Raw genomic sequence first — 67,969 nt, forward strand, 5'->3', positions numbered from 1 at the left:
GTGCCAATTTTGGAGCATTTTTTTCGATCTCTGGAAGTGTCCTTTCTCAATATTTCACGAGTTTCTGTTGTGCGATTTAAACTCGTTTTTGTGTGCTTTAATTTTAAGCGACCGAACACTGCTTCAAAAATTATGCCCACACCGAGTTGCCCACTGCAAATCTCAGCTCGGTGTTTCTCTTCTAACACACCCACACAAACACCCTGGCGTACCTTTATTCGCGCGATAACGACGGGAACGGTGTAATGGTTCGAAATATGTATTCAAAAACCCCCATCGCGCACTCCACCGGTGGACGGAATATTTACAACCCGCTCCACAACCACAGCCTGGACTGGCAAAAGGTCCAAACCTTCGGTCACAAAAAAAAACCACAACCCACCCAGCCATCCACCCACCTCTAGCGCCTAGTGGATGCCATTTACGCCAAGGTAATTCCGAAAGCCAAGGGAAAACAAGCACCGTGAATAAGCTCATTGTAGTTCCGGTGGCTCCGTTCCACCCACCCGTTTCGGTGAGCCGAGTTCCTGCTGGTGCTACTTCCTGACTCGAAAGTGTTCGCCTTTTTTTTTGTTAGCGCTCACCTAACGTAACTTCTGGGTAACATTTTTGTTTCCACCACGGTGGGCGATGGGCGAGTGTGAGAGGCAGAAAATACTGGTGGAATGTGTTCCCTCCGGAAAGGGGTGATAAAATTGCTATAAATTACAGGAATTACGTATTATTTTCCACATATTACAACCCATTTACGAGCGGCGAGCTGACAGGATCAGCGATGCTCGAGCATTCCGCGGACAAAAAAAAGGACATGCAAACACCCTATTTTTTTTTGGGAGTGTGGAAAATCCTTATGGCCTCGCAGTTGGCTGCTTCTTGGAAGCCCTCGTTGAAGGTGACTTAAAAATGCAACCAAAACGCGATGATGGCCCTTCAGTTCGTCCACTGTTTGAATAGAAGTGCTGGGAACAGCTCCAGAAACACTCTCTCAAGCCACTCGACGTACAGGTCCCGTTGGCCCGCCCTATTTTACATTACAAGCTATGGTTTACACAACACAACAGCTGCCCAAAATTGCATAAAACCACAACGCAATAGGATCGCTTTTCGGGTAGGTGGAGAAAACAATCGGAACATCCTCGATCGGAGCCGGTGTTCGGTTCTTTAATAATCCCATCTTTGCATGTCCACTCCAAGCACTTTCCCAAATTCCAAACCCAACCGAATGGCGGCCGTTGGGTTGGATTACAAGGAAGCGACTCCCACCCACACGGCGGAATTCGAAATCGAAATCGAGAACCGACCGGAAAAACTGATTTCCAAGCCGGCACTTGTTTGTGGTGGGGTTTGTGACAATCCTGCCGGGGCTCTCGAATTTCACATGATCTTTTTCAGGTCATTCCTTCTTTTTACCAGCCAATTGTGTAGCGGAGGATATGTGTGTGTGTGTTCTTTGTTGCCCAACTCCTGCTCATACAATGGTGGATTGTTCAGGCTTCATGAAAAGTATTAAAACATTACCTACGCCACAAGAGCGGAAAATTCCACTCACACCCCTTTTACCCACTGGTCAGAAAGCCACTGGGATCAGGGGCTCATTTTTTCTCCTTTTTCTCCCACTGCTCTCCCACCAGGGGTTGGGCATTCAGGATAATGCGATAATAAAGGATTAAGTTTAAACTTCTTTTCACACGGCGCGCACCGGCACGATTTAACACCCGGTACACGGCGACGGAACAAGAACCCACCCATCGGTTTCATCGTTTTATGATAGCAGCCTTTCTTTTTTTTTGTTTCATGGCACACTCACCCACGAAAAGCTGTAGAAATTTTCTCGGTTTTTTTTTAAAAACCTTTGCTCCATTCACCCACCGTATGAGTGGGCGGAAAATCTTACGAATAAATTGCAACACATAATGGAGCGTGGATTATGTGTCCACGTCGGGTCACCCCCCGGGGAAAAGAGCATTAAAATATCACCAACCATAGCCAACGAGGTATGTTTGAGCTTTAAGCACACCTTAACGGGCTAGTCGACCAGTACCGATCGATAGAGACACAATCATGGCGCTCGATACGAGATAAGGATCTTCCTCGAAACTCCATTAATGCCGCTTCGGTGGCTTTCCAGCGCCAACCGTTACGTCACGCGTACAAGGATGCATACACAATCCGGATGGAACCCGGCGTCCTGATTATAGCTGTCACTAACCTTTCACCCCCCCCAATGATCGCGTTTGATGCACGACCCACCCACCCCCAATCCAAAACGGGCTCATTATGCACCAAATCACTGGCTTTCCCCGAAACGGGGAGAAAGCCCACCCGATCGCAGGAGAGCGCGCGGTTTTGCACTTCACCGTCATAATTAACGTTCATAAGCTGTCAGATTTTGTGCGCACTCCGCAACTCGGTGGTGCTGGAACGAGCTGTAATCCCGTAAGTACACACAAACCGCTTCTCAATTATGTTACCTCACTCACAAGTGCATTTATTCAACAGCAAAACCCCACCATCCCAGTGAGCTTTCAAAACCTCCTTTTCCCCCATTTGCGTGCGAGTGTGCGCTTTAAAGCCACCCCAAACGCGATGGCGCTCTTCGGTGGGAGTTTTTCGGTCACCCGGTTCCATCGGAACACCGGTTGCGAAAGTGCACCGGACGCGATAATGCGAACGTGCGTCCGGGTATGCGTGTGCGTGCGTGCGTGCCTGGGTTGCAATAATAATTTATTCAAAATATATTACCACCGCGATTATCAACAAATTCCAGCGCGGTAGAAGTGCTGGTGGCGGTGAGTGATGGGCTAAATGCAAATTTAAAGTATTTGCCATCCGATTCGGGGTGGTAGTAAACGCGACCGTGGTAACTGGTAAAAACGTGTTGAGGTCCTGCATCGGTCAACCTGGATACACGGGTCCGGTGGACGGAGCGGATGGAATGAATTTATATTCCATTTGGCCCAAAATCAAACAGCGTGTGTTGGCGAAGCGCAAACATAGCGCCAAATGCATCGATATCGATGCGTTTACACTTGTTAGCTTGCACCGGAACGATCGCATATTGCAGATTAGAAAGTGAAGTGTCGAGAGAGATATGCAAAAAAATGGAATGGCACGTTTTGATGGAATGATTAAAGCCACCGGTGAAATGACTTATTCACGTGAGGCGCACGTCGGAACAGCTGGTGGTATTTTTTGTATTGCAAACAAACCCACACCAATCCTGCGCTATTTTACCACATTTACGGAACGGTATGCGGTTTTCGGACATCAATAATTGTACAAGCCACAGGAATCGAATAAACTGAACGATGTTTAGGTAGTGACGTTACAGGATGTTGATTTTTTTTCAATTTAAATTGCGGCCTCTTGTTGAATATCTAAATTTTACCAGACAAGGACATCCTGTTCGATCGCTCTATTTGCTGCATTTTAATTGATTGCACACAATTGACTCTTTGTGGAATTGATTTTACCCGATCGATTCGAAAGGCGCATAATTAGACAATCTGTAAGGTGGAATGTTCCGCATGAATCAGCTCGAAAGCTTTCTTTTATGCATATTATGCCCGAATGTCAAACAATCAATTAGCATACCATCAAAGCAATCGGGTTTCTTTTGTTCCTATTGATTTCATCTGCTGTCAGAAATGATAGGAAGCTGTGTCTACTTTGATAATCGTCATGTTCACAGGGGTTTTTTTTTATTCTCCTTCCGTTCGAGTATGAATACATCAAGTGCATAAGCCAGTGATGTTCTTTAACCCCATTGAAGCGTAAGTTAATTGTTTTCCCCCTATACGTGTGTGGTTTTTTCTTTTGCTGAAGACTTCACTTCATCTACACTAGGCATACACAAGCGCACGTGGAACGTGTCCGCGAAGGATTTCATTCGCAATGCAAAAACTCACCGGACAGGCACAAGATGGCACCCGGAACGAGTTTAGACGCCCGCCAGCATCCAACACCACACATTCACAAAAGCCGGCGGGACAGTCGCATCACGAAGTTACTTATGCCGACGTTCGCACCTTAACCGATTCTGCCATCTGAATGAGCAAATCCCCCAAAGATTTCTGTGCCAACGGACGGCGGCGGCAGCACAGGCTCTCCATTTCCGGGTTTTTTAGCCACACTGCAACTGCAACCGAAAGACGACGATCCGGGCATTCCACGCTCGGTGCGAAAGTTCCAGTAATTGCTTTCTAAACACGTCCCTCGTCTACGACTACGACGGAGGATGGACTCGTAGCAAGACAGCCTCGACAGGGATTCGACACCGGTTCCCAGTCGTGCCGCGGTGCTACGGTGCTCCGAAAACGCAAAGCTCACAATTCGCAATTTAGGACACGTTTCGGCGATAAAATTGGTGAACATTTTCATCAGCTTGCATAAATTTGATTAAATGAACTTCACTTTGTTGCCGGCCAGGCCGGGTTGCCGTAGCGGGTACGGCAACACATTCTGCCACGAGACGCAACGCTCCGAAGATGGATTGGAGCCGCAACAATGTTCTTGTTGTTGCGAATTTCTTGTTGCGGGTGAGCTATTTTTTTCACATCTTTTTCTCTCACACGCTTTCACCAGTCTCATTCGCACGGGATGTCAGTCGCACAGGACGCACGAATGATCCGTGATCGTGTTCCCGTGCCAGCTGCGAGGTGTTGCTGCCAAACGGAGAACGCAACTCCTTTTGGAATCGCATTTTGAAGAATTCACTCCTGCCCGGGGTGGGAGACGAATTGTTCACTTTTGGCACGTGTTTTTGCCCTCTTTCCCCCCAGCCAAAAACCTTCACATCTATCCGTGGAGTTCGTTTCAGATCAACGGATCAACGAGCGGGCATCCTGTAGAAGGTATTCAACAATTTTGCGTTCACTTTTATCTAGAGCTATGTGAAGCATTTTTGCCATTCATTTTGTGTGCTCATCTAACCCCTAATTAAATGTGCGCGTGTGAAGGTACAAAGTTGTTGTTACGTTTCGTAAGTTACCCCAAATTCCTGCAGGAATGTTATTAAAATTACGTACAATGTCGTTTCAGTTCACTCGTCGTTTCAAGCAATGGGGTCAACTTTTTTTTCATTAATTTCGGTAACTCCATTTGCTTACCTTCAAGAGCTTGGAACGATGCGGTCTCTCGTCTTCCCGGAGAGGGCCACATTTGCTGACGGATGCTTCCCAGGCTCGTTATCGTTGCGCTCACGTCTGGCGAGCTGTTCCCGTGCCCCGGATGGAGTGGCCGAATTCCACCCATTCAACCCGCCGAGGCGCTTGCTCCAGAGGAAAAATACGGCCAACAAGAGCACGGACACAAGAACGCAGAACTCCACTGCAGCCACTCAGTGGCCCGGTCCGGTCGTCTATTTCGGCACCAACACGGCAGCTGGATGATTCCCGGCCGTTTCGAAGGCAGCGAATCAGAAGAAGAACAAAAAAACACGTGGAAGCTGAGAGACAGCCGAAAAAAATCCCCAAAAAAAGGCGAGGGATACTGCTACTGGCTGGGAGGCGGTCGGGCGGCAGTATCATCATTTTCTAGGCTTTGGCAGTAATCTAATACATCATCTCATCACGTTTCTTCGTTCGTTCGGGTTTTCGGAACCATGAGTTGGCCACTTTTGGGCCGGTACGATGCGTTTCCCTTCTTTCCCGAGTTTTCCTCCCATTCCTGTGATTCACGCACACGCGCCACGCGAAGAACACCGCAAAGGCGAGAAATTGTAGCGTGGGTGGATTGTGGATGGGGGAAAGGCCATGGAAAGTGGGCGAGAAAATGCGTGACCTGATTTACAATCAGCCGTGCTTTCGTTTGCACTGGGAGGGGGGGAGGGGGCGGGTGGGAAGAAAAAAAAGCAAAAATTTTCCCACCCCATTTCCACCGTCCGCAGCCCGTTTGGTGTCCGGTGGGGGTGTAAGGAAACAGCAACAACAAACTGCATACGCCCAATCGATCGAAGGCCCCGATGGACTGGAACCACCCACCAATCCCACCTTCTCCCACCCTTCGACCACCCTTCTTCCCACCAGAACCGGGAATCTCACTTTCATCCCACGTTCGTTCATTTCCTCCGTTCGATTCCAGCACGCCAGAATGCGGCTGGCGAATGTACGGCAAGAATGGCAAGATTACGAGGATCATCATCGACGCCCCCGACTCGCTTTCCCATTTCCCACCCACCCCCACACACACACACTTGTGACCAGAAATGGTGTAAATGGAATGTCATTCTGTGAGGCGAACGGAGGACGAAAATAAAAAAGAAGCGCACACCCTTCTCGCTTGGCAAACACTATTATTAATAAAAATTGACCATAATGAATATTCAATGAACAGAGGGCAGAGCGGAAGCGGTGGCAAACCACACCACGAAGGATAATATTAAATCGCGCAAATACGATCGACCGCTCCGAAAGCGGTTATTGGCTTCCGGCTGGTTGGTGATTTCGGGCTGGCGGATTTCTTGCATTATACCGAGCGTATAATGGTGTCGATTAACAGTCAAATTTTCGGTGACCCACGGTTTCGGTGACAATATATGTATATGTCCGCACCCATAAATATTAATCGCGGTCCTGTGGACCTCGCTGGAAATATAGCCCTCGTGCACAGCTTCATTGGAAAGCAGCCACCAATCTATTGGAACGTTGCAATTTGGCTACCCACGAATGGCGGCATAGGGAAAGAAATTCGTTATTGGAAAAAAGTTTAACGTAAAACCGTGACATTGTCATTTTTTTATTCCTTTTTGCCTGAAACAATCAATCAAAGCACTTGATCCGAACGCATAAACCCCTAGCTACATCCTTCGCCAATCACGGTCAAACTCAAAACCCAAAGTGAACTTCGATCGACGGTACTATCAATTTGAAACTCTTTCGCAAACCGAGGAAGTGACAGTGGCCCCGATGCAATTGGTTTCTATCTTCTTTTTTCCCCTTTTGATCCCTCGATAAACGTCCATTCCGTTAGCGTGCAAATGGAAAGCCTTTTCCCTACTAATGGGCGGATGAGCGACATTATGCTATTAGCATGCATAATGGATGGACGGTAGTAATCCGCGTTCTTCAACAAGTGTTGTTTGCGGCCGATGTTCGATGTGTGCCGGGAAAAGCGAATACCCCGCACACATACATCATGCATCATCGCTATCTAAAGGGGGGAGTACGTATCCGTACACGGATTGTAAATTTATGTCGCCAATAAATAGATCAAAAGCCGCTTCCTAACTGCTTCTGTATCCGAGCAAGTGCTCCAGTTCTAGCTTGTTTATTTGTCACAACAACCACAGTTTCCGTATCGCATGGTATTCATTTTCTTCCTCAAATTGATAAAAGGACCAGTTCCAAAGGGCCGTCGCAGTCAAAAGTACTTTTCTCCGTATAAGCAAAAAAAAACATACCCTTTCGCGGAAAGCTCCCTTGTCAATCGACATTCATCATAGGCGAGCCAATTTTCATCGTACTGGGAAATGGAATCCAAAAATGGCTGCCACCGTTGTAACGACGAATTTCCCAACCCCCACCAGTAGGAAAGCTTTAAGAAGCGGGCTCTATCTCGGCCAGATAGAAAACCATAAGTTTAGTACAGCGCATACACCGCCCTATGGATATTTCCACCCGTACCATCCATAACGGAAGCAATTCCGTGGCACCAGTTTAATCCCCTTTTTCCGCGTACCGGAAGGCTTCCGGACCACGTGCATGATCATAGAGCGAATGTGTACGGGATTTTGTGTTTCATCTTGGTTTTCTTATTCGATTTTCGTCGACTCACAACCCCCGGCACCGGTAAAGGGTTACGTCGGGTGTCCTTTTTTCCCATACCCGCTTGTGAAAAACGCCCCCTTCCTGCGGGGGAAAAACGCCCCAAATGGCTCCCGGGGTCGTTTTCGCGCGAAACTCAACTTAAATTCAACGACGCCCGAAAACCGAACAGACGCGACCCGGAGGAGCGTACTGAATTCGTCCTTCATACAAATACGAATTTATTCAAATTGGATAAAAAGAAGCAGAAAATCCCTCCCACCCCCACGGGTCCGCGCATATCGCCGGCGGAATTGTTGCTTGCCGAACGCAGGGCGGGGAGCGAAACAAGGACTCGAACGTGGCCATGGCAGCCGTTTTTCGCGTTCGAGGCACATCCCCACGGAACCGTCGGCCAGCCAACCAGCCAGCCACCACCGGTTGCGGTATTTGCATTTATTGGTGGTTTGTGATGCGATGTCAATTCTAGTTCAACGCACGGGTCACCGGGACGACGGGTGGGAAGCTCGGGTTTCTGGCATACCCGGCATTATCCTTTATTTTCGTTCACGATGGCACAAACCGACCGGGTGTTCTGTGTCCTTCGAAGGCAAGCTCGTAAGATGCACAATTTGGATAATTCCACGACCCGCCGCCCTTCGGTTTCGAGAGCTTAAGCCTCCGAAAAAGGACACCCGTTCAAAAGGCCGCAGGCAGGGTAAAATAACCCAGCACACACATACGGAACTCCACCGGAAGGCCGTTGCAACCGGCTAAACCGGGCAGATCGGTTCTTAAGCTCGGGCTAGTTTTGTTAGGCGTAACAAAAAAGAGGAAAATAAAAATCCCAACCCTAGCCCGGCTGCTGGTCGGCCGGTGCTAGCGGAATCGATATTCCAGAGCACCGGGACAATTGGATTACAATTGGATTACGGTACAGATAAAAACAGTTTAAGCGGAAATATGTTTCGCAGGATAAGTGGGTTTCGCTTATCGCTTTACGGGTCTAAAATCGTTCTGCTGGTGAAGCCGCGCACATTGTTTATTGTTTTAAACGGGACAGTTTCGAATGATGCAACGTGCCTCGTTCAGCCAGTTCAACGGATTACATATCGTGTAGTGTTTTCTTACACTGTTTATGGACGGGGATTTTAAGCATAGACATGAATCGCATAATATATTTTATTATGTACACCACCATATACAATTTGCTCAAGCACCACCACATGCAGTTTTTAGTGAAACAGGGACAAAGGACGATTAAAGGACGATTACACTGTACATATACGTAACACAACACAACATTAATAGGCGAACGTCGTGTTTGACTCACCGGTGCGCGCTAAAACTTCATATCGTCCGCCATCGATTTACACTTGATGCCCGAAATGCCCTTGTAGCTGGCCGTCTTCGATGCTTCGGCCTTTATCTCCTTGATGGCGATCGCGACCTTTTTTGGCTCGGTCAGGAACCAAATCCACAGCCGCTGGTTGAAAAACCAAAACTTTTGATTTTGCTGCGATACGAACAACGGAACATTAGTTGGTGAGTCATATGGAGTTGTGCTTGTTTGGAGGGTCCAATTTCCGCCGCTTACCTTCTTTTCTTCGATGTTCTGCACGAAATCCTTCCGTAGGCTACGGAGATCCTGTTCCAGCTGGTTCAGCGTGAAGGTCAGCTTCTGCACTTGCTCCAAGTACTCTTGGTCATAGAACTGCGGGTAGTTTAGTGGACCATCGAACACGAAGCGGGACAGCAGCTTTTCCTGTTCGGTCCTAGGGAACGGCAATAGTACGAAATATACAATTTGCAACACACACACACACAGTCTCATTACTTACAATTGCTTCAACGCTTCTTCCGTCTTGCGTAGGTGTTTCCCTTTCGCCATCGATTCACACTGTTTTGAGAGTTGCTTCTGTAGTCCGGTAAAGTGCTGTAAGCTCATCCGCAACCCATAAACCGTTTCATCACCACCTGGTTTATCATGTGCCAGCAAGGCAGCAACCTGCGCCGTGTACTCGCCATAAACCTCCTCTAGTGTAGTGTTCTTCCCGATCTGGCTCATGGTGTCGATGCGCTTAAAGCATCGCTTTGACTCTCCGTTCATTTCATCCGCGTTATCGAACCAATCGCGCACCTTCTCCAGATCAAGCTGCATCAGTATCCATAACAGTTCGGCATTCATCAGCTCTCGCGAGATGCTCTCGTCCAGCCGCTGAATGTACTCGAGCCGGCTGACGGCGCGGTCCAGCTTTGATCGGTTGTTTTCGTACAGCACCGACTCGATCTTCAGCTCGTTCACCTGCCGGATCAGCATCTCCAGCTCGTGCTGCAATAGATCCATCCGCAGCAGGTCCTGCTCGTTCGCGTTCTTCAGCTCAGCGCAATTTTTCCTGTGTGCGAAACAAAATCCTCCAGAGGTTAGTCCGCTGTGTGGCAGTTTGCCATACCCCTGCGCACCACTCACTTCATTGCGGACACTTTCATCGGCAGCCAGGTGTGATTCTGGAGACGATCGACGAGCTTTGTGACGCCGGCGTATTCCCGCTTTGCCTCGAGCAGTTTCAGCTCCTCGGCGTCCAGGCGCATCTTGATGCTCTCCAGCTCGTCGATTACCCTCTGGTTGTCATCATCATCAGTTGACCTGGAGCTGTCCAACCGCTTCACCGTGAAATGCTTCTTCACGTACATCTTGAGATACTTCAAGAACTGATCGCATTTGGCATCGAACTGCTCGATCGCCATTTGGTAGATGAAGAGTGGAGGATTTTGCTGAAAAAAAGTGACAAAACTGTTCTTAGGGATATGATCGTACTTGATCGTGGCGCATCTGTTCACTCACTCGTTGATAATAGCATTGGTGTAGCTCCGTAATCTGCTGTTGGGTCGCTTTTTGGCTTTCTTCTAGCTTCTTGGCCATTTCCAAGCATCCAGCAGCGCTTCGTTCCGTCTTATACTCTTGATCTGACACCTTCCGTTCCAGTTCTGACAACTCCTTCGTTAGCGAAACGTCCGTTTTCTTTGCGCTGTTTAGTAGCCGCTCATACCGTTCCTCCACATCCACCAGCTGCTCCAGATGTTGCTCAAGGGCCGCCAAATCTCTATCGGTGCATTCGAGTATGTTCGGGTACTCCTGGTTCAGCTCGTGCAACTGAGCCTCGAGCGCTTCCGCGCTTGATACGTCGCCATTTTGAACTAGCTCTTGGAAACTTACGGAAACATTCATAAGCATTTATTACCACCTATCCATTCGGTCACCTGCAAGCAATACTATCTAACGATAGTGGACTTACTCGTTCAGCAGCCCATCTGTGACCAGGTTCTCGCCACCGATTTTTGTGAACCAATCGAAAAAGTCACGAAAAGTTTCATCGTGAATGATCCACAATCGCCGCACGTCAATGTCGCCAATCTTTTTCAGTATCTCTAAAACCTACGGAGGGCGATTGATGCAATAATTATTAGACAGATACCTTAACAACGTGGATGCAAAGCTAAAGTGCACTTGTAAATACGTATTACCTTGCTAGATTCTTCCATATTGGCGTGTTTTATGAAGAGTTACATCAAAACAGCTCCTACCAGCAACACACCATACGTTAACGGTGGGTACACAATTGAATTTTTGACAGACAAATTTTATAGCAACTTTCCCCATCAGCTAGCACCAAAATACATCGCATAGAATATTATTTATGGTTCATAATTACATTTTAAATAGCTGCTGGTAAAATTAAAAAACATCTGGGATACTGGTTAGTATCATAAAAATGTTTTTACACTATTTTTAAACGAGTACAATTGGCAAATTATAATAATATTGACATTTCCCTAACCTTTTCCATTGATCTGCTCACCACGAAACGTCAAATCATTGACATACACAACGAAAACCTGGAAAACAAAAACACAAAAGCGCAGAAAAATGGCAGAATCATTGAAAGGTAAATCCAGTGTTTTTCCTTAATTTCCATCCAAAATTACCTGCTAGTATCGCAGTTTAGTGCACCTTAACAGCGTCACAGTATTGAAAATGTGTGTGTTAAGTTTTCTAACATGATTTTCTTCTCTTTCCCCTCGATTGCCTGTTTCGTACGACGGTGAATAATCACCTTCACAACACACTCAGCGTAAGTTGCTCTCATTTCCATGATTTTGATAAGCTACCAGATTAATAGCATTTTTCTTATTTCAGAATCGTCCTACTAGCCATGCTTGGTTCCATTGGGACCACCATGATCATCATAGCATGTGCGCTTCCTGCATACAAGTAAGAACCTCTATAATTGAATTAATAATGCAAGATGAGCCTCATTTTGCCAAAGCTCGCCCAAGACTAATGGTTTGTTATTCTACGCAGCTTATGGTGGCCAATCTTCGTCGTGCTGTTCTACATACTATGCCCCATACCTACGATGATCGCTAAGCGAGGCCAAAACGGAAACGAAGCTGTACGAGCTCCAAATTCAATGTTTTTAACGATTGGTATTGTTTTCAGCAGCTTCGCGTTACCCATTGTACTGGCCCGAGCTGGCGTGGTATGTTTGCAAAAAACGAACCATTCCTTAGTGTGAACTGCTTCAAAAAGTTCCATGTACCATTCCGTTTCAGATTCAATGGGGAGCAGGTTTACTGACACTAGCCGGAAATGTCGTTGCTTATGCTACCATACTCGTGTACTACTTCGGATTCGAGTCGAGTGATTCATGGTGAACAGCCCGGCATCGATACCATCCATAAAGCCGCATACCACACTCCAGATTGGCCTCCGGTCGTAAGTTCTGCACGAAAAGGACATTGTAGCGAAGTGAGTAATTTTCGACATTCGTTTGCCATTTCAGCTCTTGCGTCCAACATTGCGCGCATGTCACCAAGCTGCTTCGAAAGATTGTATGGAAAAGTTTTCGCCAGATGCTTTTCCATCGTGAATCTTACTTTTCCACCCATTTTTGTATGCATGTAAGTTGCTGGAGACGCCCGTTCCCGGACGGGGCTTAACTAAGTGTGTAAATTATTTAACTATTCCAATCGAACGAAGGGTAACTCAATAAAATGCGAATACTAGAGATTATCATTTACACAAAACGTTTTCGCTTTTCGCATCGGTCTTTCTGGAAAATACATCCGACAGCGCCAGCACTCGGTGCTAGAACCTATCTTTTATGGGCCCTGTGCACTTTACGACTTTTTGAACGACCATGCTTTATTGCGAACGAATTGTCGCCCCAGCTTTTGCTCTCGAGCGGTGCTGCAATTGCACAGTGCACATTAAAAACTGAATCCAATTGCTTCGAACCATATCAATTTTCTGCACTCGCTCACGTAAAAAGACGGATTAACTAGTGTAACTGCCAGAATCGCTGTTACCGACCGTTACAACGTAACCATGGCTACGTGTTCCTGCACGCGACGACGAGCATCAGTGTGTAAGCAGGCTACGAGATTTAAATTTTCACGAAAGTCACTGGATACTCGTGCTTACGTAACGCACTTTGCTTCCTTCATTTCATTTCAAGGTTCTAGAAGAGGTGGCTGTTTTCGGTGGCGCGTGCTTTGTGAATTCATTTTGAAGTGTTTAACTGCCAATAAACCCAAGTAACAGGTGAGAAAAGTTTGCATAGGCTGCGTTGTTTCGTTATTGAACGAGTTTGTGCACCGGTTACTCCAGATCTTCACAAATTTTTTATGATTTTTCCTCTATCAAGGCATTGGTCGGACCAGCGGAACGGATGATGGATGAGCAAAAGGAAAATGTGTTTGATGTTTCCCAAATCCAGGCGTACTCTCTTACCAAGCAAAACAATCAGTCTTGGCACACGTTTATGCAGAAAATAGCACCGAGTTCTGGCACGCGAAAACCCATGCAACCCAGCAAAAAGAAGTTTGACTGCAACCTGTGCAAGCACAAATTTGTGCACCTGACCGGTCTGGAACGGCATAAGAAAAAGTACCACCAGGACGAGATGGAGCAAAAACGCCAGCTCGAAACGGCTACCAGATCGGAGCAACAATTTGTCGATATAGTGCTGAAGTGCCGAGGATGTGGCGAAATCTTCCTCAAACCCAACCAGTACGAGGCCCACAGCCTGCACTACAACTGGGAGAGTCTGCTCGCGGATATGCCGGCTTGTTATATCGACCGAAAGGAATGTCTCTACCGCAAGCAGATGGCCATCGTGGTCGTCCATTCGCTGTACCGTTGCGAATTTTGCGACACTTTCTTTTCGGACTTATCCTCACTATTCCATCACCAGTCCTGCCACGATCCGATCGATGGTTACAGCTGCATTCCGTGCGATAAGGAATTTCCCACCCTAGACGAAATCCTAGCTCATCGGGCCACGTGCGCGGGTTTCCAGAACATCGAAACTAAGTGCGTTTTGAACGCGCTCAAGATGTACAGCTGCAATGTGTGCCTGGGCTTCTACGATACGTTGCCATTGTTGTACGAGCACCGCTACAAGGATCATCATTACTTGCCGCGTGCCACTAATTTGTTCGGGCAAATCGTAAGGGACCCGAGCCTGAAGCTGTTCTGCGAGCTGTGCGGTTGCATTTGCGACTGCATTGATACATTTCTGCAGCACCGTCTCGAGCAGCATTCCAAGATGGTTCTGTGCGTCGGTGCCACGGAGGACGGTATCGTCAAGACGCAGGCACTCCCAGGAGAGGAATCCAACGCCGTCCGGCCGTTTCTGTGCGAGAAGTGCGGTAAAACGTACACCCAATCGAGCCATCTGTGGCAACACCTGCGCTTCCACAACGGTGTGCGACCGTTTGCCTGTCCGAAGGAGGGCTGCACTCGTCGGTTCACGATTCGTCCGGATCTGAACGATCACATCCGCAAGTGTCACACCGGAGAGCGACCGTATGAATGCAAGGAATGCCACAAACGGTTCCTTACCGGTTCGGTGTACTATCAGCACCGGTTGATACATAAGGGTGAGCGACGTTACGCATGTCCTGATTGTGCCAGGCGCTTTTATCGGGCCGATGCGCTGAAGAACCATCAGCGGATTCACACGGGTGAAAAGCCGTACTCTTGCTCGTTGTGCGATCGCAAGTTCCGCCAGCGTGGTGATCGTGAAAAGCACGTGCGCGTCAAGCACCTGCGGATGGGTTAGTGATGGCATTTGCTGGGAAGTTTTTAATTAATTCTTTGATATCTCTAAACGCACGTAGGTCACATAATCTACTGCCTTATTACGCTCATCCCTATTATGTAGCATTTCTTTATCCAATAACTAACATTTAACCAGATATAATAAATACTAATACTTCAATACTAATACTCCAACAATTCTGTACTTCTGAAGTCAAAATTTAAGCCTGACTGTGGGTTTTGCGATTTCCAAGAACGCGAGAACCTTTTCCCCATCGGCAAACATCCATTGTTTTCGGTTGACCTGGTTTTCCAACATCGTTTAGGAGGGCAGATTCCCGCCACGAGGCTTTCAAGACGTATCAAATTCACGCCCGTCAGGATACACGTTCCGGGGTTGATCCGTAATCTCGTAATAGCCACCATCCCTACCGTTGAGAAAGTGTAAACTACGGTCCGATCGTAGAAAAAAACCCCGCTCAAGGACGAGGACGAATACAAAAACAACAGCATCCGTCCGTCCAACTTCGATCCGGTCTGTCCAAATGTCACGGCAACTGGTACGCGGGAACCGAAATCAGCTTCCGGCACATCGACAACCGGGCCGCTCTGTGCCAAAACACCCAATCGATCCGCTGGCCGTGGGCGAAGAAAGGACGTCCCAAAAATACGAACTGTCTCGACGTAATCGAGCATAAAATTGCACCGTAACACTCGCCCCCAATGTGAATCATTCGTCACCTGGCCCTTCAAACACTGGCGAGTCCGAGCAGCGGCCACGGAATCAAAGCATCACTTCCGGGACCCACCGAAACGGGTGTTTGGTGTTTCAATTGGGCCGATAATGACACACCCGTGTGCCTGAGGAAAAACCAGAGAGAGAGAGACAGAGAGTGAAAAAAGAAAATAAAATGGCGCGTCCTGCCGAACTGCCGTTCCATACGCAGTGAAGTGTAAACGGGTTCGCACGCCTGCCTGAAGCTTTGAAGGCGCAGAAGAAACAACCCGAGTTGCTCCAGCTTTCCACCCACCCACCCATACACACCCCCCGAGGGCGTGCGGGGACGGGCAGGAAAATGCCACCCTCCCACCAAATCACATCCTGACGATCGCATGTGCAACAAATGGTCGTATCCTCCCGCAGTTGGTTTCGCATGTCCTTCCCACCCACCCCCAAGGTTCCACAGCGTCACGGCGACATTGGCATTTGCTATTCGCTCGCTTCGGTCGCTTCGGGCGTGCTCGTAGTGGGTATAAAAGGCGCCCACTTATCTGGCGGCGCGCTCAATCGGTCGCAGGATACTATCGGTGACGGTAGCCGGAAGCAGCGCCCTGGCCCCGGCCAACGGTTAAGCGGACCAGCGGTGTGAGTGAGCGTGTCCTTGCGTGGTGCGTGTTCCGAGTTTCGGTGAGGAAAATTCGATACTAGGTGCTTTATTTTCGCCACCAGTCCCCGGTGTCGGGTGGAGCTGAAAATCCCAAATTTTGTAAGGAAAATACTACACCCTCGGCCCTCAACGCCCGTGCCTGTGAGGCTGTGTAATTTATGTGCGGGTGTGTGTGTGTGTTTGTGAGCTGTGAATTTGTTAAAATGTCCTGACTATCCGGCCCACCTTCGGGGTGGCACGTGATAAGCCTCGATAAGCCCCCGTATAGGCTGCATCTAACATTCTCCCCTCCACAGTGCATTTAGGTGATTTTGTTTGCGTGCGCCACATCGCTTTTCCCCCACGGGGGGACACGTTCCGTCAGGATAACGACGTTATCCTGGTAGCGGTGGCAGAGAAATGGCCCTCCAGCTCCGGGGGCCACACGTGAATGCGTGTAATAAAACGCTCCCGAGTCACACCCACCGAGAGCGCCAGGGAATCATCGGCCCAGCCAATCTAGTAATCCAGTAATCTAGCCGTCAAATTGTCACTCATCGTCACGCACGCTTCCGCTTCCTAGCGGCGCCTACTAAGGACGAAAGGAGGAGTGTTTCTCCGTGTTCGACGATGCTCCAGGGCCTACTGGCTGTGCAATACGCGTTTCCGATGCTTGGGAATGCCATCGTGGGGAGGTCATTTAAAATTATCAACGCACCAAATTGTGGGTCCTGTTTGCTAAAGGAAGCATTCCCTCCACTCGTATACGATGGTGGGCCGGCCCGATGTGATGGACAGTGAAGATAAAAATTCACCCCAAATAATAGGACCACCATAAAACTGACCCTACGAACCCAACCTAGCCACCTCGGCGGAAGGGACGCACCACAATGAGTAACATATTTCAACGGGCGCAACAAGTGGTTCGCATTGTGCGGTGTACGGTGCTACCCTTTTCTATGTGCTTCTGGTTTGTGTGTGTGCTTTTTTTTTGTTGCTTTAATAAGAACGAAAAATAGGAGCCACGTACTGGTGGTGGCAGTAATGATGATGATGATGATGATGATGACGGTGCTGGTGCGGTAGTACAGTGGTAATAATTTGTCCGTCTCGCGAAAGCGGATCCGTTTGGTGGTGAACGGACAAAAAAAAATACTCCAGTCACGTCCACGAGCAGCGAAAGCGAACCCGTTTGCCGGAGTTGACGATCGGGACGTTGATGACTGGGACGATGATTGTGGGCCTGAAGCCTTACCATGTCCTGGCATGTGCGACGTGCAGTGTGTATTTATCTTTTTCACATTCCACATTCGTCCCGGACTGGTGCGCTATTCGGTTGAATTGGAAACGTGCCCATTTGCGAGCGTCAGGGAACGAGGAGGGCGAATGTCCTGCCCTACGGGTCTGGGGAAAGCGTTGTTCTCCACCGGCCCCGATGGTCAAGGGCCGAGTGATGGGGTTTTATGGAATTTTATTTGTTTTACTCCACCGGGCGAGAACCCGGATGCACATTTTCAATTTAATGAAACAAACGGCACGATGGTTGCCGAAGGGGAAAAGCTCACATGGAAAGCTTTATCACAAATTAAAAAAAACGGCGTTGCAGGTTGTATTCAATTTGCGAAAAACCTTTCCAATTGCAGGTTTGTTGTTTAAATTTAAAAAAAATAACCCCACGAGGCGCTCGAACCGATCTCTACCGGAACGTGACAGTCGAGATTCAGCAAAACCTCACCTTGTTAACGCTCGTAACGCTGGTATTGTTTGCGATTGTTTCACTCCGACTCCCTCCCTCCCTTCGAACAGCCCTGCCGCCGATGGATCACACCCTCGCCAACCACCCCCACACACCCCAGTAAAGCATCCTCCTGCACGCGGCAGTTAAGGTTAACCTCGTGGAAAATCGACCATCAACAGGACGAACCACGCCAACGGGCCGATGGTGAACGGCCCATTCGCACCTACACCAACAACCCACACCCACACAACGCCCCCAACCACCGAACCGTGGGCGTGTAATCTCGAAGCTTCGCGGCACCCTCTACCACCCGGTCCGGTGCATGCAAATGAACCCCCACCGGTGGGACGCGTAAAACGTCAATGGAACGTAAATTATCGCATCCCCGCGATCAAGCAGCACGGTGTCGAAGGACACTCCGTACGATGCCACTCCCAGCCGAGGGATTGTAAGCAGGGTGTGCCCTCGCGACCAATGACAATGGCCCCGGCGCGGTTCGTCATCATAGTCGGTGCGTTGTCGGTGCTGGTTTGGTCCCCGGGGATCCGTGCCCATCCACGATCGGTTACAGGGCGCCCCAGTGTCGAGGACACCGAAATTGGGCAACTTCTCAGCGGGCTTGGGGAGACCCCACGTGATGGAGATGACTACGGAAGCTTCGAAACGGAGGACGATCCGGTCGGTAATGGAAGCGTCTCCATCGAGGAACGATCGGTGCATAAGCGGAGCTTGAGTAACCTCGAAATTCCACCGCTCAAATGTGACAAGAACTGCACGGTGTATCATGTGGGCGTGCTGATGGCGTCCCATCTCGGTAAGACTCGCAGGTGGCCCTTTTTTTTAAGGGGTGGTATTTAACGTGTCGTATCACCGACCTACGCAGACTCACCGTTCGATCTGGAACGCTGTGGACCGGCCATCGATCTGGCGCTGGATTTGGTGAACCAAAGTCTCATGAAGATACACAACGTGCAGCTGAGCAAGGTGCAGCGCAGGTGAGTGCAATGCAAATATTGACCTTAATTCCATCGACCCATCCCTGACCGGTGGGGTATCAAAGGGAATAATTTACCCGCACCGATACGGGTGTGGGTAATCCGTGTCGGTAGCTTAAATCCGTTACGGTTTCAGGGGGATGAATTTATGCATTGTCCTTCCATCGCACAGGTTGTGTGGGTCTTTGGGTTTTATTGCATCTCTGCACAATCAACGGGTTGATCGAATGAAGAAGCTAATCTATGGATTTTTCCCCCCGAATCCCAGCGTCAGTTCGCTTTCACAGCACACTTCAACGCCACAATCGATGGCCCCAAATGGGCATGCAAATTGGCGAAAGTACACCCTTTTTCCTTAGCTCACCACCGTGAGATCAACACGTAGCCCACCGATCACACCTAATCAAAATTGCCCACATTCACCACCCGGACGGTGGTTTGTTTGGCAGGGATTTTATTCGTCCCGCTGTTATTGTCGTTGTCCTTCTTGTACTTTCCTCGGAGGGCCCGGGGTTTTTGTCCCATCAACCACCATCGCATGCAACAAGCCTCATCAACTCGGGCCACGTGCCATCCCATGCACCGAACGTGAGCTGTTTGTAATGAGTAAACTGTCCGCTTCCGTTCGGTGGTGCCATAAAAAAATAGCACCAAGTCACCACGCGACGTGTTGACACGGCCCGTTCGTGAGGCTAGTTCCTCGGGCTGGGCAGGAGACGGTCCTCCTCCTGATGAACCTCCCGTCACATTTCACGCAGACACGTTTTGGGCTCGTTTTCGACCATTTTTTTTCTTTCGTTTTCGGACCTATCCGTATCCTTATCCTTGCGCGTCAGCTTCTTTCCGTGCCGGAAGTGGTCTCCAAGCCGAACTCCGTAAACCCGCGCGCGTGGCACAGTTGTAGGTCATCACATGCGTGCGTGGGAGTGTGTTTGTGTGAAAAGCGAGAGTAAATAAGCATACTTATGTAAATTATACGTCACTGTCCGCCTCGTTTTTCGGCAAGGGGTATTTTTTTTGCACCCTTGTTTGCACTCAAAGTCGCATCCCTTTTTTTGCCCGGGTTGCCATCGTCGTCGTCGTTTCGCCGGTTTGGTGTCCTTTCGCCGACACAAAAACCCCAAAATCATGTGGCGCCACACGCGGACTCGTAGCTGAAAAGAACGAAGACGAACGAACGAACGAAAAAAAAAACAACCAGACCGGGAAGGAAAGAAAAGAAAACTCGGCCGGAACTCGAATGGAACTCGAGCGGCTGTGGAGTATGCAAACACCGCAAGCTGACACGTCCAGGATAACCCCAATCAAACCGAGCCTGATGGTGCCTCGGGGCCAGCTTAATTCCCTTATCCATGGTGGGCAATTAAATGGCGTCCTACCCGCCTCCAATAAATGCTGGCCATTTTTGGTTCCGTCGCGTTTTGTTTGCGATGTTTGGGGGGCGCGCGCGCGAGCGCCTTTCGCAGTCCACGCCAATGTCTTTCGGTTGTTGACGCTACCTTCTAATTTTATTTGCCATTTTATTACCGCCCTTTTTCATGGGGTGATAATACGCTCGTGACGGTGCGTGATGGTAATATTTATCGTGGGTGGATTTTTTTTTCTTCGATTCTCCCCTCATAAGGGTGTAGAAGCTAATCGAAATTAGGTTCCTATTCGAAGGATGATTATTCAATAGTAAAGCCCTACCGAATGTACGTTGCATCATTTGCCTCTTGATGCTTTTGAGTTGATTAAAACACAAATGAGGCTTACAATTTAGCATGGTGGGTGGATTGCAGCAAAAAAGTCACCTTTCTTCCCTTTCATTTGCTCCCATTTGTACACGAGCTTTTTGCATTCCTCTTCGTCGTTGAATTAAACATCCTGGTCCACCGATCAATCCAACACTCATCTTTTACATCGTTGTAATAGCACCCACTCGTCATTCCGTCCCGTCCAATTCAACCCCATGGCCTCTTCTCACGCGCGCGTGAATATCAATTACACCTTTTTTTTTGTTTTGCTTCTCGCCCTCTCGCAGCTACGCGTCCTGTTCCGGCTCCAGATCACCCGGACTTGCGGCTGACTTACACTTCAAGAAAAACGTGATCGCTTTCATCGGTCCAGCCTGCGCGTTTGCCCTCGAACCCGTGGCGCAACTTGCCGACTACTGGAACACTCCCATCATCACGGGCATGGGCGATCAGGTAAGGAGGACCTATCCGCCAAGGACACCGTGTGGGTGTGTGTGTGTCGATGAGCAGTCCGGTGATTTGAAAAGCAAATTTATCCAACGAATCACCGCAATTAGTGTTTAATCTACCGTTAAGCAATCAACCCGCGCGTCGGTTGCGTTGATTTACTTCTCCAGCATCACCAAATGGCGCCATTTTCCTTTGCTCGCTCGCAACGTCGTTTTGGTCATTATTTTCTACGATTGTCCTTTCCTGTTTTGTGCTTCCTTTCTTGCTGCCTTTTTTTTTTTGCTTTTTCACTCCATTCCGTCGGCGCATCTTGGTGGATTGAAATAATCCACCTCCCGTCGTCCTCGGAGAACGACCTCGCGGCCGCCGGGACGCGTTCGTAGGACATTCGTTTATCGTTAGCTTTTGGTCCGATAATTTCCTGATTGGTTCGGGTTCGTGATTCCTGCGAGGCCTTATCTTTGTTCCTCCTGCTTGATGTCAGCACGTCGCGTGGCCGCAGTCATCGGAGTTTGCTTTCTTTCTTTTTTTCCCCCGTTCAGCGCATTGTCCTTTTTCCGAGTCAGACTCATCGAAAGGAAAACCTACCCTGGTGCTGGTGAACGCGGCTTCTATAAATACATCTCAATTTGTCGATCGTCCGTGTGTAAGCTCGCCCGTTGGGCTCGAACTTGGTTGATCCTTTACGCGGGTTATATCCTAGATTGGGATTGGTTGCCCGGCCGCCAACACTAGAAATGTCGCAGAAAATGACCACCCAGCGTTTTCCCTGCTACCAGTTCAATCCACTTCCAAACGCCAACGCGAGGAGAAAGTTAAGTCTAATGGGGTGAAAATGTATGCTCCGATGATTATGAAATGTGTTTTGCCTTTTTTATCTGTCTCTCTCTTTCTCTGCATCCACTTCACCGACACGGCGCGACAGGATGCGGAAACGGTCGAAAACGATCGAAATGATTTCCCACCCGCCAGGAGCAGGCGTTGGAGTATCTTTCTTTCGTTTCGTTTCGTTTTTTTTCAACAAACGGTTCACCTCCTCCAGACACCCAGTTCCGGGGATTCAATATGCTGCCATGAATGTGAAATTTTATGCGCATAAATACATACCTAACGGGCACGGTACGGTGTGCATCAGCGCTCGGCTAGCCGGCAGCAAGGACACCATTGTGCTTACGAACTGTCTCATTTGTCGCTTGCGCTTTAAAGCGCGTGGATAATTTGTCATTCGGGGCTATAGGGATTTGCAATTTAAGATTTTGTCCCGGTTTTCGGATGTGCCCTCACTTTGATTTTGACATTAAGCGAATCAAGCTGTCACATTCGTATCAAAGCAACCGGTGTTTCCTTAGCAACCAAAGACACGTCGTCTCGTTGTCAACGAAAAGCGCCCATTTTTCATTAAAATCGTAATCCAATTTTATTAATTTTTTAACACCTCACTGGCTAGCTTTCCCGAACGACGTGTCAGCCGGCTCTTCATGCCGACGTACTGCACTTGCCTGCACTCGCTCAGGTCATTCGCCTGTTTGTCTTATTTCCCAGCGCTGCGACTTAATTGGACATTTTTATCGCGCCCTCAGCCCGTACAAAGCGGTCGTCTACACTTTTGCACCTGGTCGTTCGAAACACCTTACGGTGCTTGTGGTGCCGCCTTGGAGTCTCGCTCAACCGTTTCTCGCTCATAATGTGCTTCTTAATTGGCCACTGGCGGCGATGGTTTGACCGAAGCCCGCCCGGATGCCGGTGTCGAGTTTGGACCGGGATTTATTCCCCAGCGGCTCCAGGCTACCGGGCTGACCTGCGTGGCCCATGCAAGCTTGCTGGCTCCAGTGCGGGAGCCTAGATTGAAGTGGAAAATTATAGTTCCCTTGCTAGTGCTTCCACGCGGCAGTGCATCCTTTTTCACCTTTGCTCTTGCTCCGCTCCCTTATTCTCTTGCCGTTCACGCCATTCTCTTTCTATTCTTCTCGTCTTTGCTATTATTTTGCGTTCGGTACGTCTGCGTTCGGTCCATCTCACACAGGCGGTCGTTCGTCCGCCCCTCGATATCGATATCGAACCAGCTTGGCTACCGACTGTGAACATTGTAATCATGCTAACGGATGCTCCCACCCAAACCCCATCACCCCGGGGGAACCATTTCCAACCCCTTTTTGCACCTCTATTCACTCTCTTCTCCACAGCCACCGTCGGAAGGTGAACTCTCGGTGACATCCGGCATTCTGGGCCGATTGAGCAACAGGTGGAAAAACGATAGCTCGGTAAGCCCATTTCATTCGGCGGAGGGGTTGGGTGGTTGGGAAAGCATGAAGAGGGCAGCGGGGATAGTGGCACCATTTGCACTTTGGCCCCGGCAGGTGGGGTGGGGGGGTGTTCAATACTCGTCTCATCTCGCTCCTCATCATGGTGTAGGGCATGTTCAAGGATAAATCGCGCTACCAAACGCTGACCCGCATGTCGTACTGCCAGTGCCGGTTGAAGCTGGTGTTTTCGAGCATCTTCCGGCAGTTTGGGTGGCGGCACATCGCTCTCATCATCGACCGGTCGGATCTGTTCTCGTTGACGGTTGGCAAGAACCTGGAGTATGGTTTGAAGGACGAAGAGTTGCTGAAGTTCGTGCGCGAGCTGGACGGAAACGACGAGGAGGACATCGATGCCTATCTGAAGGATGCCAGCATGTACGCTCGAGGTGAGTATCAGGTGTGAGTGGGTTTACATTTGTTTTATCGTAATCAAGGTGTGTTTTGGAGATGGTGTCAAAATGGCGCCAGCACACCATAGCAATCGTAGTGATCCATGAAAAAACGGGGTGCTGTCAGTTTGCTGCTGGCAGCTTCTGGGAATTGATGTCAGTCACAAAATAGAACACCTCATTCTCAGAAAAACAAATTCGGAGAAAACATACATTACACCTTAGGTGTTGCAATCTCACCCTTTCAACACGAACGCCGGCAGCGTGTGATGAAAGGCTTCATTAGAGATTTTCTCGCAGCATCACATGGGCCTGTTTGGAGAAGCAAAATGAAGAAAAAAAGGACCTACCGGCTATTTTGTGTTCCCTTGCCCCGATCGGAGAGTTTATTCACCCAAAAACCCATCCCATCGGCAGGTTGGCCCGAGCATTAATTAGTTCCCTACTTTCGATTCTCACCCTCACCTTCGGACAGTGATAATACTCTCCGTGCGAGGCTCCCTGGTGCGGAAATTCATGCTGTCAGCGCTGGCCCTCGGCATGACGCGCGGTGAGTTCACCTTTCTGGACGTGGAGATCTTCCAGAGCTCGTACTGGGGCGACCACTACTGGGAGCTGGGCGATGAGGACGACTTCAAGGCGCGCAAATCGTACGAGGCGCTGTTGCGCGTGTCACTTCTCCAACCGACCAGCCCAACGTATCAGTACTTTGCCGAAAAGGTGCGCTCCATGGCGAAGCATAACTACAACTACACGTTCGTCGAGGACGAGGAGGTGAACTTTTTCATCGGGGCGTTCTTCGACGGTGTCTACCTGCTCGGGATGGCGCTAAACGAAACGCTCAATGAGGGTGGTGACATTCACGATGGGACGGCCATTACGCGCAAGATGTGGGGCCGTGACTTCGAAGGTAGCTAACATCGTCGTGTTGGTGACGTTCATGGTCCTTTCACTCCATACTCGCTCTCTCTATCTCTCTCGCTCTGTACACCAGGCATTACCGGGCACGTGCGGATCGATGATAACGGCGATCGTGACGCCGACTACTCCATCCTCGACCTGGATCCAATTACCGGCCGGTTCGAGGTGGTAGCGCATTACTACGGCATCACGCGGTAAGGCGCCCAAAACAAAAGAAAAAAAATGGCGTCCCTAACGTTGAGTAACGGTTTCTATTTCCCACCCGCAGCGAGTACTCCCCCGTCAAGGGCAAGAAAATCCACTGGCCGGGTGGACGCGAGGGCCCTCCACCGGATGTGCCCAAATGTGGGTTCCTCGGCACGTCACCGGCTTGCCAGGGAAATGGCGGTAAGACCCGTTTAGCCCGTTTCGAGACCGGGAAACAATTACCACTAAATCACTGCCTAGACATAACGATAATGACGAGCCCGCTGGCAAACCCCGCTGGTACTCATTTTCATTCCACGCGTTCTCTCTCTCTCTTTCTCTCGTTTTCCATGCTTTTCCACGTGATTCCCACCCGTCCAGACATGATTATCCTTTATGGACTCGTCGGATTCGGCATAATCTCCGCCTTTGCCGCAGCGGTCACGTATATCCTGTGCAAGTGAGTACTGTTTGTTGGCCGGAATCGCCTTCATGCCGTTTCTCGTCGGCTCAACGGCAAGGTTCCCACTCCCCATCGGGATGAAATTTCATTACAATTGGGGCTAATTTGTCTAATTAGTGCAATCGATGCAATAAAATCTCCCCGGTGTTACCATGGCGACGAAGCGTGGCGTGCTTCGACAAACGTCAGTGAACGCTATGGTTTTCGTAGGTGTAGAGACACCAAACAAAAAACAAAACAAAATGTCCTTTAAAAAAATGCTCCTCTCGGAATGCTGTACGGTACATCCGTGCTTCACATTCAAACATTATTAACCTCCTTTATGTCTCCCCTTTCATGCGCTAATCCCAACCCGACAGACAGGTGAAGCTTAACAGCGAACTGAACAACATGTCCTGGCGTGTCCGACCCGACGAGGTGCTGCTGGAGGTGGGCAAAATGTTTGGCAGCAAGATGGGCCTGCAGAAGCTCAACTACGAGGTAGGTTGAGGTTGGGTTTTGGGAAGCGCAACCCGTGCCCACCCGTGGATCGAAAGGACAGCGAACCCCTTCCCACGAATAAGCGCAACTCATCGTTTCAATTATAATTGCACACCGAGCTTCGTGTTGCTGTGAATGGCACGTCTAATGAATTATTCAATCGAAAATGGAAAACACAAAGACATCTCGTTTCATTTGATGTTCCATGCCAAACGCCCAACCCAGCGGTCGGCGAACTGGGGTCGGGTGAGTTGGCAGAAAATGGATATAATTGTCAGCTTCGGTGCAATCCGGTGCAGCATTGAATAATACGCGCTAATTTCTCGTTTCATTTGACGTTGGTGTGGGCTGTGAATGCGAGGAAAACAAGTATGGCTGCTGCTTCCACAGGCTATTCTGGGAACATTCGAGAACTGCGGTCATTTCATTCGTTTCAATGAGCTCTGTTGGAAGTTCGAAACCGAAACCTTTTTGGGAATTTCAACCACTCATTCACGAGCAACATGCACTCCAACAAACCACTCTAATGTCTCCTTCATTCGGTAGAACTTTTCGCTTCAGCAGTTCGGTCTCAACTCGGGCCGGGTCTCGATCGCTTCCGGTAACTCGCAACTGCCCGCACAGCTCTTCACGACGATCGGCATCTATAAGGGTGAACGGGTTGCGATCAAAAAGGTCGCCAAAAAGAAGGTCTACATCACCTCCACGTTGCTGTGGGAGATCAAACAGGCGCGTGATGTCAGCCACGAGAACACGGTACGGTTTGTGGGCGCTTGTATCGATTTGCCGCGGCCAACCATTCTCATCCTCACCGAGTACTGCCCCAAGGGTAGCCTAAAGGACGTGCTCGAGAACGAGGCCATCCAGCTGGACTGGAATTTCCGCATGTCGCTCGTGCACGACGTAGTCAAGGGTATGGCGTACCTTCACAACAGCGACGTTGGAGTTCACGGCAAATTGCGCTCCTGCAACTGCCTCATCGATGGACGGTTCGTGTTGAAGATCTCCGATTTTGGCCTACGCACGTTAACCACACCGTCGGAGTACGTGCGCGATCAGAACTACTACAACAGTAAGCACCTCGGGCTGGGCGTTTGTCCCCATGCGTATGTTACTTCTCATCAAGTGTTGAACTTTACAGAGCTGCTGTGGGTGGCACCGGAACTGCTGCCGGCCACCGTTATCCCTGGCACACCCGCAACGCAGAAAGGTGACGTGTACTCGTTCGCCATCATCCTGGAGGAGATCGTCGTTCGGGGTGGCCCTTATGAGACGGCTCGTCAGTTCCTTGACCCGCAGGCTATAGTGGAGCGTGTGGCACTACACGAGAGCCCACCCTTTCGGCCGTTCGTTGGTCAACGTGACTGTCCTCCGGACCTTCTCGATCTAATGGAGAAGTGCTGGTCTGACAGCCCAGATGATCGACCAACGTTCTCTGGTATCCGTAGCAGTGTGCGGCAGATCATGAAGTAACGTCCAACTGATGGTCCTTTTCGAACTGATTTTAATGTGATTTTTTTGCCGTTGCTTTCAGAGGTTTCTGCGAAAACTTGATGGATGATCTGTTGCGGCGTATGGAGCAGTATGCGAACAATCTCGAGAGCCTGGTGGAAGAGAAAACGGAACAACTCAGCATGGAGAAACGTCGCACGGAAGAGCTGCTGTATCAGGTGTTGCCTCGGCCCGTCGCCCAACAGCTGCTGGCCGGTGAGATGGTACAACCGGAGCAGTTCGAGTGCGTCACGATCTACTTCAGTGACATCGTCGGGTTTACGGCTTTGTGTGCCCAAAGCCGCCCGATGGAGGTGGTCGACTTTCTGAACGATCTGTACAGCACGTTCGATCGCATCATTGGATTCTACGACGTGTACAAGGTAGAGACGATCGGTGACGCGTACATGGTGGTGTCTGGGTTGCCGGAACGGAATGGGCATGATCACGCGCGGGAGATCGGCCTGATGGCACTTGCTATCCTGGATGCGGTGAAATCGTTCACCATCAAGCATAAGCCGGATTATCAGCTGAAAATTCGTATCGGCATCCACTCGGGGCCGGTGTGTGCCGGTGTCGTGGGACAGAAGATGCCACATTACTGCTTGTTTGGGGATACGGTCAACACCGCCTCGCGGTTAGAGTCCACTGGACACCGTAAGTAGGAGCTTGCTGTGGCAGCGGTCAAAAGAAATAGACTCAACAGATCGTTTTTTTTTTCATTCCAGCACTCAAAATACACGTTTCGGAAGCGGCCAAACAGATCCTGGATAAGTTTGGCACCTTCCGGACCGAACTGAGAGGAGACGTGGAGCTGAAAGGGAAAGGCATCGTGACGACCTACTGGTTGCTGGAGTGCTCCGAGCCTGACCCGAGGTATCACACCGTTATTCCAGCGACTATCACCTCCTCTAATCTGCCTTTAACCGCTCATTCTAGACCTCCGACGCCGATGAAAAACTACAACGAGAATGAGGTGCCGTTCCCGATCCTGTTTCCCGCGATCGGGAAGTAAGCTGGGGATGGGCGCCACCTCAACCTGAAACCATTATGCTGGAGTGCCCTTGTACCGTGTCAATGTTAGCCAACTCAGTGTCTTTTTCGCTTCGTAGTTCGTAATCAATCCAAAAGCGGGGATCGCATTGCGATGAATGCCGGTTGGTTTCTTAGCCCGATCAGAAGGGCTTGCTGGCATCGTTATCCTCGTATCCCGTGTCAATTCAATGGATCAGCGGGTGTGGCAGCATAGCACACCCTTTTGATGTTATCGTGCCACGTGTGGGCACGTGCTTTGAGAGCGTTATTTGAAGGGAGATACAACGAGAGCGAAAGGAAAAGATGAATGAACTATTTTGTGTAGGATTTACGGCAGGCAGATAAACAAGAAACAAAACACCCATGTGTCAACTATTTAGATGTATTTTCTCTGTCCTTGCGTCCAAATAAATCAATGTGGATATACAGATGTGTAACAAATTTCGCGTGGAATGTGATTATTTTACTCTCAAGTCATTTCCAATTTGATTTTTCGAAACTCCATTGAAGTAAGCTTACAAGCCTTCTTAATACCAGTTATCGTTACAAGGCTTTCTTTAACAACATATTTTAGATTTTTTTTTCAAATTATTATCATGAATGACCATGCGCCTCCATCACATACTGCGACACTTTGTGACTCCACCACATGCTTTGATTCCGGGCGCATCTATAGATTTTTCGTTTAAATTTTGTGAAAGTATTTCTAAGAAAGCTAATAAACCTTCTTAAACCCTTTTTCCATTACTAGTCTTCCATTAGCAACATATATTATTTTTGTTCAATTAATGATCTGAAAGACCATGCGCTTCCATCACATAATGCAACTCTGAGAGCTTGCATTAATTTTTCGTTTAAATTCTGCGAAACTGCTTCTAAGCAAGCTAATAAACATTCTTAAATTATTTTTTGATCATTATGCTTTAGTCAGTAAAAAATAAATAAATAATTATAAATTATTTTTATTTTGTTACTGTCATGAATGACCATGCGCCTCCATCACATACGATGACATTGAGAACCACCATCGATTTTTCGATTAAATTCTGCAAAACTCCTCCTACGTAAGACAATAAACCTTCCTAAAACCTTTTTTATTACTAACCTTCCATTAGCAGCATATATTATGTTTGTTCCATCATTGCCATGAATGACCAGGCGCCTCCATCACATGCTGCAATACTGGGCGCCTTCATCGCTACGCTAAGTGGTGTTTAATTTTGTAACAATTTTTCCACCCTCAACACCACCAGCGTGATATGTTAAACGTGTGTGCATAAACTCATTTCTTGCTACGCTACAACCACCCCATCAATCATGCAAACCTAACCAAACCCGTTACGAACCGACACCGCAGTGACGGTTAGCAATTTCTTGCGCGCCTTTTCGCACCCTTTTCTTTTTATACCCACAGTAATGCACCATCCCACGGTTGTGAGGTGCAGCAACCATTATGTCCGGCACGCGGCTTGCGTTCTAAGTGCGCCCTGTTTACGCTCGGCAAATATCGAAACACGCTCATTTCACCACGTCTACCGACGGATCCGGCTCCTTAACCGCACGGTATCGTGGCGGGATCAAGAAGAAGAAGGGGATGAAAAAAAAACACCTACACACCCTCCACCCGTGGCGGCTCGCCAACCCAACAAGCCCCCCACCGGTGGATTTGTGCAAACTCGTAAAATGGCTCTCTGTTTACAAATCGTAATAAAGCGCAGTCCACGGAGCCACACCAGCACGTGAGCATGAGAAAGAGTGTACCTATCTGGTCACTCATTCTCTAGCCTCGTGAGTGGCAACAACCCGAGCTACTTAGTTGGGCTCCTTTTCGGCTTTTCAGTTCGGTTGAGTTCCGACCGCACGCATCGTTAACCCGCAAACGGGAACTCGCAAGGAGCTGCAAGGACGAAACCGACCTACTGCATGAAGCAAGGATAACCTAATTGCAGGCTTCTGCTCCCGAACGCACGCAGTTCGTGTTCGCAGTTCGGCGCGTTCGGACAGCATCCCTTTTGCGTTCGTTGGTTTCGCGTTCCAGCGTGTTCCAGCACGCCAAACCAACCCGCTTGAAAGCGAGCCCTACAGCGTATCAGAGTCCCATACGGTGCAAGGACGCACGAGTGGGTCCTTTTTATTCTTTGGCTCCACCATCACCACCACCGTTTTCTGTGACCCTCTCCCCGGGTACTCCACTCGCAAGTGGTCCCATAAGCGAGCGAGGCAACACCGGGACACGCAGGAAAGGATTCCCATTTTCGCCCCACGGAGCGACTGAGTGTGCGTGTGGCTCTTTAAAGTGCTTCGTGGCTTACGGTGCATCTCAGTGTACGTCGCGTGCGGTCATTGTCACCGACAGCGAGTGCAAGGGATAGTAATTTTCCCGCAGTTAATACTGGGTCTCTCGCTTTCGTGTCGTCATACAGTAGTGCCTCCCTCGAAAGTTACTTCGGCCCTTCTGCGAGCGCATTCGGCCTTGTTTCGCCAATCGCAGCAGGCATGTGAAGCAGCAGGAGTGAAGTGCACGTTTCACAGTGCTCCTTCCTAACGTGTGTGCGTGTGTGCGTGCGTGTGTACATGTGGATTTTTATGGAAAAGTTCGTTTATGAACCACCGCTTTTACGAGGGCTTTGGAGGAAAAATATCGAACGCGTGCACGTAGTGCTTCATCGAGTTAGCAAAACTTATCCCGGACCATTCCCATCAACAACCACCGCAGCTGTCGGGGAGATATAAATTCCACCTCAGTAGTCCTTGATCCATTGCCTACTAGGACCGAAGCGGTGAGCCACACGAGGCAAGAGAACGATCGCCACCACCGTGTTTTTATAGACAATCGTGTGTATGTGTTTTCCTTCCCACCGGACAAACGAAACATCAGACCCGTTCCTACATCCAATCATGCTTTAATTTTCTCCACGGATTAATCCCTCCATCCATCCTTCCTGGCCCCACGTCTGGTGGTTCCACCAGGGCAGGAAAAAGGGACACTGCAGATGGCCATAATTCGATTACCATGTGAGCGTCCCTCGAGCAAACGTATCCACCCTCTAGCCGCTCGCCAGCCTGTAGTGTAGTGTGAAGAGACCGAAGGTGAAGTGTGATGAAAGCCATCATGATAAGGCTCGGAAGGGCTGCGGAAGAATACTGAACGGGTCGGACGGACGGATGCGCCAACAAAAATGGCCCCAAAGGGCTCCCGGCTTTTGCTGATGGGATTACTAATCAGAGTTTCATGGGCCCGATGGGTGTTCCACCGCCACTGGTAGTGTGTTTCGGTTAGTTGTGGGCTGGTGGAGATTCCCAGCACTAGCCACCCCGCGCAGGACTCCCTTTTCACGCTTCCTGGACACGCTGGACAGATGCAAACGGCGGCCAGGATGCGCATGAAGTACGGGAAGCTGTTCATCTTCTTCATGATCTGCTTCAACCTGATCGTGTTTTACTACTCGTGGAAGTATTTTCTCACCAGCGGGCACTACCTGGCGGAAACGCTGACTGGCGGTGGTGCTGCTCGGGGACATCCCGCACTCCCACGCCGCCCCGGAGCAGCACCCGAATCGATCCCGCTCGTCAGCTACGAGAGTTCGTACCGTGCCGGTGACCCTGGAGGGGCAACTTTCAACCGGATGCGTCTTAAACCAGCCCTCACGGAGGATCCTCACGGGGGTGGACACGATCGGGTGCAGCACACGAACGGATTCCTGCGAAAAAGCATCACGTTCGTGTTTCGCGATTTCTATGACTTCGACAATGACCTGCTGCAGTCGATCGGCAGCGTAACGGCTCTTATCCCGGGCGTAAGCGTATTTGTGATCGCTCCCGAGCTACCCTATCCACCACTGGACATCTTCAACCCTCCTGGTGGAGGTTCACAACCCTCGGGTGGTGCGGGCACCTCCACCAACCAAACGGCGTCAGCGAACAGACCACGTGGAACGGCACCGGCGTGGTTCGCTGAAGGAAGCAACGTGCGCTTTTTTCACCTTGCGTACGACGTCACGAAGACGCTGAGGGATGCGTTTCCGGTGCTTCACGTGGCCACGCGATACGTGCTGTTTATGCCGGACGGTGTACGGTTGACCGGACGTGGGTTGTTATCGCGCATGCTGCGTGAAATCGACACACCGTCCGGTGATGAGTTGCTGCTCCAGCAACATCAGCACCTGCTGCTGAAGCAGAATGGCCATGGAGCTCGTCCCGGTGGTCGACCATTTGACGTGAACCGGAAGCCAGACCGACGCATCATTGCTGTGCCGTTTGGGTCGAACGCGAAAGGTACGGCCAATTGCGTCCAGATGCAGCTCGATTTGCCCAACTGGACGCTCGAGTACGTCACCGGCAACGAAACGGACCATTGTGACATGGTAAGTAGGGCGCGAACGATGGATTGTGCATTTTATCGAGCCAGTGAATCCACTAGCCTAAATCTCACCGAAAACCGGGATCATCATTTTCCAAATTCCCTGTGACTTGGGGAAATCCCCATGCGAACTGGATCATAATTTTCCGGTCTCGAACAAAACGCTGCTCTTCCTAGAAACGAGGGAAAAAAAGAAGGAGAGAGAGAGAGAACAAGCCAGAGCTTGAACCGCAATTAAGCTTCCTATTCGAGGTGGGTTCTGAAACGAACGATGAATTGAGGTGCCTGTTTCCCATCCCCACCCTCCCTCCCACCTCTTCCGCCCCCAACGAAATCATTACCGACCGGTTTTGCATACCAAACAGCATCCGGTGCCGCATATGCGATCTGATTGTTAATGTGCCGCTCCATTTCGGGGTCTCGTTTTTCTTTCTTTCCAACCCCACCCACGCCCACCCGGGGAGGGGTTTTTCTTTTTTCCTCTACCCTCCTCTCCCCCCCCCCCACCACAATTCCTTTCGTTTGTCACCACGATTCTCCTCCCCCTCGATGGTTCCGGATGTATTTGTGCCATAAATTTGTGCCACCGTGCCAGCGGCCGGTGTGTCCCTTTTTTGTCCCCCAAAAGTGCCCGAAGTTCGATGATGATGCGCGTGAATGTGTCCGATCCTTTTTGCGGTGGTTTATACCCTCGGGTCGCGGGATCGATGCGGCAGATAAGCCACGCGTGGTGCACTCGTAGAGCAACGGTACGTGTGCCGGAACCGGAAAATAATCGACCGGTATTAATATTCAAAATTTAATATCCTAAATTAACATCCCGCCGCACCGAAGCCCACCCAACCACACGGCCCCACGTGAGCACGCATTTATCCGCTCACGTGTGGGCGTGTATGCGTGTTAGTTCCTTCGTTGTTATCTGACAGCTCCGTTAGCCTCTTAGCTTAAATGCTTGCGCTTCTCCCGAACGTGGCGTGTTGCCGAAGAGCAAGTTTTCGTCCTTGCTGCTGGAGACATTATATTCTCGCTTGTTCTGTCACCAGATCACAAAAGAACCCTCTCACCCCCGTTGGGGGTTTGCTCTCCCCCAGACACCACTCCAAGCTAACATGTCGCACAGAACGGATTCATCTGCAGCTCCAAAAACTGACCAAAAAACAGGGTCAAAAGGCCAAAGGATCGGCTACGATGCAGGCGATGGCTTCATTGCTCCCAGCCCAAAACAGGTACACTGCTGCTGCACTCCTCCCAAGCGGGTTGTTTGATTGCAATCTGGAATGCGGTGGCAGCTTCCGCTCTCCCCCATCGGCCTCCATCGACCGTCAATCCCGGGAGCAAGGGGGTGGTGACAACATTTCGCGTCGTGAACCGGTGCGGCAAATTGAGGCGTTTTTTAGGCGCTCCCTATTTTCTCTATTCTAGTGAAAAAGAAACATTCTAGGCGAAAAAAGTGGCTGCCTCTGTCTGCGAGCGCTCGTTTGCGCGTATCGGTATGCTTCTAGGGAACATTTAGTCCGTTCGGTTTGTATTTCGGTTTCTACTCTCTTTCTCTCTCGTCCGATCCCCGGGACAAGCCAATCGAAATGAAAAACTTCCATCAGCTACCATCGGATTGCACTCGACAGGGACAGAGGGAGCGAACGTTCCATTTTGTCGTGCCCGGCGCTGTCACGCTTCGTTTGCAAAGAAGTCGCTTTTCTGATATTCCACCGCTCGAGAGGGACCAATTGCTAGAGTGGAACCGAGGGGTAATTGTTGTCGGGAAAAATATTAATCATACCACAGATTCCACCTGACGGGGGGAAGTTTGCTGCGGTGATAAAAATAGCACGGAAAGTGAGCAGCTATCTTTAAATTGCTCCCGGTTGGTGGTTTGCAGACTCCTTCAGAGTCTCAGCTAGGGAACACTCCACTGGTATGAGCTCAATGGTGGACTTAAACTTGCTAAAATGTCGGCAAAAACGGTGAAAAGCCTGTGGACGTTCGTAGTAGGCTATGAAGCAGCTCCGATTTGGACGCTGCTTTTGTTGCATACTTCAAGGCGTTGAGATGGCTTGAGAACGACTTCGTGACACAAAAGCTACTATTTCTGGAATATTTACTTACAGCTAACTGGTCATTTGCACCACGTGTGCCGTTTACCTGCTACTCTCTCTCTCACACACACACATACTTCAGTTCCCCTTTTTCTTTTCACCTTACGACCCGAGGGGACCATTGCGATATTTGTGTACATCTCATTCGCCCAACATCGTTACTGCAATATTGACTTTCCCTGCCAATAAAAATTCCACCGTCCTCGGGCGGGCCACCGTACGGGGTGCAGATTGAGTGCTTCCACCAGGAGATTCGCCCCCTTAAGCCACTGCAATCCTATGCGACGGGACTAGATCCTTCCAGGCACGCGCTCCAGAGCCATCGTCCTCACACAGCAAGGCCGCCCCGGGGCATTCGGCGATGTTTCACCATTGCTTATATCTATCTGCCTCCTGCACCACTCACAATCTCACTCTCTCTTTCTCTTTCTTATCTCCTTTCCAGTTCAAACAGAAGCACGCCATCCTGGTCGAGACGGAACTGCTGAAGGAGATGCCCGACGCCCTGTCATCACCCTTCCCGGACGTGTTCTACATCCAGGCCAAACTGGCCGGCGTCAAGGTTCGTTTGGGGCTTCAGAGTGGAGAAAAAAAAGGGCACCCCACAGGAGAAAAAAAGGGGCAAAAACAAAATACGCCAACGGGAAAACGTTGCCCGTTCCACAGGCAGACCGGCGGATGCCTTTTGTGTGGAGAAAATTGGTGCTCCTCGTGATTGTTTTGTTTGGCGCTATATGGGGATGGTGTTGTTTTTTCTCTCCTTCTTTCTCTCTCTCTGCCTCTCTCTCTGTCTCTCTCGCTCGCTACGGGCCAAAACAAAAATGATTGCTTCAGGAAGTGCAATTCCCGGATACGGTTACGAGGTTTTTGCCTCGTGTCGGTCCCTTCCCGGCTCGGGGGGTTTTGTCACGCATTCGCTCCTCCATCCGAAGCCAGTAAAGCATCCCCCGCCAGCGTTGGGGGCTCCTTTGGGGGTTTTTGTTTCTGCCTTCGTGCCTGCCGGTCCCGTCTTCTTCCAGGCGGCTGGCGATGCGACGATGTGCTTTCTTCCGGTTTCAATTTCGGCGCTGCAAACACCAAGCCGTGGCGGTGTGTCCGTGAAAACACGAAGCAACACCATCTCGCATCGCATTAGGCATCGGGGCGTAAAATCATTAAACGTTACGGTGGCCCACCGTCCTCTCCCCTCCATCGGGTGGGTGGAAAAAGCTCCCGGCTGTCTTGGTCTTGAGCTGTCAGGGTGCAGAGCCGATTAAGCGACGCAGCACGGTTGGCCCTTCAGGGTAGATTTAATGCCTTTTGGTTTCTTCCTCTGCCCGGTGCGCCACTTTCGATGCCACTTCAACAGGGTGTTCCGTTGGTTGCCCTTTCTGACGGCACTATGGGACGGAAGCTGGCAGGGCCATGGCCATCCGATTTTAATCAAAACAAAGTAAACGGCAACACCCGGAGTTTGCGAGGAAAACAAATTTAAGCCCTTGCAAGGGTTCACCAGCGAACGCCGAATACTTCGACCGGGATCATTTGTTAACTTCAACAGCCCATCAAGCCCCACGCCGGATGGGGTTTATGGGGGCGGTTTCAATGCTCGGTTTTGAGTCGAGTCGGTTCCGAACCTCGCACATTTGCCTGTCTAAAGCCGTTCGGGCCATGTTGAACGTGTTCCTTGTTCGTGGTGGGTTTAAATGAAAATTTTCTTCCCACACACACCCACACCCACACCTTCCACTCGAGTGTGCCCGGTTTGCTGGGCTTCAAATCAAGCGGATCCTTCTTGGTGTGAACGGGTACCACATTCCTTGCCCTCGGTTTCGCTCCATTTGCTCCATTTTCCCCCCGCAAAAAAAAACCCAAACTCCGGCTCCGTACGTACGCATTTATCACAATATGCCCGCTCGATGCCGGTCGAAAGTGAAGGCGATGCCACTGTCGAGACCCAAAAATCCTCAAGAACCAAACAAATAGGTGGGAGGGCAGCAAAAAAAAACTCGCCATGCTCCACCACCCAATCGCCTAAGCCCTAATGCCCTCGCCATTCCGGTCCCGGCGCATGTTCCGCCGGCAAATGGTTATATGAACACTTCATCTTTCTGTCCCCGCGTGGCTTGCCGGTGCTTTTCACCGAAAAGGAGCGCGTAAGCAAGAGGCAAATAAAAAAAAAGGGAGCGAAAAGGACTATAAAAAAAGCTGCTCACCCCTGGTGGTCTCGAGCCATTGTTCGGTTTGTGAACTGGTCGCTTGCGATCTCGGCACCACAAACGCCACTCGCATGTTGAGAATTCCAAGGATTCGTGTGTAGTATTTTTCGTCCTTTCGTCCTTCCGGTCCGACACGCGTGACCCGGTTGCCGTTTCTTTCCGGCCAGTTGTGGGGATGATGAATTCGAAAGTGGCAGCTACCGTTCAGGTGAATTCCGGACCTGCCCCGCTTGATTGTCGTTTAAGAACGAGTTATATACACGGCTGCTTTTTTTTTTGGTGTTGGCCTCTTTTTCGCTTTCCCCATTTCTTTTGCTCCACGGGCGGTCCGAAACCGTTTCGGCAGGGAAAAAACGAGTTAAGCTGAGCGCTTTGAAATCGTGCCCAAAATTAAGCCAATGTGTCTCTGGATGTTTCGAATGAATTCATGCGTTTCGTGCGATTTCTCCTTTCCGGTTCGGTGCCAAACGGCACCGGGATTCCTTGAATCTCGTTTTTTTTCGGCTTCGTTCACGGCCCTTTCCTCTTGAAAGCTGGAAAGTGTTGATAGGACGAAAATCGCTGCTGCCCGTTTGTTTGGGTTTTGAACCAATTTCCTTTTTTTTCCTCCTCGTTCTATCTCTGTTTCCTTGACCACTGGGTAGGGTTGATTTTGTTCTGGTTCGTTTAAAAGTTAGCCTCCAACAGACGCATCCACATTTCGACCGTTCTCCATCTCTTTCGCCCACTCGAACGGTCCCGTCTTGGTTCACAAAACGATCGAAACTGGGCACCTTTATGGTGCTCGGAAGCTTTCGTTTGATTTCGAACATTCGATGTCTAGCCCCCCTGTGGAAACTGTCCCATCCATCCAGTAGGCTTTGAAAAACGCCTCTGCCTTGGAAGAGTAGGCCATGAATGTTCCGGTGTTTCGTCGGCTCCGTTTTTGGAATGTCGCCCAAAACCTGGCGTCTAGGAGCGTTTGTTTTTTTTTTCTTTTCAAGATATTTTATATGCATTCCGGAAAGGACCTCGGGACAGCCACCGTTCCCCCGCCGAGCGTGCTCACACAGGACGAAAAGGTTTCAATGCGGCTTTTGAAAAGAAGCTTAAAGGTTTTTGAAGCACCTCCCGGTGAAGACATCCGAGCTTGATGTTTTTTTTTGTTCCAGTTGCGGCTTTCCCCACAATAGGCCCCACCACATTGCGAGAGGAAGAATAATCTGTGGCAACAGCAACAACAACAAAAAACAACTCACTCCACGCCAGTGGAGGACGCTTCGCATATATATTCCCCACCATATTCATCTTTCTCGCTTTAACCCGGTTTAAAGCTTCCAACCACCACACTTTACATCACTTCCGCGAACGTTCGTTACGCTTTTCTGCCACGGAAAAGTGCTCGGCGAAAAATTAGCATCCAGTAAGTGGATTTAAACGAAAGCGTCTCATGCGGAGATAATTTAACGCACACGGCAATACGACCTCATCCATCCATCCATCCATCCGCGATCACGATGGCGGCCGGGTGCCATTGTCGTGCGCTTATGCCTACCGGTGCTAATTTTAAAATGCTCACGGTAAATATTCCACCTTTTTTCCCGCACACCGCGTGTGAGCTGCGCCATGTGTGTCAGGACACACGTTCGCGCCAGGAAACGGAAGGCAACACGATGAAAGGCCGAAAACGACAGCCGGGAAATGGTTGGGGTGGTTGGGGGGGAGATAATAACGAGACGAAATCGGATAACTTTTCATCGCGAAAACGATGATGCTGATGTTGCTGATGGACTATCACGAGTTACGAGACTTCGGTTGACGGTGCGCGCCAGGAGTCAAGTGGAACCAATTTCGCTTCCCTTAAAAGTTCCAAACCGGCGCACACCCACACACACGCAGAGGCGAATCGCGTGCGCGTTACAAAAGTTTGCTCCGTCTCGGAAGCCACAAAAACCCCCGCCACCATTAGCTTTAAGGCAAGGGCTTGGCGCTCTGGCGCGAGATAAACGCTTGGGCCCAAACGTGAGCCACCCACCCACCAGTCCACCCACGCAAAACCAACGAAATGTCCTCCGCCAAAAACCAAGTAGCCGGTATTATGAAGATAAATATTTGAGTTTTACGATGTCGGGAACGTCGGCGAAACCGGGCTTAAGGGCGATGGTTGGTGCGCGCGCGAACGTCGTGACCTTGCTGTGGGTGGTGGGTCGCTTCTGCCTCTTTTCTTCTCGCGGTATGTGGTTTTTTTTTATTTTATTTTCACTCCCATTTACGACCGAAGGAGTGAAAAACATAGCCAGAAACATCTCCATCTCCGACACCCTGCCTTGCCCCGTGCGGGTTGGAAAGAACACACTCGTGAGGAATGCTTTTCCGGTTCCTTTTTTTTATTTCCACCCCCATCCTAACATCCCCCCCCCTCCACGGTGTTTGCCCGCGGCGATACGCCACAAATGAACTGCCCGGACAGATAGACTACGATAATACGAGCTCGGTCTGGTGAGTTGGAACGGAATAAAAAAGCAAAGCAGCAGCAAAAGAAAGAACACAACAACAAAAAAACACCCCATCCCAAAAGCAAACAGTTTTCCCCCAAAACAATAGCTAATGAAAAACCGCCCATGCGAAAGGACGCGGCAGCGCTCGGCTCGGTTTTTCCGAGATTGTCCACTCCATATTCCGGGCCGGTTGCGCGTTGTTTGCTTTTTTTCCCATTTCATTCCCGTTCATCGTCCTTATTTATCCTTCGTTAATTCGTTTCTTTATATTCTGGGTCAGTGTCGAGCGAATTCTTGTCTCTTCTTCTTCTTTCATTGTTCCCCCTCCTAAAGACCTCGAATGCCTCTCCCACTACTCGAAGCGCACGAACGAAATGAACAATAGCGCCGAAAATCGATCACCATGCCTCGCAATCGAACCGTAGCAGTCGCGGTTCGTGTCCTGCTTTATCCTCGCGCCGGTTCCGCGTGTGCGAGTGTGAATCCCTCCGGTGCTTATCTCTGTCCCCAGCCGGCAGGAGTGCCATCGAACTTCTTTTGGGGCCTCTTCGCGCTCCAGAGAAGCCCCCATTAGCGCGTATCACGTGTTCGACGATGATGGCAGCTGTGGTGCTTGCCACGACCGCAGACTGATAACGCGATGTGCAGAACTTTCGGCGGGATTTAATTTTCCACTAACGAATGCCACCGTATTCGGTTTGGGGCGTCTTCGAACGCCCTATTGTGCTCATTGCCACAGCCTGCCGATGACAACGTCGATGACTCATGTGCCGGTAATATTTGCAATTCAATTCTCGCGGTATCGAAAGCAGGAAGCAAAACGTCTGGCTCGTGGTCGTCCGGAATATCGGTGTGCTTGCATATTCCACGCTACGGTGTGGGATCTCATTCAATGAGCACATTACGTTGCAAATGAGCCGCAAGATGTGCGATTGATTGATTGAATGGAGCAGCCTGCAGCTGAGGTTGTTCCGATCGAAACGATTCTCTGCGAGCTTTGGTGGGTGTTCATTGTGGCATCGTAAACCTGTGAGCCTCTAAAAGAATGGTTTCGCAAATGGAAATACAATAGAGCGCTCGTACAACTGCTAACAACAACGCAGCTGTCAGGATCTTGCTAAGCGCCTACATCTATGCAAAGCGCTTGTAATGCACACCGCTTAGTGTAGCGAGCGAAATTAAGTATCCTCAAAAAGGGCAATACGTTTGTACCCCTCCAAATCTCTAGGCTTTAAAGGTCTTCGTCCTTGCAAAGCCGCAGCTTTCCGCTCGCGAAGAAAAGGAGAAACATTCCCGAACAAGCATTAAGTGCCGATAACTACCCTCCAATTTCTAGATTATAGTCCAAAGATACCGCCACCGACGCGCTATCACGCAACACATGCAATCAGGCGGCAACGGCTTCCCACGAATAGGAAATCGAAACCGATTTCCCACCTCCCTTCGTTGTCGCCCTCACATCCACACGCTTCCCGCTCCCCGTGGAAGCGAATTTGCATTTTCTTTCGGGTTTCAACTCGACGGGCTCCAATTTCGACTCCGAAGCTCGTACGCCGCACGGGATTGCAACGCAAATCGATTCGTGGGTGAGAGCCAGACCTTCGAATCAACCTGTGGCCTACGGGTGAAGCCAAGGGTGGTCCAAAAAAAAATAACTCGCAAGACGCCCTCGGTACGGCAACGATGCGAATCGATCGAATCCTCGTCCTCTTTTGGTGCGAGGAAATCGAACCCACGGAAGGCAAAAAGAAGCAAAAAAGAAAAACGGCAACCCAAAACCAATTCCAACCGACCGTCGGGGAGGAAATCAGTTCCGTTGTTCGGAGGTATGTCCCGCGCCTTCCGGGATGGAAATGAGATGGTGTGTCTGTGTGTGTGGGTTTTTTGTAGTTTTTCTTTCAGCGCAGGTCCTCGACCATTATCGACGCCTTCCGGGGAAAACAAAAAGGGCATCCACTCCCTGTTCCGGCTTAATCGTTCTTTCCATTTATTTTCTTTCTCTCTCACTCTCTCACACAACACACACTGTCTTTCGTCTATCTCTCCCCAGAAAATGCTCCTGAATGGTGCGTTCCAGGACGGCCGAAAGCTCTTCACATCGTACCACACGAAAACGAAGCGCCGCAACCAGCGCAAGGAGCAATTTAAGGCGCTCTATCGGCGCCTGCAGGTGAAGAAAGTCGTGCGCAAGAACTACCTGTACGATAAGGCCCCAAACCGGGGTGCCGGCATGGGTGCACCATTCGGTGGCGCTGGAGCCGCCCGCCGGAAGTACGTGAAAAGCTACGAACACAACAACCAAACCATCTCGCTGCTGACGGAGATCACGTTCTACGGTTGCGAGAAGCAAACGCGCAGTTGCATCGGCCAAGTGCACAACGGAAGGCCCTTCTATCGGTATCTTGGCCGGAACACGCCACCTTGCTGCATGGAAAAGCTTAAAGCCGTCTTCCGGCACGTAGTGGATGAGTTCGAAAACGTTGGAATTCGATACTGGCTCGACAACCGTGCGCTTCGGGACGCGATCGAGCTGAAAGGACTCGCTCCGGACGCGTACGAGATCGATCTCAGCTTCAACGGGGACGATGTGCAACGATCGATGGCCCTAAGGAAAGCTCAAGCACGCCCGTACACCGACGAAGCCGGCTTCCACTGGTTGAAAGCGACCGATGGGCACTACTTTCGGGTGCAGTTTTCGAAGGTGAACACGATCGCGATCAACCTGCTGCCGTTCGATCTGTCGAGTGGCGAGATGGTACGCCCGAGCGGTTTCTACGGGTGGAAGGCACGCAAGTTTTCGGTCGAGTTTCTGCACCCGATGTCGACGGTGCTGTTCCTCGGCAAGCCCATCATGTGCCCGAACAATGTGATAGAGTATCTTGAGGTGAAGAACGTCAAGTAAAGTCCAGGGCCACGTGCAAGTAGCTAGCGCTAGGGAAAGGAATATATATTAAACGCGAACCGCGAACCGCGATCATGCAAACTAACCATTCAACCAACGTTGCGTGTACATACCATAAGCCAGCATCAATACACAGAGACACCAAATTGGGGATAAAGGAGGCGAATTTTACCAAAAAGCGATCTGGGATTTGTTGCTTCATTTCGGGAAGTTTTCGGGAAGGCGCGTAGGACACTTTGTACTTCCTTTCTTGCATTGGCTTGTGGCGCATATTTTTGTGAAATGACTTTTTTGTGGATGTGTTTTTCGATCGATTGGTATTTGCGTGGGGGCAAATTTAAGGGTTTTTCATTTTTTCTATGCCACCTGACAATGACTGGTGGCTGGATGGGGATTGAATGTGATAAACTGCATATATGAGATAAACCAATTCAGAAAGCATGAGTCAGAGACACACAATAACCGGACAAACAGTAAGGCATAAATGAATGCTTCGGGAAGATAACGATAACAAAATACACATCACTAAACAATGATACGCATTATGCGAAGCGGTATGTAATTCTATCAAGGGCAGACGAAACAATACAGAACCACTAGTGAAAACGATTAGTCAATTAGAATTATGCAACTGGGCAGTAGCCCTACAGAAGGTGAATATAATTTTACTTGCAATGTGTTAGAGATTAGATGTCCCCGGAAAATGGCAGCGGAAAAGCAGCGCGAGCTAGGTTTAGTGCACCTTTCCTAACCATTTCTTCGAAGCTCATTCCTTCAACGTTTTCCAACTGTTGCAAATGTTAACACGTTTATCAGGTGCTCTCATATTAACCCGCCCGAAGAATAAGAAGAAGAGGCGGAACGAACGCATTTATTAAACTTCCTCTTACCTAACCCTGTACGTCGGAAATAGCGCAGGTAGTGCCCGACCACGTTACTGTTAAAACGGTTCAAACTTCCGTCTATTAAACTTCCTCTACATCTCTGTTCAACACCGCGGTGCCGCTGCACTCCGGTCGTTGTGAACAGCGAACCGGAAGCGAGAACTGCACCCAGCACACAATAAAGCACCCAGCCGCGGTGGTAACGCTGCGAGTTTCCCTTCAACCGGGAAAACGTAATTTGGCTTGTATTTATTCGAAACCTAGTGCCGAAACCCGCCACGCGAGCCTACATCCGAAAGACGCTAACAAATAAACAAACAAACACCAGCGGCTGCCACGCACGCCTCTTCCGGTCACGTCGACGGGATAACAAAAAAAATGGACGGTGGGATTTAGGGTCGAGCCAGGATCGTCGGACGGCGCTTTAGTTCGATGCGACGGTCGAAACGGTCTCCTTAACCGTCTCACCTTCCGGTAGCTCTCGGACGAGCGATAGGAGCCGGTCCAGCTTTTGGCTTTCCAGCAGCTGCGGATCGACGACGCCAGCCTTTTTGCCCATCTTCGTCTTGATGCGCAGGTTCGGTGAAAGCTTCAACGTGATGGTTGTGCCCCTGAAAGCGATTCCGAAAACGAAAAGAGAAAAGAACATGAGCAAGCGAGGCGTAAAAAACTACACTCCCAAAGTCCCAGCAAAGACAATCGCAACCGAGACATGGGAAAAGGGAGATAGAAAGCGAGCAAAAAAAGGCGAAAGGACGAGCGCCCCCAGCCAATAAGTAATGATTACCGCCCAATTACGAGCCCACGACATTGGCAGGATACGTGCGGGCGTGTAATTGAAAGGCGTTGCTCGCCAAAGCCAACATTAATTTGCGGCTGCGAACGATCAAATGGAGAGTTATGTGTTGCTGTTCATGTAGCGCTTTTCATGAAAACCCCGTGGCAGGGTGCCAGTGATAAATGATGCCAATACATCGCCAGGCAGCTGGCCTGCCGGAAATCAACTCACTCGGAAAAGCGCCCACTGCCGGCAAAACACCAGCAACAGCCCCTAGTGGCAACAACGCCAGAAACAACAAGGGTTTGTTCGATAAATTAATTTTTGCCCTTCATCATATTAAAATGCATGAGCTTTCGCAAGGGTGGTGGAATTAAAATTCATTGGACGTTCGCTCTCGACACGAGCAATACGCTTATCATAAAGCATTCGTCGTAAGCACCCTACAAACGGCTAGACCCATGCACGGTCTGGCTTAAAACTTCGTTCTTCCTTGGCATGATGGAATATTTTCTCGCACAAATTGCCCCCAATATATCCTCAGATATGGCTATAAGCTTTATGAGAGCATGAGCAAAGAGAATGTGAAACAGTCCCTCCGTCTAGTCTAGGCAGGCAAGAAAGGCAACAGCGGAAGCTTAAGTTCCCGTTGAAAGAAGAAAAAGAAAAAAACCACCAACACATACACCAAGCACACATTTCCACCGGGGGCAAAAGCCTCACCAAATCCAACGTTCGCCACGAAATCGGCCGGAAAGCGGTAAACATCAATCATCGTTAACCGTTTAATTAGAATAGCTGGCAAATGGAGTTCGGCGGCTCTTGCGTGCCGGCATTTTCATTCATCCCCCGTGGCGCAAAGTGCCACTTGACAAGGGGTCGAAGTCGAAGTCGACCACCCCCACCCAAAATGACGGTGTTCATTGTTGGACCGACACCGGGCCCGGTAAGCGGATTATGTTTATCAATTATTCTCAAAGTAAGTTTGTCATTAGCAAATTATTTGCGCTCTGGGAGGCACACGTTTTGAGGGGAAAAAGGCAGCGCAATGAACTTTCACTCCCGAAACCCGGCCACCTCCCGAAGGGCATTTTGTCGTAATTATTCAGCGGGCGTACGGATTTGTGAAAAACTGCACACCCACGCACGGGGGTGGTTGTTTGTTGTGGAATGAAAATTGCTTCCGTGGGCAGAAATCAATTTAGCGTAGGCTGGTAAAACTTGGTCCGGGAAATTTTACACGAGGCCGCAGTTAAAGGATGCTCTCCGAGGATGACTGAACCCTCTCTATTTATACTACTGCTTTAGCTAACGGGGTTTTCCGGAGTCGATCAAGTTGGAAACGTTTTTCGATATTATTATGTATGATGCAAGCTCCACCATTCAGCAAAACAACACACCAGCACCAGCGGGTTGCCCAAAATCCAGCCCAAGGATACGATTGCTCATAAAATATTCACCCATGGGTGGGTGGCGTAATACGGAAATCCTTCGAAACAACCCGTATCAGCAATCGGTTTCTTTCGGCACCTTCACCGGTTCGCCGCGCGACAACCTCAATTTCGATGCATCAGACAAAGCGTGCCCCATCGGTTCGAGAAACGGAGCAAACGAATATCGACATCCGGAGCGGCCACAATCAAATATTCAAAAAGCTCCAATGCCCCCTGATACACCCCAGAAAACACTCACTTGTCGTCGCCGACGATGATAAACGGCAGCTTCTGGTTGAACGCCAACCGGGTGAGCTTGTTCTTGCGCTTCGAGACGATCGCCTGCGTGCAGATGGCTTTGTACTTGTTCACGTTCAGATCGAACACGAACACCTTGCCCTCGGTGGTGACGGCCGCGAAGACGGTGCTCGAGTACGGGGCCCACTTTACGTCACCCACCGACGAACCGAGGTCGAAGATGAACAGTGGTTCTCTGCAAGAAACGAACGAACGAACAAAATGGGGGCATGCTTATTTTGTGCTTTGATTCGATATCTACGAGTTCTCGCGACTTACGGTCTCATGTCCTCCCAGATCTTCACACGCCAATCGCCGCTGCACGATGCGAAGATGTTCGAGTTGAACTTGTTGTAGTCCATCCGGTGGACAGGCAGATAGTGCGCATGGTACGTCATCAGATACCTGCCAACGATAGACAGATAGATACACAAGACCTAAAGATATCACGCTCTCTCTCTCTCCCAAATCTAAGCGCACTTACTTCGAGCTGTACGCGGTGCTGCACTTGAAGATGTAGCCCTCCTCCGTACCAACGAGGAAGATCTCCGGATTGTGTGGATGGAACACCATACAGGTGCCACAACCCTTCAATCTCAACGCACTACCATCTGGCCCACTGATCTGATCGATCTCAAGGAACAACGTGATAATGGTCGTGATGGCGAGCTTGTTCTGCATCAGCACCCAGTTGAACACCTTACCATCGGCCGACACCGAGAAGAAGTTGATCTCGCCATCCTGCATGTCCGGACCCCACTTGATCTCCCACACGCACTCCGCGTGCTTGCCATTCACACCGTGCGAAATGTACACCGGACCCTCCTTCGTACCGACCTGCAGGTTGTACACGATCACGTTACCATCGTACAGCCCTATAGCGATCAGGTACGGGTACTTCGGATGGATGTCACAGCACATCGCTCCGCTTTCTGTTGCAACTGGAAGTGAGAAAAATCCACGCCACTTGTTAGTGTGTACGACTCTAACAGGACAGTTTTGAGTTGTGTGGGCGCTTACTCACTTCTGTAGTCCGGAAAGGAGGGATTTTTTATCGTAAACAGGCACACGGCTCCTTCAGCGTTTTGCTTCATGAAATCCACTGAAAACAGAAAGGAAGCAGACAGAGGAGAGTTTTGAGCAGTAGCAGAATATCCTTTTTATTAACCCAATCATTCCCAGTAGTACTCCCCTACTGAAACTAATCCTGCAACAAAAACCCTACCATAAACCATAAATCTAAGCTCACCGCCAACTAAATCTCGTCAGCTTCATGTTTTCCGCAGGTGGTCGGAAAAATGCCATTTTAAACGCGTGCAATCACCACACAAGCCGAGACCACCGAGAAGCAGCTTTAAATGGAGAAAATATGGAAGCAAATGTGGCATATCATGCGCACGGTTCTCCCACGGGCTTGTGGATCCAATTAGCTCTGCTTTAAAGGGCTGCTCATAAACACTACATGGGCTGCTTTATCACACCCCACACCACACACACACCCACGGCACGGATTATCGTCATTTTGATCGTGCTTATGATTAAACATAAACACACGCCTGATAGGCGCTCGCTTCGTATCCTGCGTTTAACCGATCCATTCGCACCCGGTTGAAGCCTGGCTCATAAACCGTAAGCCCCACGGAGAAAGGACCCGCGAACGGTCGGCTAAAGTGTAAAACAATAGAGTGTTTTCATTTAATAATCCAATTTCCCACCACGAGCACGGGTTGCGCTTTTCCAGCGCTCGCTCTACGGCAATGGTATGGCATGGCATAGCAAAAAAATATATATGTATGCCCCCGGATGCACTCAAAGGAGTGTGTCCTTCATCTACGGACACATCTGTTATAACCGGAACGAGCATAGCCCACGTTAGAGAAAGCAAGAGAGAGAGAAAGCATGTGTCCGCGCATGGGAAAGCGATACAGGACACTGGGGGGGAGGGATCCAGTGCAGCGCAGAGAAAAGGTGTGCCAAGTGTCATAAAACGGGGCAGCGGTATTAATTTTGATTTTACTGCCCTTTTATTGCCCGCGACTCCTCACGAGACCCCGCGGTGGGAAAAAGTACTGTCGTCCCTACTCCCCTCAAGCTGAGTGGCGCATTTTTCCGTACATCCGCTTTCGAATTCGGCTTTATTTTCTCCGGCCTCTGGCGGAATGGGAACGACCGGATTGGCCGGTCGGGAAATGAGTCTCGCTACTCGGGAGTGCTTTTTTACGACCACCCGAGTGTGCCATCGCAGAAGGGGTAACGATGTTTTTCGCCACCCACCATCAGGACTCGGTCATAGTGGTGGGCTCGGCACATGGCCAAATGATGGTGGTTCCGTTCGTCCTTTCATCCTTCGCGTACCACCAAAAAACGGACACGCTCGGGAACATGGTCGCCATCGCGTCAACGCAGTAACGGTTTAATGGGTTGTAACGGTATCTTGATTTTATGGTTTACTGTTCAATGGATTGAAAAGCGCGACGGAATAAATGCTCCCTTTTGTCAGCTCTCCGTCTCAGAAAATGGTCGATCCTTGCAAGCGGTCCCATGGGTAACATCCTGTCAAGTGGATCCGCCAGCCGCTTAATCAATTAAAGTGTAGCGGAGTGTGAAACCGAAGAACACAAGGACACGCCACGACATGCGACGACGCCAAATCGCTCGGCTCTAATGGTGGTATTAGATTTCCGTTATTGTTTTACAATCATTTTATGGTGTACAGATGTTTTTCTTTTCTTTAATCACTCCTTTGTCACTCGGCCAACTCCATTAACGTGATCGAGCCGATCCGAGCGGTACAGAGCCAAACCAGGACGAGGGAAGCCAGCAGCAATGCTCATGCCATGGAATGGGCCATTAAAATTACAAATTTCTAAATTGAATTCACGTGGAAACTTTCATCCTGTAGGAACTGATTGACATCCGGCCTGGGGCTAGATAAAACTTTTATCGAACGGAACGGGTAAAGCGCCGAGCTACCGAAAGATGCCTCGTATTATGCCTTTCTGTTTCAGGCTTCAATTTAACTCCATCCTCGCCGTCGTTCTGGAGCGTGATGAACTTTTCCCTTCCTATAAATTAACGCTCATTGCTCGCGCGTAAAGTTCGAGTACTAAAATATGAAAACCCTCGAGTGGATCAATGTTTGGCGGCTTTGCGAACGAAACGTTCGGTGATGTGGCCCTCCTTTTCGCCGTGCTCGTACACCGCTGCTGCCCATTACAAGCAAGACTAATGATTCCTCCCCACAGGAGACTCAACCGAATTGTACGTCATCCGCAGCCATTTGGCTCATTACTTCTCTTATATTTCAGGCCGTTCGTCAAGGAGGGACCATTTCCATCCCATTCCGAGGACGCTAAATTCCGCTGAATAATCCACGATCCGATACTAACTGATTCATGCTCATCCAATCGGAAACCGACGTGCCGGCTTCCGGTGTCTACACACACACTCACACATACATCCTGGGCGCAATGAAGTCGGCCATATCTCTCAATTAATATCCGCAGCCCACATTTCTTCATTGATTACGGACGTCGTTTTCGTTCGTGGTCGGCGTCGTCGTCGTCGTCGTAGTTGTCGTTTTTTCACCTTCTCGAGTTCAGCTGGCCGAGGAGCAGTGCCACCATGACCTATGGCATTCAGGGCGTTATCCTGTTTTGCTGTTTTTCCACCACATTTCCACTGTCTCATCCCCACCCATCAGGGCCATTTCCCCCCACCGGTGACGTGCCCATGCCATGCTGGTGGACGAACTGGGTTTACTGGCGAAACATCAAAACTTCCGCAGCACGTAATGAAGCCATAAATAACGGAACAAAACCGAACGCTGGCATGCATACCAAATCACCCGGCGGTGCGACGGTCTCTCCGTCCATTCCCAAGACCCTCCGCCGGAAGGAGCACCCTTTCTCGTTCGACACCCATCCCGGGGCTTTCCACGCGAACCACTCTCACGTTTGTCACGTCTCGTCGGATCGGGAGAGGACGGAACATTTCAATCAATTTCAATTTTATCGATTTCACGTCGTCAATTTGCGACAATGCGTCCCCGATCTCCTTGGGGCTTTGGCACGGCACGTGAAGTTTGATGCCCGCAACGCCTACTACTAAAAGCTTTCTCGTCATCGTCCTGAGAGCTGACGATCGGCTTGTAGAAACAAAAACCTGTTCCAGTCTGCTGTCAACTGACAGCAGAGACACAGCGACGTCTTACAGAGAGAGAGAGAGAGAGAGAGCGCTACAACAGGACATATGCGTGCCGTAAGCCCTTCCTGATCCCACCGAAAGCCCACGGGAGCTTTTGCTACTTACGCGTCCCGAAACACACGGCGAACAGGTCGTAGTAGAGCGTATTAAAGCACAGATCCGTCACGCACATCTTCTTCGTGCGCTCGTACGAAAACTTCCACAGCGGCAACAGTGTGCCCTCCTCTTCACGGAACTCATCCGACGGGTCCTCCCAGTAGCGGTAGTCCTGCGCGATCTCGTCGTAGATGTTCTGGTTCACCATCCGCTCGATGATCTGACACGCCTGCAGGTAGCGCTTGTTGAACTCCTCCGCCTGCTTAGCCTTTTCGTCCTTACGGCTTTTCTCGTCACGTCGCTGCAACCCGGGCTTCTTCTCCTTTTCGCGCTCCTTCTCACGCTGCTGCTGGGCGTAATCCTCTATGTACGAATCGTAGATGACCCACTGGAGTACGCTCGCACCGAACGACGATCGTGGGGGTGGTATCGTTTGGGTGTCCACCGACTACAAGGGTTGGAACATAGACAAAGACAGCATTTGACACAAGTCATCAGGACACCGGAAGCAGGATATCACAACTTACGCGGGAAGGATTCGCAATGGTCAACGCGGCACGCTCACAGAAGTTGAACTGATTCGTGAGCTTCTTTTTCGGTGCTTCCTCTTCCGCGGGAGCCTGCACTTCCTCTTCCTGCTCCTGGCCTTCGCCTTCACCTTCGGCTTCATCTGCGATTCGAGTGAAAGACACACACACACACAGAACAGACACACCAACGTACACAATTAGACACAGATTTGGAACGTTCGACTTCTACATCTCTTTCCCTAATTGCACAGAGATCTTTTTTCTTCCACTCGGTGGCCGAGTCCGAAGAAAATCACACACATTCACAACGTTGTGTCGAGAAGAAAATGGAAGCGATCGCTAAAGGTGTTCTTAGGTGAGACATGGCTAAGAACCACCAAACCGTGGGTGACGGTGTGATTTTACTTTACACCAAACTAATTGAAGAGTTGCTCTACTTGTTGGCCTAGTTAGTCTTAACTTACACTTTTATGCTACATGGTTTGATAATATTTAAATTCACCTGAAAGTACACTAGTCGACTAGGTATTATACATCACTATACATTATCTAATATGAAAAAAAAACACTGCAATAAAGTGCAACTATTCGAAAGAGCAACCAAACCGTCTACTTCTACCACCGGTTTGTGATTGATAAGCAGCTAAAGCAATAGTTACGCGATAAGGACGAAAAAGGACATGCATCAGCTACTGCACTTACACGACGACTACGGACATGGACGCAAACAGAGGGAAAACGAAACACGAACAGCACAGCAGCGCACGAACAAGAGCAAAGAGTTGAGAACAAACCAGCTGCTGCGTGGGGACGGAAAATAAAACCAAACCAAAACAAAAAACGGAAAGGAAAATCGCAGCGGACAAAAACGGATCTGGTGGGTGGAGAGTGGTGTTGGTATGATGGTTGGCTTTACCTTCGTCCCGTTCACCCTCGTCGCCGTCACCAGTCTCCGGGGTGTCGGGCTTTTTCGTCTCCTCCTGCTCTTCGGCGAGGGGTTCCTTCGGTTTGTCCAGGGTGACATTTAACTCTTCGCGGTTCGAAGAGTCGCAATTGCGTGATTGGTTTCAGGTTTTGTTTTTGGTGGTGGATTTTCGAATGTTCGAACCATGCATTTCATAGTGGATTTCGAGTGTTGTGTGTGTGTGTGTGTATGTGTGTGGTTTCGGTGTGGTGAAAGGATGGAAAAGAGATATCGGTTTCATTGGTGAAGGTGTGAAAGAAATGGATTAATTCAGGTGAAAAAGTGACAGCCCAAAACGGACCGCTAAGGACAAACGTCCGGAGAACGTGCTTTTGTGAGCGGGTCACGTGGTACACCGGAATTTGCGTGTTTCTGTACAAACATTGGTTTCACGATCGCGATCGGGACGTACCACCCACAGCCCGCAGCCGTTCTCCGTCGTTCGTCGCAGGGGGTACATACAAGGAAAAAGGATGCCACCAGCTGACGGCTTCATTTAGCTGTGATGCAACTACGCGAAGTATCATCTCGCTTCCTTTCTCTATCAATGTACATGCCGGTATATAAATGTGGGCGCAAGACACCTAGCCCCAACGCACGGGGTCAATTAAGACCCCCACAGACAGTGCGATAGAGTGTGTGTGTGTGGGTGAGTGTGAAAGAAGAAGGAAAGTACAAACGGAACAACATAATGGCAAGTAAAACGGGCAAGGATATTAAGTACAGAACGAATGGGTTAAAAACTTTCATCATGCCATTCGCAAAGAGCACCAAGACCAACGCTGACCATGCACACAGCGGCGGCAGCAGCAGCAGCAGCAGCAGTAGGAGTGTGCGAGTGAGAAAGAAGGTGAGTTAGTTTCCTTTCGGTGTGCTGCGGTTGTCGAGATAGATGGGAAAATAAATCCACAGCTTTAGCGTGGAGCATTCGTTTGAGTCCTTGTTCTCGTTGGGGTTTGTTTTTTTTTTTGCGTTCAACGAAACAAAATGGCCGCACACTCGTATGCTTAGGAAGGGTTAGCTTAGAGACACACAACAGAAGCTGAAGCCACAGAGCTGAAGGCTTCTGGCTTCGGGAAAATGGGAGGGGGTCGAAAAAATCGACAGGATGAAAACATAATGATGCATTCAAGGAAAAAGGGGATTCTGTGCCGAAACTGAGACAGGAGCGTAACAACGCCTGTGCCACAGCTGGGACAGGCAACACAGGCAATGCGCCCCAGGTGCGATCGTTTACCGTCGGTTCCCTTGCGCGAGATCTGCTCCTTCGCTTCGTCCGTGTCCTTGTGGATGGAGGTGCCCTCGAACTCGAGCAGCGTGATCGTGTTCTCCGGCGGTGGCACCGGCAGAAAAGCGCCCTCCCGGAAGTCATATACGACCAGATTGCGCGGCAGGTGCCGGTTCTCGGTCGACAGGAGCTTCGGGATTTCCTCGCCCAACTCCGCCTCGGTCAGGTCGAGCTGGTCGTCCGGCTTTAGCAGCTGCTTCGACTTCATCCACGTGTCGAACTCATCGTTGTCCACCGGTTCGCCCTTCCCGAGCTTTTGCATCGAGGAGATACGGTTCTGCGGAGTGTGAAATGAAAGGAAAAGATTTGAAAAAAAAAACGGGAACACCGAATAAGGACGAGATTTTCACGAGCCCTCAGAGGCGCCACACTGCTAGCATTACTTCGCTGCCATCGCTGTCGTAGCTTGCCAAGGAGGCTGGCGATGCCATGTTGCGCTTTTCCCGCTCCTTAACGGCTCAATTCTCCTGCACTGCTTTCAATCTCGGAACGGAACACTTTAGCAACGGCAGAAAAAAAAACGCAATCCAACGCAAATCGCACAGATCTCGCACCGGGAAAACACCGGCAGAGCACGAGTCGTTCCCAAGCGACTCGCCAGTTACGGGTTGTTTCGAGGATGCCCTAGGCCCAAGTTCGGATAACTATCCAGCTCAGGCGACAGCCGTGACTAGACTAACTTGTATCCCGCAAGGTACATTCAATTTACCACCTCGGCCTCGGAGGTTTTGGAACACAAACGCGACAACTTTTCCAACCTGCCTAACTTTTTACCGATCCCCCTCGGCGCTACCGCGGCACTCGTTTCTTCCGTTTTTTTTTTCGGTCGTCCTGCTCCGTATCCCCTTAAGGACCTGCCCCAGTGCACAAGGTACAGGATGTTTTTTTTTCTTCACTTCGTCTTCTTCTACACGCCTTAGTCGCACGGGTCCACTTGTCCGTGTCATGTTTTTACTGCGGAGAATCAGTTTAGCCGCGTGTCCCGTGGCGCAACCTGGCGTGCCAGGTTTCCATTGGCACTGCATATTAAAAATATATAATTCGTTTTCCCTCGCACTGCGCCCGCCGATAGAGCTGGTTGATATATTTACCCTCCATCGGCAGCAGTGCTAACGCAAACACAAAGCCATTCCATGGCCACGGTGGTTGGGATTGGGGGAAAAAGATAGATTCAGACCTTCCACCAGGAAAGCAAGTCCTTTTCCTCGGGCCGGAAGGAAAGTATGGTGGATTGGTTGAGATTAAGAGAAGAGCAAACTGGTGGGGAGCAGAAAAAAACTTTATCCAACTTACTCCTTGCGAAGGGCAGACGCACCAAAACTCGTATCGCCTTTGGGAAGTATATTTCCCATCCATTTTTTGTCCCTTCCCATTGTCTAAAAGCTTCCACCGCCACTGCATCCTAATCTAGTTGAGCAAATCTCACACGAAGGGACCGCGAAACCCAGACGAACTGTCTTTCCGGGGGCTGGCAAGAACAACCTCCTCCATAGAAGGAAGGCCGTAGGCTTTTTCGTGCCACCGCAGGACGAAGGCAAAAGACAAAAAGGGCTTTGCATAATGCGAAAGACCAGCGGCGCGTCGCGCTTTTGTACCGATTTTCCGCGTTATTTTTTTTTTTTTTGGTTTCCTCCCCCTTTAGCTTTTTGTGGCCATTTTTCCGTACCGATCCATACGCAGCGGGTGGCTCCATCGCTAGATCCGCTCCATTTTCCGCACCCGGGTTCGTAAGCGTAAACAAAACAAAAACAAATTTCCCTACCAATACGCGAGGCCGCGGAGGTGGATCGCGCTCTGCCACATTTGCTGATGACAACAAATAAATCATAATATAATGGATTTCATTTTATATTTGAAAAGTTTTTGCCTAAGCCCTTGGTCGCGATCGCCTGGCCAACCCCTTTGCTTTCGGTTGCCTTTCGACCAACCGAGCCGAGGTGGAGCGAACGGTGGAAAATTATTGTTTTATTCATGTTTCCTCATTCCTTGGAGTTATTTTTTTTTTGCGCCCACAGTTTTCTTCCCCTTGCAGAGATTTCCCTTCATTTCTCGGTGTATGTTTTTTTTCTCTTTCATTTTTTGTTGTTACAGCTGCTTGTTTAGTATTTCTCTTTGCGTAAACATTCATCCTAGCCGTATACGATAGCCTTCCGGCTCGCTGGAAAGGGTTGAACCATCGCTGGCCTATTGTTGTTGGGTAGCAACGCTGATTGGACTTTACTCGTTTTACTCTTACACCAAGCTTCCTTGGCTAGGCTGGTCGTAATCAGGTTCCTATCAGATCCAGACGAATCAAAATATCCATTACATTGGATATTGTAAGGTATTGTAAAAAAACCATGGACTCAAATTTTACACCCTTCGGTTATGATCAGCATCAAATGAATGTCACATTCAGCCCTCTTAATTTACGAGATCTTAGCTTACATTAAGACTTCTCATAAATTTTCATCTCATTACGCATCATTTCATGATCCTACGTCATGGCTACGTTCATGATTCTCATTTTAAATTCACTTTTCCCGTAGCACAACATATTCCAAATCCTTGCAAAATCTCACAACACGCAAAAACGGCCCTCAACACAAACGGAGTACGGAAGAATTAATGGCAATTTTGTGCCTCAATTCAATGCTCTCCGGTCTAGTGGTTGGTATATTTCTGGCCGAAACCAACCGAAAGCAACCATTCCATCAGACCGATATCCCCGTTTGTAATAAACTCTAACCAAAACACATCACATCCGGTTCCTTTTACACTCCATCATCCCCTTAGCCTCTCTCTCGCTCGTGTGCACACACAAATAATGGTAAAAAAAAGGTTTTTCATCTCATTCCCTACCATGCTTCGGCCCATCCATTTGGTCAATTTCGCTACTTACGCAGCGTTTACTTCCACTATTTGCCTGCATCCTTAACGCGCAAAAAATAACACCCCCGTAATGGGTGGCCAATGTTCCGACGCCGCTCACGCCGGCGAGCTTAAGCAAGAGGCAACCAAAGGCAAACCAAAAAGAAAAGCACCGGAAAAAGTTTTCCGAAGAGCGTTCCATACCGTACCATAGGCTTCTGGGCTGGTAGCCATCAAGCTGGTGGCCGTAGTGCTTTCGCAAAACGGCAGAACTAAAGTCACATAAAACCAACCAATGATGTCATTACTAACCATAGCTTCATTTGCTGCCAACATTTCCGTGCGCATAAAACTAAGCACAATAAACGGTACCCAAGTTGCTCGACCGGCCGGACGGTCGTTCCGGGTGAGTTTTAGGAAGGCCCGTTGCTTTGGGATTGGGAACAACAAGGGCGAACCATATGGGGCGAAAGTAGTTACGAACAGTACACGCCAGGAGAAGGCGCCAGGAGTGGCTTTTCCTTTTTTTGTTTTGCTTTCACCCTCCAATCAACCGAGAACGCTGCGTCGATGCCACTCGTAGAAATTGGAAACAGTGGAATTTAATCATTCGCTTTGGCCGCAAGCAACTTCTCCGTTTTTTTTCTTCTCCTCGAGAGCCACCTCTGCACGACCGTTCGATCAATCGAAGGCACGCCAGCAGCGCCTTGTCAGGAGCGCCACTCGGACGTCAAGGACCTCAGCGCTCATGCTTTTTTAATGCGCGTGCAATGCGGTTGTTTCCGGAAGCCGTACAATAAATTCCGCAACAAGTTCCGCGCACGAACGCCACAAGGGTGCGCTTTTCATTTGCGCGCGAGAGAAGGTAAAAAAAGGACCCAAAACATCGCACGACCGTCGACATGAGCCAGAACACGTAGCAACGGATAAGCGAAGTGGTAAACGAGAACAAGCAAACTGCCAAAGTGAGTGAGCGTTACTTTCGGAACCGGAAAGCACGCACACGGAACCACGCCACTGGAGGGGAGGGAAAACTTGCTACCGGGGCGGAAAAGCGGGCCAACGAGAAACAGGAAACAAAGGAATGTAATCATAATTAACCTTCTTACCGACACTCAGCCTCATTCCCGAGCCAACACCCGTGGAAGGTCATTTCCACGGCCATAATTTATCACCGCCCGGTGACACCAAGGAAAAATCAATGCGCTTTTCCTCCGAAAAGCCGGCACTTCTGTTTCCCGGGCCGCCTCCAGAGACTCCACAAAACGAGTGGCGTCGAAGAAATTTGCCCCGCTATTTAACATTGAAAAATATTTGCTCCCAACTTTCCGGCGCAATAAGCACTTTAGTGTCGTTTGCCGGGGGATTCTTTCGTGGATGCATTCGACCCCGGAAAACCCGCACCGATGCCGCCGGGTGGAGGGAAAATGCGAAAAACTATCCGATAAGCGCATAACTCTGCCATTTTCATTCGCCCAGAGGGTTGCCGATGCCGCGGCATTCTTGCTCCATCCCCGGGCCCGACTGACTTTCGCAAGGTCTGTCTGTCTTTTGTTCAAGGAGAATTCAACCAAAAGGAGAGAGAGAGACAGAGCAAGTGAGAGATAGAAAGAGACAGAGACATAGAGATAGCGAACGAAACCGGCAAGGACGGAAGTGGGTGCTAAACTTTTTAAATTAAAAGTGACATGCATGCTTAATGGAAATGATGAAATGCATTGCTAGGGGGCATCTGGAGCGCATGCCCTTTTTTTAGTAGCAAATATAATTTATGACCCTCAGCTCACCACGAACGTCACACACACAAACACACACACACACACACACATGTATTCATAAGCCCATGAATTTGAGAGGAATTTTCCCTCTACATGCTTTTCAACCCGTGTTAGAAAAATTGTTCATCGCCGGCAAATTTAAACACACACTTTTCTGTTGCAAAATAAGCGAACAGGCGATTGTTTCATCGTGACCCGCCATGCAAAACAAAACACATAATTTAAATAATCCTCAAAACGAAAACTTCCACCAACTGTCGCGCAATCGTACCGAAATGAAAAAAAAAACGTTACAAACGATACAGCATAAGCCATCTGGTAGGATCATTGTAAAACACACGTTTTTACGTCTTTTAATCACATTATCCACACCAGTCAGGGCCCTCAAACCCCCATTCTGTGTCCCATTTTCCGCCACCCCAGACACACACACACACAGCATAATGATGTCGGGAAACTTTGAAAACAAACAATTGTCTCGCAGCAGTAGTGTAGCAGATGAAACGAAACGTTCCCTCCGCTGGTCTGCCAGGTCTGGCCCGCTTACCTTTAGTTTCGTTTACAAAACACAATCCTCACAACTCCCCCCGGTTGGTAACTGCTCCCTGCTTGCGCCACGTGTAATCCTGCCCCTCGTTGTAAGCGAGAGCAACAGCAAAAATTGCCCAACAGCTAAGAAAGCAAATGTTTAATGTTCACCAAACTATCCACAGCGCACGGCCGGGTATCCACCGGCGCGAAAACTTTGCTAGGCCCCCGATCGTTTCACCACAGATAGCGGAGCTGGACTGGAAAAATATGAAAACTAATCTACGATCGTGGCCATCCTTTCCACCCTCCTCTACTTTTTTCCCCACCCACTGTTCGCTGTTGCTTCTCAACCCGAGCAGGATAAATCGGGTGTACCTTGTTGCGCGGCAAATATTCGCCCCATTTTTAGGGTGCCCATCCCCACTCGACAGGGGTTGGAAAATCGTTTCCTCTCGCTCGGCCCAATCAGCCGACCCAGCGGGCCTGTCGAACGGGTCCCGGAACGGTGGCGAATGGCGTGTAAAAGCGAAGACACGGGAACAAGAAAACAATCCGTTCGTGGGTGTATGTGTGGGGTGGATTTTTCATATTTTTTTTTCCAGCGACGAAAACTTTTGTTTACAATCCACCCAAACAGCCGCGGCAAATGGGACAGGATCATCCCTGTGCCCGAGAGGAGAGTGGGTGTATACGAGCCCGAGAGGCCCGGAAAAGCTTTCATTTTCCGTCAACCTTGATGCCGTTCATAAGCTCGAACACAAGCCCGAAGCGCCAGCAGCATTGGCACGCTCCGATGGTTCGTTGGCAGCACTATCCTGCTTCGCCGGTGTATGTGGGAGGCCATTTTTTTTCGGTTGCTTAAAAATAGTTTATCATGCTATGCCTTATAAATCACCGCTTAAACCGTTCGTGATCGGCCATCGTCGGTTGGTGGGCAAAGGGCGAACTGTTAGGGCGGATAAAATGCAAAATTGATTGCCTGAAGCGCCGAGCTGTCTTAAAAAGCCAAAATTGTTTCGAACGGAGCGTAAAACGGTTAAAATATTATACCCACGTCGCTTCGTTGATAGGAAAATGCAGTCACGTACTAGCAGTGCTACTGCATTTAGTAAAACGTACTTCCACGGATTAGGATGGAAGATTCATTGAAATAACAGTTTCAAAATCAATAATATAATTTCAACATCTGTCGAATGCATTGGTTTAAATTTGGCTACCGTATTAAATGTGCCCCGTAATTATAACGTCCCTACAGATTAGCTAAGCATGTTAGGGAGGCAAATAAAATTATTATGGCTGCCATTACAATTATCATAACGGTTGCAAACGTAAAATGGCGCCATTTGCCCTTCTATTGCAGGTCGCGTGCACCCGCTCAGTTAGCGTTTGTATTTTCCGCGGCATTGCACCATTTTCCAGCGACAATCGTACGGGGATGGGTAACTTTTCCGTGCAGCTTATGGTCTCGGCATTATATCCCGCCCATTCTTTACAGGATATACGCTGCTATAATCGTTTAACTATAATCGAACTCCAAGCAACAGCTACGACAAAGTTTCGGCAGTCCATTGGGGGGGAAAATCGTGCGTCTGACGTCTCCGGGACATTCGCCCACAATTTCCCTGAAATCAGGCGGAAAAACTCCCTCATACACACCGTGAAGGCTGACGGGTGACAATGGGCGAGAAAAGCCAACGACGAAACCGCCTCGTTTCATTACATAACGGGTAGAGGACAAAAAAATACTCCCATTCACAGCGCGAATGTCGGTGGGAAGGGAAAATTTAGCGACGTCACACTGCGCGGGAAAAATAATGGAAATCAGAAGAAACAAACACATCCATCTCCGTCGGTCGCGAAGCATGAGACTAATCAATCCAGTAATATCCTGGAAGCATGCAACCCTAAATCACACACATAGTGTATGTGTATGTTGTGCTCAATGACTGGAAAACTTCCTTCAAGCTCTTTCTAGCCCAAGGATTTGTCCCCAACTTGAACTAAAGCCCATAAATCAGCGTGTCCGTTTGGAGAAAGCTCAGTCACACTATTTTCGCCCGTCATGTTTAGGGCGACACGCTGTAATCGCTCGTGCTGTTTGCCGTTAGCTAAAAATTTTGTACAAAAAAAAAACGTTTAGAGCAGACAGCAACAACAACAAAAATGTCGTGTACCATAAACTACCGGATATATAAATTTATAACGATATGCACCGTGTTACGTCTCTGTTTGACCGGCATCCTGGCGGCGGATTTCACGGCAAAGTGTGACAGTCCAAGGGCCTCCTGCTGGCTCGTTCCTTCGTATCCTCTTCAAGCGCTGTCTTCCTTCGTTCGGTGCCAATCCCACGGAAAGGCGGCCGCGTCCTGCTGTCGGTTAGCTAATTAATCAAGCCGTCACCCGGCCTCGGCTGTTCCGCTGGGTCTGCCTTTAGAGGAGGACCGTCTAGCGTTCGCAAAAATCGCACAAACTGACGGGCTTCCGCGTAATCCTATCCTGGACGGCTAAAACACTAACACCAACACACACACTTGCCACTTCACGGCACGGACCGTTACACAATCGATCCGGTGGCGGAAAAACGCGCGGCGAAAAATGGACGATCGAAATAAATGAAATTTATATAGCACACTCCCGGCGGTAGGTCACGATTAGCAGTGGGGATGGAGAGAAGAGAAAAAAAAGAGCTGTTTTGTTTTTGCTCCTGACAAATTACGGGAAAACTTCGGTAGTACCACGCCACGGAAACTATGGAAAGCGAGCGACTGAAACAACAGGAAAAAGCCAATGCCGTTCGATGACGTTCGTATCAATTCGCACGGTTGCCTACCCGTCAGGCGCTGGCCAACAGGATCATCCACGGTAATCAGATCACAGCAAACGCTTCGCGAAAAACCCACCAGGTTTGGGCACGATTAAAAGTCGGTCGAGCGGGAGGTTTATTTAGCGCCGTTTTTCCACCGCTTGCTTTTTTCTGCCGCAGGCGATAAATTTAGGTAATCGGATTTCGATTGATTTCGCACTCCACTTTGGCTTTCCCCACTTGCTTTCTTTAATTATTTCGCGCTGTATTTTCGTGGAAAAACTTTCAAGAACCACCAGCGAACCGTTCGTGCTATTTTCTGCCTCGGAGTCGTTGCTAGTGTGCGCTCTCGCTCTCTCTCACACGTCCGGCGCAGGCACACACACTCGATTGAAGCACGGTTTTTCGATCGCTGTTTATCGCCGGTAAATAGCGACGCAACGGCAGTCGGCCATGTGGCAGCCATTGGAAAAAATCCCTTATGCGTAACCATGGAATCGATTGCAGTCGATGGCTACTTTGCTGGTTGCTTCCGTGCAAGAGACCGTACCGTCAGACGGACGGCGCGAATGGCAGTTGCGTTTTCTCAGCGGACTTCGGATATTCTTGGTGCCGCTTGGTGGCGAAGCAAAACACTTCAAGGACACATTACAGTAAAAGGTATAAAATTGTCGCTTTATTCACGCGCTCGTGTGTATATTAATACTTAAGGTATACAAGCTGTACAAAACTGTGGTGTCAAAATATCATCATCGTTCACTTTAAGGTCATATTGAAGATCTTTCTCTCGTTGAAGGCACTATCAAGCGGTTCCGCGCGCGCTTTCTAATATAGAAATTAATAATTAGTATTCGAATGCGGTGTGCATGCCGGAACTTCCTCGTGCGTAGAACTGAGCCAAGGATCCGCTCTCTTCACGACGAGTCTCAACGATAACTCTCCCGTCGCAGGAGATGATGCATTATTGCGATGAGATGCAGTTGAACCAGCAGATGACCGCGTAGCGTGCATCAACATCGAGTTTAATTACGCTAATGGCCTCCGGGGACAATCAACGAGCTCGTGACGTTGCATCGTCCTGATTATGTAAGTGTACGTGTGGTGTTGTGTTGGTGGAGCAGCATCGTCGAATCAGATCGGACGCATGCTCTCATACATCCCATTCTAACGTGCTGGCTTATGTTTGCCTTCAAACCCTGCCCTAGCATCTTCCTATCGATAAATTAATTTAGCTGTCTTTGTATTGTCTCACTAGAATAAATTAGCAGTCTCTGAGGAGTTGGTCTCTTATGCACGGTTGCCGGTAGTAGCTGATAGTAAGAACGTCCCTACACCATCGGACATGATTAGAGCATCTACCATTCTCGCTCTCGCATTCCCATCCTTCTGCACAACCTAACAACGCCGTACCCTAGGTGCCTGCGCTCTTCCCCGGGGGCCATTGGCAATCAAACGGAATCAAACGGGATGTAATGTAGGCGCCTAATGAGCAATAAGGGTAGCTCCGGCAGGCACACGCTCACCACGAACAGGACCGGACTGAACACCAGCAGCAAACCGGCCCAGATCGCCACCATCCAGACTGTGCTGGGGCCAATCAGCGAGAGCGTCATGATTGTTATTCCAGCGTATCCTGCACGTTCGCTTTGATCCTCGGCTCGGTCGCACTTCCGGACAGGCGGGTGGTTTAACCGGACGGTGGATAGGTAGATGTACTTGAAAGGTAAAAAATCTCGGCACTTGCTGGCTAGCGTAAGCTAGAGGCTGGATAAAGTTGATTACCGTTCCCCTTGAACTAGGAACGCCACCTGGAAGCAAAAGTTAAGGCGTAAATGAGCAAAGGATTAGTTGAAGTATAGTAACTGCCGGCACGGGTTAAGCCCCACTTCCCCGAGAAGGTTCAATTACGTTAAGTTTAATTAATTCATTTACACGTATCGCCACAGCCGTAATGGGATTCTACTTGGGAAAACCTGCTGATTGAAGTACCAAACCGAACCCTGCTCTGCTTTGTCTGTGTACTGGTATGGAAAACTCCGGTACACATTAACAAAAGCGTTTCGTTTAACTTCAAGTGGTGCTACATCTAACCAATCTAAGCTAAGCGCCTATTTCTTAAATTGACAACGTAAAATGAATATCTTCCCTTTTCGCACGAAGCTTGAAGGTGCTCGTTGATGTAATGCAAAAGCTTTGTAGCAAAACTGAACGAAACTCGGAAAAGCCAAACCGAGAAACCGGACACCAAATACCACAACTCGCAGGCTTTGTTCAACCAATCCCATATCTCCGTTCCGCTCCATGCCATCAAGTATTTAATTTCCTCTCCCACAACAGCCCAACCGAAAGGTTGACTTGGTTTGCCTGAATTATCCGAATTTCCACCTCTTTTCAAACAGCATCTCAAGTCGCACCTTCTTCGCACCGGTTCAAGAGGGGATCCATCTTCCCACTGTTTTCTTCTCGGAAAAAGGAAAGTGACAAGGATAAGCGCGCACCTTGCGGCTGGCATCCGGAAGAATACCGATTCTCCTAAGCCCGGTGGCGTGAATGAACGAAGGTTTCGCGCCCTACGACCTCCCCGGGCTCGGATATTAAAGCTGGTGCGGGCATGAAAAATGGAAAAGTCATCAATTCCCGTCGCCCGGCGTTCTGGATTTGGTACGTGCTGTCATTCTCAGTGGCTCCTGGGCGTCGCTTCCGTCACGCATCCCTTCCCTTTTCGTCCTGCCTACCGGCGAAAGTCCCTCCCTAGGGGGTCGATGGTGGCGAACAACAATTTATCGGTTGGAACATCTTCGTTTAAGAGCTCCGGTCCGTTCCACACACTGCCTGTCTGTCGTCTGTCTTGACGGGTTTAACATTTGCGCCACGAAAGCGACACGTGCTTTCGCACGTCCGAAAATGGAGTGGCAGTTTCGTTGCATTCCGGTCCAGCCCTCGCTCCATAGTTGGGAGGGGTTTTGGTGTGAACGATTGCCTTCTGTACCTCGTAAGAGTTGGCCACTCGCCATGCGTGATGTTTGTTCGCATTTGATTAATCATCTGCTGTTGCTGTTGCTTGCCATGGTCATTGGATTCCCTCCCGTTAAACAGCCCCTACCATCGCTCACCCTGACCTGGCGTACTTGGGTATTTGTGATGCTGAAGGGGTCCACATTTCCATCGCGTAGGCTCGATTGCGTACGCAGCAGCATGGCATTAAGCATTAAAAAAAACATCCACATAACCCCCCACATGGCGTCCATTATTCGACCTTCACCAGTCGTTGATTGCTGTGTGGCCGGCGGCTTGAGAAACTTGACCAACTTATTTTTCCACCCCACTCTATCGCATCAAACGACGAACCGTTGCGACGCACAGCCGGGGCGGTTGAAATGCAATCTAATTAGAGCGCTGCGTGATGCTCGCTGTATTTAAAATATTGGACAAATGGTAAACGTTGTATTGTCTGCACAAAAAAATAAAGTAACAAATTACCACAAACAAACCACGGAAGAGGAATGACGTTCTTTTGCATCCATAATTGCACCATTCAAGCGTGTCGTTACCTATAAGCTCGGGCTTCAACAGCTGCTAATGATCTTGATCGCTTGATCTCGTTCGCTGAAGCAGAACACCTCAACAACCCTTCCATTCTGCTGCCATAACCTAGAGTCAGACGTAAAAAAAAGCACAACAACAGCGCACGCATTGTTTTTGTCCGTTGCTTGTTAAGCTGGAAGCAATTCCAGCGTCCAACAATCGTAAAACCGGAACCAGAGATCAAGGAGATCGCTGATCGCGCGCTACAAGAACTAATTCTTTTGGCAATGACTAATGACAGCGGGGCACGGATGAAAAACCCGCTTTACGCATTCCATTAAACGGAGCCACCGTGAAGGTTCCTTTTGCTAACACTGCGCTGCTGATGTAACGAAGTTGTTTGGGGCGAGTTTGCGTTCGGGGATTTCGGGAGGTTGATAGAAGCAATGACGTCACTTTTGATTGCCAAATTGTGATGGGAAACCCTCGTCGTGGCGCGTGGTTCACACCTTTCAAAAGCCAAAGGGGGACGTAACGATAAAACCGAACGGCTGTAAGCTTCGCCTTGTAACGAGTGATTGGAAAATGTGTATCCGCATAACAAACAGGAGACTATATTAGCACCCAACTATCGAAAAGCCATCGGACCGGGAGCCAAAGACGCAACCGCGTTTGCAATCGGGTGAGAAAAAAAATCTCCACCCCCAAACGGGGATTTTTGCGGGTGAATTTAATTCGCATAAATTAAAAAATCACCTTTCAAACGTTTGCGCTTTGAGGGGGCATTAGTTTTTTTTTGTTTTTTTATGTCGTTCAGGGAAGTGAATATATTTGCGGCGCATTCCAAAACCGACTGGAGCTTGAATCGTGGGTTAAGTAAAGTCCATATTCGATTCAACTTTCCATTCGATAGTTCAGAAACCTGAACCTCCTTGTTCCGGGACTGAACGATCGATAACAGCTTACATACCTCCAGAACCCATAGGCCACCGGTTGTGAAGTAAAAGTTGTTTTTTGTAATGACGGTTGCCTCACCACATACGGCAATCACTTCCCACACGGCGGCATGGGTGATAAATTATTCAAAATTATAATTGTTTCGCCATGCCGCGGGGATTCCAACCAAGAACATCCCTTACTACGGAACAAAGCACACATACAGCACCCCTCTCTGACATGCTTTTTAAACGAGCCACCGGATCAATATACATACAGCGTCCAATCGAATGTGGTTAACACACACTGGGCTTACTGCTATAATCGAAGGGGTTTTCGTGCACCTTTCTCAACGGTGAAGGGTTTTCCGTTCGCGACGAACCAACCGAGCCGCAACCAAGGCGACAAACCGTACGATTTAACCTCCTTCGGAATGGGAATTCTGCCCAAATGCCAACAGGCCAGTGATATAACCGCGCGTTTGTGGCCGCATCATGCCACCGATTGGTTTTCTCGAAAGTGACCAGGCGAGTTACAGAAGCCGCGAACCGTGGTTCGATTGCTATTCCACCGCACACACACAGGATACGTACTTCAGCTGCAGCAGGACGACAAGCCTGGACCTGGAGTCTGTCCAGCCGTTATTAGGCTTCTTCTTCGACGAGAACGAACCAAGCAGTGCACAATCGTGGGCTCGATGTACGCTTATCGCGTTCAGCTGGCCAAGCCACTCGCACACACCACACGAAGCAACCACACTCTGTTCGCCAAATGCAGAGCTTTTTTTTTTATTTTTGTTTTGCTGCACCTTTCCTTCCAAAAGAGCCTCAAACCCAACCCGGGGGGCTCATCGGGCTATGGGCGCATGAAAAGCACTCTCGATTGGCGGTCGACCGATTCGATTACACCATCATCACCACACCACACCGGGGCGTGTGTCTGTGTCTGTTTACTGGCGCGGACGAGGCTCTGGCTCTGCTCGTGGCCAGTGTCGCGAAACAACTGAAACTAACCTGCATCACCACACCATCATCTAAGCCTTCTCGTCCCCGGTCGACCAGTGGGGCAGGTTGCGGTTGGTGAGCAGCACACACACACACACGCTCGAGCCCTTTACTGGCCCCTCAGCCCACCGTGTCCAATATGATCGACAAAATTACGCACGCCATGACGCACCACACCGCCTTCGTGCAAGGGACTCATGGACACGAGAACTGGTTCTCCGCTAGAGGGCAAACCCTGCCGTTGGAGGCTATGGAAGTTTGGAGAAGAACGCAATCGAATGCCCGCGCGTGCAATCGGCCAATGATCTTGTTCACCTCCTTTTTTTATGAGCTACTTTTCTCACGACGATCTGTTGATCTTGTCGATCGGCTTCTGTTTCACTCTCACGAGCCTCGCGAGCCTCGCGAGTCTCACGAGATCTCCTTCTTCGATCTCGTCGTTTACGATTTGCTTCGTGCGTTTTGTTTTGCCTCTTATCTAACTGCGGTTGTTTACAAACAGTTTTTGCATTGTCCGAAGCATCCCACCACCGGTGGTCAGCATCTGATCATTCAATCATTGCTTTATTCCGCTCACAGTGTGCGAGCGAATCGAGTGGACGTGATTATTAAACTTTGCTTAACGATTCCACCCAACTGGACTCACGTCAGCGTACATTACATGTTGATTGCTGCTCATGAAAGCGTAGTACTGTGCATGAGAAGAAAAAAAAAGCTCATCTCGAGATGCTACACCGACTCTGGATGAAGGTGAACCGGTAGAGTTGAAGGTCACCATCATGTGGATGGAAACATTACGCGTGAGTGGGAGATGAAAAGGAAGATTGGACAAGTCGAGCGATACGAAACGAGATCCTGCAGGGTGTTTCTAGCTTATGGTTAATTACAACTCGACCGGGTAGTTAAAGCGGGATAATTAATCACTTTAAAACTATGTGTCCTAATGGTGGAGAGGCGTTTTTTTTCTACACCAGAGCCTCGTTTTGTTTTTAAACCTGTTCTACACATGTTCTACATGCCTCTGCAATGACTGCGAAGGGAAGCTTTTGCATGATTTACAAAATCTTGTTTCATGAAAGTGCATCATCAACAAGGAAGAATAATTATTTATGACATAAATAATTTAAAGATAACCACACTTAGTATGCGACATTCCATTTCCTTCATTTCTACACAGAATACAAACCCAAAGCTAGACTAATCCGACTCGTATTGTAATACCCTTGGGGTGAACCTGAATAATAAGTGAAAGTCTTTCCCATATACTGTTTCCATGCGGAAGGGTAACGATATTTGCATATTATTAACATGAAAAAACTACAGAAATTAAATATTCATGCCATGAAAAGACGGATATCCCAAAACGGAGCTGCGAATTCGAAAAAATGTTGAATATAAAAGATATTCAAACTATAATTATATTTAAAAAAACCCGGTCACATCAAATGAAACAAGTTTGTGACAAACATTGTGGAAAATCTTTCATTCGAGCTACGCACGTGGCTCGCGTTCAAGCGTGCTATGCACATTGCATACCCATCAGGCGCAAAGCGCGAGCCAGCGCCTCGCACAAAAGAAACCAATTCCCGTGATGAGCTCGGAAATGAGGTTCCATCAAATAAAGCGCAAGCT

The 67,969-nt window shown here is 49.4% G+C and overlaps 5 protein-coding genes across 5 annotated transcripts; 3 read left to right on the forward strand and 2 right to left on the reverse strand.

Moving 5' to 3' along the window:
- Positions 1-9,084: 9,084 nt before the first annotated feature.
- On the reverse strand, positions 9,085-11,285 carry LOC128726343 (augmin complex subunit dgt3). Its single transcript, XM_053820146.1, has 7 exons — positions 11,268-11,285; positions 11,039-11,178; positions 10,588-10,954; positions 10,213-10,517; positions 9,584-10,138; positions 9,340-9,517; positions 9,085-9,258 (listed from the first exon to the last, which is right to left on the reverse strand). Exons 1-7 carry the CDS (start codon positions 11,283-11,285, stop codon positions 9,085-9,087), a joined length of 1,737 nt encoding a protein of 578 aa, XP_053676121.1.
- A 2,321-nt stretch (positions 11,286-13,606) lies between these two features.
- On the forward strand, positions 13,607-14,869 carry LOC128722607 (testis-specific zinc finger protein topi-like). The gene has a single exon (XM_053816281.1). The coding sequence runs from the start codon at positions 13,607-13,609 to the stop codon at positions 14,867-14,869; it is 1,263 nt and encodes a 420-aa protein (XP_053672256.1).
- Positions 14,870-18,432: 3,563 nt separating this feature from the next.
- On the forward strand, positions 18,433-28,797 carry LOC128722609 (atrial natriuretic peptide receptor 1). The gene is made up of 15 exons (XM_053816283.1): positions 18,433-18,766; positions 18,836-18,947; positions 20,971-21,136; positions 23,317-23,394; positions 23,546-23,822; positions 24,301-24,735; positions 24,820-24,940; positions 25,015-25,133; positions 25,314-25,392; positions 25,755-25,875; positions 26,422-26,947; positions 27,002-27,344; positions 27,410-28,023; positions 28,095-28,242; positions 28,306-28,797. Exons 1-15 carry the CDS (start codon positions 18,433-18,435, stop codon positions 28,379-28,381), a joined length of 3,549 nt encoding a protein of 1,182 aa, XP_053672258.1. The 3' UTR covers positions 28,382-28,797.
- A 2,963-nt stretch (positions 28,798-31,760) lies between these two features.
- LOC128726461 (ribitol 5-phosphate transferase FKRP) lies at positions 31,761-42,434 on the forward strand. The gene is made up of 3 exons (XM_053820275.1): positions 31,761-32,765; positions 35,303-35,419; positions 41,583-42,434. The coding sequence occupies exons 1-3, from the start codon at positions 31,761-31,763 to the stop codon at positions 42,432-42,434; spliced, it is 1,974 nt and encodes a 657-aa protein (XP_053676250.1).
- Positions 42,435-43,687: 1,253 nt separating this feature from the next.
- LOC128725713 (dynein intermediate chain 2, ciliary) lies at positions 43,688-53,341 on the reverse strand. Its single transcript, XM_053819479.1, has 10 exons — positions 53,294-53,341; positions 52,860-53,187; positions 51,575-51,688; positions 50,656-50,798; positions 50,138-50,576; positions 46,851-46,928; positions 46,311-46,767; positions 46,106-46,231; positions 45,789-46,022; positions 43,688-43,929 (listed from the first exon to the last, which is right to left on the reverse strand). The coding sequence occupies exons 1-10, from the start codon at positions 53,339-53,341 to the stop codon at positions 43,743-43,745; spliced, it is 2,154 nt and encodes a 717-aa protein (XP_053675454.1). The 3' UTR covers positions 43,688-43,742.
- Between the last annotated feature and the right edge of the window lie 14,628 nt (positions 53,342-67,969).

The sequence above is a fragment of the Anopheles nili genome, chromosome 3 (assembly GCF_943737925.1).
Source record: "Anopheles nili chromosome 3, idAnoNiliSN_F5_01, whole genome shotgun sequence".
NCBI lineage: Eukaryota > Metazoa > Arthropoda > Insecta > Diptera > Culicidae > Anopheles > Anopheles nili.

Coding starts and splice junctions, on each gene's coding strand:
- LOC128726343 (XM_053820146.1), bottom strand. Junction 10,518..10,587: donor ACCAATGCTATTATCAACGA/GTGAGTGAACAG, acceptor ACTTTTTTTCAG/CAAAATCCTCCACTCTTCAT. Junction 9,259..9,339: donor AGAACATCGAAGAAAAGAAG/GTAAGCGGCGGA, acceptor TTCGTATCGCAG/CAAAATCAAAAGTTTTGGTT.
- LOC128722607 (XM_053816281.1), top strand. CDS start 13,607: ATGCAACCCAGCAAAAAGAAGTTTGACTGCAACCTGTGCAAGCACAAA.
- LOC128722609 (XM_053816283.1), top strand. CDS start 18,433: ATGGCCCCGGCGCGGTTCGTCATCATAGTCGGTGCGTTGTCGGTGCTG. Junction 21,137..23,316: donor TCACGGGCATGGGCGATCAG/GTAAGGAGGACC, acceptor TCTTCTCCACAG/CCACCGTCGGAAGGTGAACT. Junction 23,395..23,545: donor GGTGGAAAAACGATAGCTCG/GTAAGCCCATTT, acceptor ATCATGGTGTAG/GGCATGTTCAAGGATAAATC.
- LOC128726461 (XM_053820275.1), top strand. CDS start 31,761: ATGCAAACGGCGGCCAGGATGCGCATGAAGTACGGGAAGCTGTTCATC. Junction 32,766..35,302: donor AAACGGACCATTGTGACATG/GTAAGTAGGGCG, acceptor TCTCCTTTCCAG/TTCAAACAGAAGCACGCCAT. Junction 35,420..41,582: donor CCAAACTGGCCGGCGTCAAG/GTTCGTTTGGGG, acceptor ATCTCTCCCCAG/AAAATGCTCCTGAATGGTGC.
- LOC128725713 (XM_053819479.1), bottom strand. CDS start 53,341: ATGGCATCGCCAGCCTCCTTGGCAAGCTACGACAGCGATGGCAGCGAA. Junction 50,577..50,655: donor CCATTGCGAATCCTTCCCGC/GTAAGTTGTGAT, acceptor CAACCCTTGTAG/TCGGTGGACACCCAAACGAT. Junction 46,023..46,105: donor ATCTGGGAGGACATGAGACC/GTAAGTCGCGAG, acceptor CGTTTCTTGCAG/AGAACCACTGTTCATCTTCG.